General features: G+C 45.8%; 2 protein-coding genes across 3 annotated transcripts in view; one reads left to right on the top strand and one right to left on the bottom strand.

The window, feature by feature from the left end:
- Window positions 1-7,307, bottom strand: part of IGFBP4 (insulin like growth factor binding protein 4) — a 14,894-nt gene extending 7,587 nt beyond the window's left edge. Inside the window, exon 1 of the mRNA XM_050762875.1 lies at window positions 6,939-7,307. Within this exon, the coding sequence (XP_050618832.1) occupies window positions 6,939-7,287 (349 nt within the window). The 5' untranslated portion in view covers window positions 7,288-7,307. The remainder of the gene's footprint in view (window positions 1-6,938) is intronic.
- Window positions 7,308-32,188: 24,881 nt separating this feature from the next.
- On the top strand, window positions 32,189-63,004 carry TOP2A (DNA topoisomerase II alpha). 2 transcript variants are annotated; one of them, XM_050762533.1, is made up of 35 exons: window positions 32,189-32,362; window positions 33,230-33,385; window positions 33,581-33,671; window positions 34,028-34,091; window positions 36,643-36,788; window positions 36,977-37,074; window positions 37,300-37,512; window positions 38,750-38,923; window positions 39,116-39,217; window positions 39,325-39,462; window positions 42,166-42,304; window positions 42,675-42,832; window positions 43,128-43,253; window positions 43,869-43,979; window positions 44,123-44,228; window positions 44,319-44,428; window positions 45,751-45,843; window positions 46,141-46,255; window positions 46,361-46,482; window positions 47,584-47,732; window positions 49,576-49,807; window positions 49,998-50,132; window positions 50,251-50,451; window positions 50,595-50,790; window positions 51,552-51,643; window positions 51,746-51,910; window positions 52,033-52,116; window positions 54,465-54,647; window positions 55,678-55,768; window positions 58,499-58,651; window positions 58,900-59,023; window positions 59,133-59,176; window positions 59,915-60,049; window positions 61,376-61,575; window positions 61,895-63,004. In XM_050762533.1, exons 1-35 carry the CDS (start codon window positions 32,342-32,344, stop codon window positions 62,021-62,023), a joined length of 4,596 nt encoding a protein of 1,531 aa, XP_050618490.1. In that variant the 5' UTR covers window positions 32,189-32,341; the 3' UTR covers window positions 62,024-63,004. The 2 variants fall into 2 exon arrangements, with proteins under 2 accessions (XP_050618490.1, XP_050618491.1); XM_050762534.1 differs by lacking the exon at window positions 32,189-32,362 and adding an exon at window positions 32,432-32,550.
- The last annotated feature ends 7,915 nt before the right edge of the window (window positions 63,005-70,919 follow it).

The raw sequence follows: 70,919 nt of genomic DNA, 5'->3' as shown, positions 1-70,919 counted from the left end.
TGTCACGGTGGAGGGCTGGCTTAGAAAGAGGAATAAAAGGAAAGAAATAAACAGAGGAGACAGATATAATCCATCCTTTTGCACATTTAAAATCCCAAGGACAGTCCAGAGGGGACTCCAGTCCTACATCAAGTTCCTAAGAGTCAACCAAAGAGAAGACACTATAGCAAGACCCCCCGGCCAAGGTAGGCAGCAAAAGAAGAAGCATAAACTTCAGAAGATGAGGATTGTGCCAAGGAGCCCATAAGAAGATGGATCCTGAGCCCTCGGTTAGGAACCAGAGAAAGATCTGGGATCTAGGCCATTCCTTGGAGACCCTCCCAAGGAATTCCTCCAGCCAAAGAAACCTAAGCTGGCCCAGTGATCACCTCCCTCCATGCCTCCACCTTGCACAAAGCCATAAGGCTTGAGGATGGAGTCACAGTGTTTCAGGGGTGTAAGCTGGAGCTGGGGAGTGGAGAGAAAGAGGAAATGGAAGACCTCAAAGAATTAGAACCAGGCTGGGTGCTCACACCTGTAATCCCAGTGCTTTGAGAGGCCAAGGTGGGAGGATCACTTGAGGCCAGGAGTTCAAGACTAACGTGGGCAACATAGCAAGACCCTGTCTCTACCAAAAAAAAAAAAAAAAAAAAAATAGCCAGACGTGGTAGCACATGCCTGTGGTCCTAACTACTTAGAAGACTGAAGTGGGAGGATTGCTTGACCCCAGTACATCAAGGCTACAGTGAGCTATGATTGCGCCACTGCACTCCAGCCTGGGTAACACAGCGAGACCCTGTCTCTTAAAACAAAAACAAACAAACAAACAAAAAATTCGAGAACTAAAGAATCAGAACCAAATGTCAGAAGGACAGAGGCTGAGCTGAGATATGAACAAAGGCCCCACCATGTTACTTAGGTACGACTGGAGGAGATCACGTAGACTTGTTTGCCACAGCCCAGGACACTAACACCAGGGGGCACCCTTCCAACCTGGAAAGCCTTTGTTTTTCCTGAGTTTGCTTTCTTGTAATGACCATAAAAGAAAGTACTAGGGGCCAGCCGGGGTGGCTCATGCCTGTAATCCCAACACTTTGGAAGGCCGAGATAGGTGGATCGCTGAGCCCAGGAGTTCAAGACCAGCCTAGGAAACATAATGAAACCCTATCTCCACAAAAAATTAGCCTGGTGTGGTGATACACACGTGTAATCCCACCTACCTGGGAGGCTGAGGTGGGAGGATCACCTGAGCCCAGGAGGTCGAGGCTGCAGTGAGCAGTGATCAAGCCACTGCACTTCAGCCTGTGCAACAAGTGAGACCCTGTCTCAATTTTTTAAAAAAGCAAGCACTATTTTGTACAGTGATTCATTCCTCTCAGTAAATGGGCAGAATATTCTTTGGTTCAAGGAGTAAGGAAGGGTTTTCAGGAGTTCAAGGAGCGGGGAAGAGTTTTCAGGAGCGAGCTCCCATCCTGGAGGTGTGGAGCATTAGGGTAGCAGCAGCCTCAAAAATCTCAAGAGATATGGAATAGAAGCATGACCACAACTATGCTTTCCATGTTGAGTTTCTTCTTCTCGCTCTCTTTTTTTAAGAGACAGGGTCTCACTATGTTGCCCCAGGCTGGTCTCAAACTCCTGGCCTCAAGTGATCCTCCTACCTAGACTTCCCAAAGTGCTAGGATTACAGGTGTGAGCCACAATGCTGAGTTTGTATGAGTCAAAGTTCACAAACAACTAACCCTCAGAGGATTGTTAATGGATATTTGGGATGTTTACCATCAAGGAGGATTAGGTATGCTCATTGAAGCCTAGGGCTGCATGGAGCACAGGGTGAGCCCAGAGGCATGGCTCATGCTCTTGGGTTAGTGTGGCCCCATGTCACATCAGGGGTTACCTGGGAAAAGCTGAGCCAGCAGCCTGCCTGGCTTCTCCCTTGTTAGAGTCCCCATTAGCCATCCTACTTATCCCCAGTTCTTATCTACACAGAGTAGAACCCACCAGATAGGGAGAGTAGCTCCCTCCCTAGTCTCATGGGGACACAGGGTAAATCTGTATTTGCCTACTCACACACAGACAGGCTGGGGCTCAAGAATCGCAAATGTATACAAACAATCACGTGTCCAGACACATACTCATCCACATGTGCCTTACCCACATGCACTTGGGCACTCTGACCCTGCCCTGGTCAGAGACACAGAGCCAGGGCAGGGCATGCTGACTTCAACAGCTTCTCTGCACCGTGGTTTGTTGACTTTCCATGTAATCTGTAACTTTTCCTTGCCCAACCCTGCTTAACTGGCAGACTGAAGAGCCACCCCAGGATCCACCCCTAAGCACTAGGTTTTTGTGGGGGTAAGGGTTACAGCATTGAGTCTCTTGATTGCTGAGTTAACCTTCTCATCTCCAAAACTGGCTAAATACTTGCTATTTTCCAGCCACCTGGTGCCACTCATCCTGGTAGTGCCCTCTGGAGAAATTTCAGTGCCTGTGGGTTCCCCTCTGAGCAGGAGTGGAGTCAGACCTATTCCCCTGAAAAGTCTGACCTCCAAAAAGCTTATTTGGGAGATGGGACTTCCAAGCAGGCTTGGTCCTCCTATAGCCCCCAGCTTGGAGCTAAGCCAGCTGACATCTGGCTATAGGGGAAACCTCGGTCTTTGCTCCAGCAGCAGAGGAAGGGAAGGTGTCAGAGAGGAAGGGAGGTGTCAGAGGGAAGAGGCCACACAGCTGTGGCACCACCAGCTGCAAAGTTTGTGGCAAAAGTCAGAGGATTTCCTCTTTCCTGTTGCCTGATTTTACCCTCACGATTTCTCCCCAACACCACCCCCGGCCCCTGAGAGACACCTAGGCTATGTACTGAGTGGGCCCATCCATCCCGACCAGAAATTTCAGCTGCGATCCAGAGGGTCACCCACCTGTCCTGCTAGAAAGGTCTTTTCCCTCTTCCCCTAGACTCTGGCTGGAGAAGCCAAGACCACTGGTGCTGGGTACCAGGCCCTTTCTCTGAGGTCTGGCTCAAGGGGTATCCCCCCAACAGCTGTGTCATGCTGCCAGCCTCAGAATAAAAAGTCAGATAAAACAACTTGGCCTGTTCTTCCCATGGTGACAGCAGCAAAATGCACCAAAGTCCACCCCACCGCTCTCAACGCCTCTGAATGTTGCCCCAAATTTGCTCCCTTGTCCTACTGTTTCCCTAAGTCCTAGCATCGGCTTCTTCTTCATCACCATCTTCATCGTCACTTCAATTCTTGAGCTCTTACCCCATGCCAGACACCCCAACGCTGTGAGGCAGGTCCTGTTGCCCTCCCCACTTTGCAAATTAGGAAACTGAAGTAGACTTGGTGGAAGGGGAGGAGGAGAGACTTAGCTCTGCAGCACTCTGTCTTTAAGTGGAAAGACTCCTGGTACCCGAGGCACCAATACTGCTGGCTTTGCCAGCACTAAATTAAAAACGGGAAGCGGCCATGCTCCTCCCTCCCCCTCCCCAAAAGGCACAGAATTTCTGGGAATGACCTTGTTCCCATGACATAACTGGATTCCCAGTACTGAAGTAGGGGGGCAGTCAGTATTTGCTGCATTGACTAAAAATTAACCCAGCCTGCCTGTTCCCTAACCCTGTCCCAAAGGGACTGAGAGTCCAGCTTAGGAACTCCCCGTCCAAACGCTGATCTTTCCGCTGTCCACTCCCCCAGATTCCATGAGTCGAGGATCAGTACCAAGATGGAGAGTTGTGGACTTTTGATGCACATACCCCGCCTCATCTCTGATGGCCTCAGTGGTGTTAAGCCACAACCTGGCCAGCTCATGGAAAGCTGAGACAGGGGGGCGGGTGGGGGTGGCTGGAGATGGAAAGGGGAGATCTGCGCCTGGGGCAAACAAGAGGCAGCTGGACCATAGCAGCCAAAGAAGGAGGCATGCCAAGTGGCCACCCTCCCCCAGCCACCTGCTGACACTCAGCCTCAAAAAGAAAAGGCAGAAAGAATAGACGGGTAGCCTCGATCAAGCTATTCGCAGGCCAGTGGGCCCAATCCTTGGGACCTAAAGCAGACAGTGGCCTACTGACTGTGTAAGGCTAAAAAGATGGGTGGGTAGGGGCTTGGTCAGCTTATCTCACCCACAGACCCTGCAGGGCTGCAGCAGAACTCTAGAGAGTGCCATTTACATGGTGCCATGTAGCCCAGGTCACAGCAAGGAATTACTTCTATGATGACTAGGAGGTGTGGGAGGGCACGGGCATAGCTTGTTCAGTAGGTACCTCCAGGCTTTCCCTGTCTCTCCAGATACCTGCATCCATTGCATGGCTGGAAGACAAGGCAAGGAGGAAAGGAGGAGGGGCATTACAGACCTTGGCTGTGTCATCCAAAGGGGACTTAAAGCCGCCCCATTCCAAGACACTGTTTGTTTGTTTGTTTGTTTGTTTGTTTGTTTTTTAGACGGAGTCTCGCTCTGTCACCCAGGTGAAAGCACAGTGGCGCAATCTTGGTTCATTGCAACTTCCACCTCCCAGGTTCAAGTGATTCTCCTGCCTCAGCCTCCCGAGTAGCTGGGACCACAGGCGGGCACCACCATGCCCAGCAAATTTTTGTATTTTTAGTTGAGACAGGGTTTTACCATGTTGACCAGGCCTCAAATTCCTGACCTCAGGTGATTCACCCTCCTCAGCCTCCCAAAGTACTGAGATTACAGGCGTGAGCCACTGCGCCCAGTCTACCCCTTTTTTTTTTTTTTTTTTAACGAAATAGAGAAATAGAGTCGCCCAGGCTGGAATGCAATCATGTGATCATAGCTCATTGTAACCTTGAGCTTCCCATCTCAGACTCCCAAGTAGCTGGGACTACAGGCATGAGCCACTGCAGTTGGCAATTTTTTTTTTTTTTTTTTTTTTTTTTGTAGAGATGGGGGTCTGGCTATATTGCTCAGGATGGTCTCGAACTCCTGGCCTCAAGTAATTTTCCCAAAGTACTGGGATTACAAGCATGAACCTCCACACTCAGACCCTAGACACTCCTGGAGACTCCTGGAGGCCAGTTTGCATTACATCCAGAGGACAACCAAGGACTTTTCATGCCATGCCCTCCCCAAACCCCTAGAGGATCTTATTTTCCTCCACTACAGGATGGAGTATTCCAACCCAACCAGAGGATGAGGTATTCCTATGCAGCCCTTTGAGGGCTCTTCTGTCTTGCATTCAAAGTGCTGAGAGAGGAGGAGGCTAGCAGCCATCCTTATCTGGTGTCAGATACCCTCTGGCTGGTGGAGGATGGAGATTCAAAGGGAACGTGACCCTGTTGTACCCTGAGAACCCAAGGGCTCAGCCTTGCTCCCAGTCTCAGTACCCCTCCTCTACCACTGCCTCCGGCATCTCTGCCCCAAGATTAGCGACTTTCTCCCCCAGGACCCCCCTTCTCAGATATGCCGGGTGCCAGGCTGGCATTTCTCCGAGAATGTTTTCTGCTGACCCATCTCTCCCTACCCAAGGGCAGGAAGGGCAGAGAGGCCCGAGGCCCAGACCCCTGGAGTCCACCTCCTTCCTGTTTTCCCTGCATCCTGCTCTCCTCGGCCGACAAGCTGCAGAGGATTGAGGAAGTAGAGGGTTTGGGACCCAGGACAGGAAGCTTGGGGCTGGAGTCCCAGTATCCGGACTGCAACAATGGAAGCTTCAAGCACCAGGAAAAGAGACAGAGACAGACAGAGGCACAGGAGAGCAAAACAGAGCCAGAGATGGAATGAGAAACAGAGGCCTAGATACAGAAAGGCAGACAGAGAGATTCCCAAAGTAACGGAGAAAGACAGAAACAGTGACAGAGACACAGAGAAACAGCAACAGAAAGAGAGGAAGAGAAGCAAAGCAACTGAAACAGAAACACGGAATAAAGTGGAGAAAGAAAGGCATGATGAGCAGAAGACACTGAGGAAAACAGAACTGGAGAGCATGACTAGTGAAACTAGAGGCTGAGAGACAAATCAGGAAGAACAAAAGAGCAAGAGAAAGAAGGAAAAGACACTGAGAGTCTAAGAAGAAACTGAGAAAGGTTCACTGAGAAACAAAAAAAGAAAGTGTAACAATGAGGTTAGGGCAAGGGCCTTCTCAGAGTCTCTCTCTCTCTCTCTCTCTCTCTCTCTCTCTCTCTCTCTCTCTCTCTCTCTCTCTGTCTCTCTCTCTCTCTCTCTCTCTGTCTCTCTCTGTTTTTCTCCCCTGGCCCCCCATCCACTTCTCTATTCCCTAACCCACACACATGAGGTTTCAGCAGCTCTGGGCTGGGAGCCAAGACTTTTCTGCCACCTCAAATCATACCTGCCTGGAGAGAAGAACAGGGGGCCTGTATACCAGGGCAGGCAGAGGTGCCCAGGACTGGCAGAGGGACCCCTGTCTTCCCACTGCCTCTCAAACAACAAGGTGACCTGGTTCCGGGCTTTGGGGAAGGGCAAGTCTAATGCTCCTCACCGCCAAAGTCCCTCTAATTTGTATGTCCCACTCCACCACTGGACCATGTAAAAAAAAAAAAGTTCAGGCTCTAGCTCCCCAGACCACTGGGATTTCACCCTCGGCCTGGATCAGGAACAGAAAGCTTTCCCCCCTCCCCCATCCTCCCCAACACACACCCCACCACCATCCTCCAGTTCTCTGGCCCTGGACAGCTGACTTAACTGGACCTTAATCTGCCACTCTTGCACCAGCAGCCAGGCCTCCCACTGGGACCCCCTTATCAAATAGACAGCCCTTGGAGGTTTCAGATGGAGCGATGGGACAGTCTCCCTTGGTGATGGCAACAGGCTGCTAGGGACTCGGTAGCAGTTTCCTTGGTGAGCCTGTCCCATGCCAGTCGGGCCCTGCCACGTACCTGCCTTCTCTTCAACTCACGGGGGATTTTTAAGGGCCTTCCAGGGTGGCTGGAATGGGGAAGAAGCCGCTGGGAAGGGAGTGCACTCAGGAGGGAACTGGGAGGCCAGGGGTACCTTACCAGAGGGCTGCAGGCTTTCCTGGATGGCCTCGATCTCCGCCAGCTCCATGCACACGCCTTGCCCGTGCATCAGTGTGTGCAGGGGCTTCTCCACCCCCCGGGGCGGGTAGCAGCGCAGGCCCGAGCCGCAGCGGGGGGTGTACACCCCGCAGGGCATCCCCAAGCCCAGGGCACAAGTGGCGCAACAGCCGCAGCCGGGCTCTCGCACCAGCTCCTCGCAGCCCACGGGGGGGCGGCAGCGCGCCAGCTTCTCCTCGGAGCAGGGCGGGCAGTGGATGGCTTCGTCGCCCAGGCTCGGCCCGGGCCCGGCGGCCAGCAGCAGGGCGGCCACGAGGCAGAGGGGCAGCATGACCGCGCGAGGACTGGGCGCTGGCGCAGGGCGCGGGGCGCAGGCGGGGAGCGCGGGCGCGCGGGCGGGCGGCGGAGGGCACACGGCGGCAGCGCCCGGCGCGCCTGGAGGACCCGACCTGGAGGGCGCGGGGAGACGGGGCGGCCCGGCAGGCGAACGCGGACGGAGCGGGGGAAGTTAGCAGGCGGACCAGAGGGGAGCAAGCCTGGCCGCCGAGGCGCTGCGCCGCATCCTCGGCCCGGCCCAGGCAGGCGGCGGGCGGCGAGGGGGCAGAGGGCTGAGCGGCTGCCCGGGACCGGCTCCCCCGGACTTTATACCGGTCCCTGGCCACACCCCCAGCGCCTTCCCAGAGGTGGGGGAGCCGGGGCGGGCGAGGGGGAGAGGGAGAGGCGGCCGTTAGGGGGAGGGGGCGCTGTCCTGAGTCGCCGCCGCCGCTGCCGCCGCTACATCTGAAAGTCCTTTTCTGCCGAAGAAGGAAGCGGCGCAGTTTGGAAGCCGTGGCAGGCGCCCAGAGCGCCTCTGAACCGGAGCCCCGGAGGGGAGGCAAGGGAGAAGGGAAGCCAAGGGGCTGCTGCGGGGTCCCCTCTCCCGACCTCGGAGGAGTCTTGTCCCGCCCCGCCAAGGCGGCCTCAGTCTCCCACCGAGAAAGGGACCTCCTAGCCCGAACTCGGCTCTGCGGATCTGGTCTCCCTGGACAGAACCCTTTCCACCCCACCCCGGTGCTTTCAGCCTCAACCGCTGGAGACCAAGCCTTGTGAGGTGCGGTAAAGCGTACAGGCACTTAGCTTGGGGCACAGAAAGGCTTGGTGGCCCTAAAACGTTAACAGGCTTCTTCCCACTTGCCCCTTGCAACCTCTCCCACCCCCGCAATCTCCCCAGGGCTCATCTGGGCCCTGGTCCACTCTGCTTCCCCAGGATGGAATCAGCGGAACTCCTGGGGAGGGAGGTGCCACCGAGCCTCTTCCTCCTTCCTGAATGTTCGCCTCTCAGGCCCACTCAGACCCACTCGTGGAGGGAGGCAGGCCTGGGAGATTGCCATTTGCAGTGTGCAAGTTTTGCGTTGAACAACTCCAGTGGGGCCCCATTCCTTGTAGTCATTATGTATTTGTAGAGCTGTTGTGATTATTTCCCAGATGGCAGTGAAGGATTTTTGAGGGGCCTGCAGCAGTGGCTCACACCTGTAATCCCTGCATTTTGGAGGCTGAGGCTGGAGGATCACTTGAGCCCAGGAGTTCAAGACCAGTCTGGGCAATGTAGTGAGACCTTGTCTCTATAAAAAAAATTGTAAAATTAGCCGGGTGTGGTGGCGTTCGCCTGTGGTCCCTGGTACTCGGGAGCCTGAGGCAGGAGAATCACTTGAGCCGAGGAGTTGGAGGCTGCAGTGAGCTAGAATTATGCCACTGCACACCAGCCTAGGTGAAAGAAGGAAACTCTGTCAAGAAAGAAAGAAAGGGAGGGAGGGAGGGAGGGAGGGAGGGAAGGAAGGAAGGAAGGAAGGTAAAAGAAGGTCGGGCGTGGTGGCTCATGCCTATAATCCTAGCCCTTTGGGAAGCCAAGGTGGGCAGATCATCTGAGGTCAGGAGTTCGAGACCAGTCTGGCCAACATGGTGAAACCTCATCTCTACTAAAAATACAAAAATTAGCTAGGCATGCTGGCGCATGCCTGTAATCCCAGCTACTTGGGAGACTGAGGCAGGAGAATCGCTTGAACCCCAGGAGGAGGAGGTTATAGTGAGCTGAGATCGCACCACTGCACTCCAGGCCAGGTGACAGAGCAAGACTCTGTCTCAAAAAAAAAAAAAAAAAGAATTTTAAGGAAGGGATGCTTTTTTAATTCACCCAGTGTTGCTACTTGGGCTAGTGTTGGGCCTGGCTTGACCCTCTGTGAAGTCCTATTGATGCCCCTATTCCCCCAACCTTGCCCAATCCTGCCCAAATTGAGAAGAGCCCTGCAGTAGCATTTGGAGCAAAGATCCATCTCCTAGGTTCCCTTTCAGGACCCCCCTAATTCCCACCCATCCTCCCCTACAAAGGTTTCTGCTGTACTGGAGCTGGTTTCAGGATAAGGGTACCTGTCCAGGAATAATCAGTAACCCACCGTGGTTGGTTGGTTTGTTTTTGTCTTGGCCTGGAAAGCTGCAGGTCAACCAAGCTGAAATGCAGTTCAGAGACCCCCTTCCTGCTTCCCCAGGACAGGAGTCTTTCAGCCTTATGGGGGTTGGGCTATCTCCTACTTCCTGCAAGTGCAGACTGAGAGATGATTGCAGGGAGATTGGGACTGGCAGCCGGACCTGCAGGACAGACCAAAAAGTTGCAAACTGACGGCACCTACTGGCAACCATCAAGACTGCAGAAGGGCTGGAAAGTGATGGGGCCAAGATTCTGGGGTTCTCTCCATTCCATCTCAGAGATGAAGTGGGGACCCTTTTGCCCCATATGCCTTGGAGAAGGGCAAACAGAACCAGCTTCCTCAAGTTCCTGGGGAAGCCCAGCCTGTGCCTGATTCAGAAAACTGCCCCCAGGCCAGGCACGGTGGCTCACGCTTGTAATTCTAGCACTTTGGGAGGCCAAGGCAGGCGCATCACGAGGTAAGGAGATCAAGACCATCGTAGCTAACATGGTGAAACCTCATCTCTACTAAAGACACAAAAAATTAGCCGGGCGTGGTGGCACGCGCCTGTAGTCCCAGCTACTGGGGAGGCTGAGGCACGAGAATCGCTTGAACCTGGAAGGCGGAAGTTGCAGTGAGCTGAGATTGCGCCACTGCACTCCAGCCTGGTCGACAGAGCAAGACTCCATTTCAAAAAAGAAAAAAAAAGAAAGAAAGAAAAGAGAAAAGAAGAAAAGGAAAGAAAACTGCCCCCACCCCATCATCACTGGACCCTGTTCTACCACCAACTTGTGTGAAGTTGGAGTTTGACTCATCTTAGCTGTAACATGGAGGCAGAGCATCTCCACCCATCCTACCTCATGAAGCTCTTGTGAGAATAAAATGGAATGGAAAAGAATAGTTCTGCTCCCAATGCCAGACATGTCCCCTGGTCAGCAAACCCAAGAGGAGAAAAGGTGCCGGGACATAGAGGCAGGAGTGCAGGAGAGGCTGGACAATGTCATGCAGCATGCCTGGGATGAAGCGTGAGTGCAGGTAAGTGTGGGAATCTGGAAAGGCTGCCAGACAAGACATTCCCACACCTCAACCCCAGCCCCTCAGTCCATCCTCTGGTGTCCCTCTACCCCTCATCATTGGGTTAATTCCAAGGAGGCAGGAAGATGCACAGGAAGAGGCCTTCCAAGCACCTCCCACCATTCATGCAACACACATTTACTGAATACCTAATATGCACAGGCTTTATGCTACATACCAGGGAGGCAGAGATGACCAAGATCACCCCCTGTCCTCAAGGAGCTCACTGCCTAATGAGGGAAGATAGTATGTAAATAAAATAAATCTGAGAAGTGTGCAGGTGCCCTGGGAGATGTTCATATGGGGCACAATGGGGATCCAGAGCCACAGGTGGTCAGTTCTACATTCAGGGCATACAGGCTGAAAGCCTTCATTAGAGATGATCCTTTTTCACAAGATGGCACTGAAGGCGAAGAAAGAAGCTCCTGCCCCTTCTAAAGCCGAACTCAAGAAGGTAGTGTTGAAAGGTGTCCACAGCCACACAAAAAAAAGATCCGCAGGTCACCCACCTTGCAGTGGCCCAAGACACTGCAACTCCAGAGGCAGCCCAAATATCCTCGGAAGACTCCCCCAGGAGAAACAAGCTTGACTACTATGCCATCACCAAGTTTCTGCTGACCGCTGAGTCCACCATGAAGATAGAAGACAACCACACACTTGTGTTCATTGTGGATGTTAAAACCAACAAGCAGCAGATCAAACAGGCTATGAAGAAGCTCTATGACACTGATGTGGCCCAGGTCAACACCCTGATTCAGCCTGATGGAGAGAAGGCATATGTTGGACTGGCTCCTGATTACGATGCTTTGGATGTTGCCAACAAAATTGGGATCATCTAAACTGAATCCAGCTGGCTAATTCTAAATATATGTGTATCTTTTTACCATAAAAAAATTAAAAGAGAAAGATGATCCTTGAGCCAATGGCCCTCCGTGCTACAAGAATCAGCACAGTGCGAGCGTCAGGATGACCTGGATTCTGACCCCAGCTGTGCTCACTAGGCTCACTGGGCTCACTAGGAAACCTAAAACAAGTTGCTTTAGCTCTCTGAGCTTTAGGCCTTATCTGGAAAATGGGACTTTGCAGCAAGAAAGAGAGAGAGAGACCTATCCAAAGTGCCTGGCACGTAGTAAGCACCAAGTGTTTGCTCCCTCCTACCCCTCTTCTGCTGGGAACTGTAACTTCTCCACATGGCTGAGAGTCCCTGGTGGCAAGACCTGTGTCTCCCCCACTGAACTAGAGGCTCTCGGAAGACTGGATTTAGTGTCCGCCTTCAGCCTGCAAGTGTGGTGTCTGGGAGAGGCTATATAAAGAGCATGGGGCCAGGCACGGTGGCTCACATCTGTAATCGCAGCACTTCGGGAGGCCAAGGCAGGTGGATCGCTTGAGCACAGGAGTTCAAGACCAGCCTGGGCAACATGGCAAAACATTGTCTCTGCAAAACAAATACAAAATCTAGTCAGGCGTGGTGGCATGCACCTATGGTCCTAGCTACTCGGGAGGCTGAGGTAGCAGAATCAGTTGAGCCCAGGAAGTCAAGGTTGCAGTGAGCCAAGATAGCTTACTGCACTCCAGCCTAGGCAACAGAGTGAAACCCTGTCTCAAAAAAAAAAAAAAAAATTAGCCGGGCGCGGTGGCTTACGCCTGTAATCCCAGCACTTTGGGAGGCCGAGGCGGGCGGATCACAAGGTCAGGAGATTGAGACCACGGTGAAACCCCGTCTCTACTAAAAATACAGAAAATTAGCCGGGCGCGGTTGTGGGCGCCTGTAGTCCCAGCTACTCGGGAGGCTGAGGCAGGAGAATGGCGTGAACCCGGGAGGTGGAGCTTGCAGTGAGCCGAGATCGCGCCACTGCACTCCAGCCCGGGCGACAGAGCGAGACTCCGTCTCAAAAAAAAAAAAATTAGCCAGCTGTGGTAGCATGTGCCTATAGTCCTAGCTATTCAGGAGGCTGATGAAGCAGGAGGATCCCTTGAGCCCAAGGGTTCAAGGCTGCAGTGAACTATGAGTGCCGCTGCATCCCAGCCTGGAGAACAGAAAGAGACCTGGTCTCTTAAAAATAAAATATAAAATTGTTTCTAAAAAGAGCAGCCGGGCGCAGTGGCTCACGCCTGTAATCCCAGCACTTTGGGAGCTCTGACTAGGACCCTCTCCAAGGCAGAAATCTGGCCCTCCTTCCCTGACATCTTTCTCAGCCCAGGGCTCTACCAGAAAATGAAACCTCCTCTCCCACAGCATCATTGTCTGCCCCTGCCTCCTGGGTACCCTAAGGACTGGGAAGACACTCCTCCTGATGAATGGATGAAGAAAATGACTACTCCCTTCCAGCCTCCTCTACCTCCCACCCTAGCCAGCTTGTTACTTAGAAGGTCTCACTGGCTTCCTTGTTTGTACAATTTCCAACCTCTGCAGCGTTCAGGCTGGGCGTCTTAGAGAATAGATAGGAAGAGGCCGGGTGAGGTGGCTCACGCCTGTAATCCCAGCACTTTGGGAGGCCAAGGCGGGCGAATCATTTGAGGTTAGGGGTTCGAGACCAGCCTGGCCAATATGGTGAAATCCCATCTCTACTAAAAATACAAAAATTAGTCAAGCATGGTGGCAGGTGCCTATAATCTCAGCTACTCAGGAGGCTGAGGCACGAAAATTGCTTGAACCTGAGCAGCAGAGGTTGCAGTGAGCAGAGAGAGCACCACTGCACTGCAGCCTGGGCAACAGAGCAAGACTCCGTCTCAAAAAAAAAAAAAAAAAAAAGAGAGACAGAATAGATAGGAAAAAAGCAAGCTCAGTTCTCGGGGGAAAGACACAGTTCTGCCCTGAGGGAACCCCTGAGTTAATGGGCTTGCCCTAGGGATCATCTTGTCTGATTGAGTAGGCAAACCTTATGTAATAATGAAAGTTAGGCCAGGCGCGGTGGCTCATGCCTGTAATCCCCGCACTTTAGGAGGCCCAGGCAAGTGGATCACTTGAGGTCAGGAGATCGAGACCATCCTGGCTAACACGGTGAAACCCCATCTCTACTAAAAATACAAAAAATTAGCCGGGCATGGTGGCAGACGCCTGTAATCCCAGCTTCTCAAGAGGCTGAGACAGGACAGTAGAATGGCGTGAACCTGGAGGCAGAGTGGCCGAATGCAGTGGCTCACGCCTGTAATCCCAGCACTTTGGGAGGCCGAGGAAGGTGGATCACGAGGTCAGGAGATCAAGACCATCCTGGCTAACAGGGTGAAACCCCGTCTCTACTAAAAATACAAGAAATTAGCCGGGCATGGTGGTGGGCACCTGTAATCCCAGCTACTCGGGAGGCCGAGGCAGGAGAATGGCATGAACCCAGCCAGGAGGCAGAGCTTGCAGGGAGCCAAGATCGCACTCCAGCCTGGGTGATAGAGTGAGACTCCGTCTCAAAAAAAAAAAAAATTGACGTGTAAGATCACAATTCCTGATCTACTGGATGTTCTACTGTACACACTGCTTCCTCAAAGCCAAGAGAATTAATCCTTAATGGTATATATTATATATATGTTATATATATCATATATCATATATCAATCATATATAATATCAGATATATATATCATATATTTTATATATATGAGTTTATTAAGGAATATTAAACTCACATGATCACAAGGTCCCACAATAGTCCATCTGCAAGCTGAGGAGAAAGGAAGTCAGTTCGAGTCCCAAAGCTGAAGAACTTGGAGTCCGATGTTTGAGGGCAGGAAGCATCCAGCATGGGAGAAAGATGTAGGCTGGGAGGCTAAGCCAGTCTAGTATTTTCACATTCTTCTGCCTGCTTTTATCCTAGCCGCACTGGCAGTTGATTAGATTGTGTCCACCCAGATTAAGGGTGGGTCTGCCTTTCCCAGCCCACTGACTCAAATGTTAATCTCCTTTGGCAACACTCTCACGGACATACCCAGGATCAATACTTTGCATCTTTCAATCCAATCAAGTTGACACTCAGTACTAACCATCACAAGGAGGTAAAAGAGAAAGAGGAAAGGGCAGCCATGAAGAAAGGGACACAGGCCTCTTCTGTTCTCTCAGGGAGACCCGCCTGAGCATAGATCACCTTTTCAGATGGACTAGAGGCTCCAGGAGGCCCCTGCAAGCCTCTCCCACTATGCAAGCCTTGCTCTCTCTTCTACCCTATATTTGGAAGGAGGGTAGAATACTGGATAAGATGAGCTCTCCAGCCCCTGGAGAACCCCCCAGGGGGAGATCCTAGGGGAGTGAGGTACAGGCTCAGTGAGCCAATAGGCATTACTGAGCATCTATTAAGCTTCAGTTTCTGACCACACAGGGTTGTGTAGGACACAGTGTCAACCAAGTAGGCAGCATTTGTTGTAGGAAAACATGTAGGGAAGGATGGGGGATGGGGTGCTAAAGAAAGAGAAGGAAGGCCGGGCGCGGTGGCTCAAGCCTGTAATCCCAGCACTTTGGGAGGCCGAGACGGGCGGATCACGAGGTCAGGAGATCGAGACCATCCTGGCTGACACAGTGAAACCCCGTCTCTACTAAAAAATACAAAAAAAAAAAACTAGCCAGGCGAGGTGGCGGGCGCCTGTAGTCCCAGCTACTCGGGAGGCTGAGGCAGGAGAATGGCGTGAACCCGGGAGGCGGAGCTTGCAGTGAGCCAAGATCACGCCACTGCACTCCAGCCTGGGCGGCAGAGCGAGACTCTGTCTCAAAAAAAAAAAAAAAAAAAAAAAAAAAGAAGGAAGGAAGAGACTGAAGAAACAAAGGGAAGGGGAAGAAAGAAAGACGCAGTTGTTAAATCTTTTTTTTTTTTTTTTTTTTTTTTTTTGAGACGGAGTTTCACTCTGTCGCCCAGGCTGGAGTGCAGTGGTGGCATGAACTGCAACCTCTGCTCCCAAGTTCAAGCTATTCTCATGTCTCAGCCTCCCAAATAGCTGCGACTACAGGCATGTGCCACCATGCCCAGCTAATTTTTTGTATTTTTAGTAGAGATGGGGTTTTACCATGTTCGCCAGGATGGTCTCGATCTCCTGACCTCATGATCCTCCCGCCTCAGCCTCCCAAAGTGCTGGGATTACAGGTGTGAGGCACCGCGCCCGGCCGTCAGTGTCTCTTAACTCATACTCTAGTTGTGGCAATCGGACATCTAGAGAAAGGGTGGCTAAAAAGCTCAGTGATAAGTGAGCAGTCACCTGAGAGAAGTTAAAAGGGGGGTGTCAAGGTTTCAGGAGGGCTTGGGACAGAGGAGTGGGTTGGCAGGGTAGGTGGCTTCTTCTCACCTATAGACCTGGCTGGCCTGGTTGTCCTTGAGTAAACCCTGGCCCAGAGGCTTCACTGGTCCTTGAACTCCATGGATTCTTAGGAGTTTATCTGGGCTGGGCAACCCTGAAAGTCCCAGTGTCCACAGGGTTCCTGGCAGCCCCTAAGTTCCTGGGCATCCAGGGTGGTCCTGGGGCCCTCATGGCCAGAGTAGACCTAAGGTCCTAGGGGTCATAGAGATCCTGGGCTGCCAGGAGGTCCAGAGGCCCAATTCTACCTTGCAACTGGAAGAAGAGGCCGGAGCAGTGGATGTGAACCACAGAAGTAGGGGTGTGTATTCGAAGTTGGGAGTCTCTTATAGGGGCAGTCAGTGGGGCCAAGCCTGGGAACCCTGCTGGGACTAGAGCATGCACACAGGAAAGTGCCCATGGCCCTGAGATCACTTAGGGAAATCCAAGATGGTCCTGGGGGTGGGGCTACTGGGTTCCAGGACCTATCCCAGCACTTGAGTGTAAATACAGAGATTGTCTCTATAGTTAGAGACAATATGGTTTCTTAGCTTGAGACTCCTGTCACCACCTTTACCCCAGACCCTTAATTCACAGGACCTTCAACCACCCTTCTACCCAAATAATGCCATCACCTGCCATTCACCCACCACCTACTTATTACCCACCCACTATTCATTCAGCCCCATCCACCATTCACCCTCCTCCCCACCCACTCACCATCCACCCATTTGTCTGCCCACTGTCAACTCACCACCCACTTCCTACCAACTGCATACCACCCACCCTCAGCTCTGGTCTAGCTGCTCCCTCCAAAGATAGTGCTAATCGGGGGCCACAGAGGGTACTGGGAGGCCAGGGTCTCTGAGGAGGGTCTGGGGGTCCCCTGGGGAGTTCCTAAGGAGCAGGGGATCTTGAGTTCCCTAAAGCTCCCTTTCACCAGGAAAGCCAGGGGCCCATTCTGTCCTGGGGCACGCCTCTGCCCCTGCTTTCCCTGCTGGAACAAACGGGGCAAGCAGTAGAGATGGAAGCAGGGAGGAGAGGGTTTTCTGTCTCACTCCAGCTCCTTAGTCTTCCTTTTGTTCACCCACCTCCCCTCCACTGCCAACCCAGGGCATCCCAAAGGCCCAGAGATTTCTCACCCAAGGTGGCACTTATTGACATTCAGGGGGCCCAGCAGGGCAGGCACATCCAGAAGGTGAGTTGGGAGCAGGATGAGATAGGCATGGAAGAGAGGTTAGAATCAGGCTGGCTTTTAGATTACTAAGTCCCACCTCCCCATTGTACAAATGGGAAAACTAAGGCCCAGAGAGAAGTGTAACCGTAGATGACTGCAATGGGGCAGCAAGCTGACCTGGGGGATGCGGTGAGAAAGCCAGCGATGCCTCCTAATGTGGTGGGGAATAGGGTCACCTGAATCTGTCACTTTCTCCCTAGCTCTGACATTCCACATAAGGTCCTTGGGAGGCACTAGGGTGGGGCTGAAGAAGAGAGGAGTAGGATGGGGTAGAGTGCTGTGTGCCTCTACCCGGCATCCATCTATTTCCCTGACCATCTCACCTTTTCAGGCTCTACACCTTCTCTCCCTCCTCTATCCCATGCCTGCTTACTTGTTTGCCTGTGTAGGAGCCAGGTACTGAGGGGTACACATCAGTGTGGCCTGAAAGAGCCTAATAAAACTCCCATTCATTAGTGGGAGTCAGGGTGGGAGTGGGGGCAGGGGACCAGCATTCCAAGTAGCTGACCCCCGCCTCGGACTTTGGACTCAGAACCCAGGGGTCTGACTTGAGGAACTGCAGAAACCCATCCTCCAGTCCATTGCCCTCAGAGGGCTCTTGGGTGATGCTGGGAGCAAGTCTGATGGGTAGATGTGGGCTCTGAGACTTGGTCTAGCTTGACAGCTACTACCTCATTCTTTCCTCTGAAGAATGAACAAATGAATGAAGAGGAAGAGTTTGGACCGGGATCTTTGATTTCATATCTGTTTCTAAATCTCTCCCATCTCTCCAAGTTTTTCATTTCATCACATCTATTCATCCTTCTCTGCCTTTCCATCTCTCTGTCCTGTTCCACTGTTTCAGCCCCTCCCTCTCTTGGTTTTTCGCTTGCTAGTACTCCCTCCTCTTCTCTCTGTCCTTTCACTCCAAATCATCATAGAATCTTAGCATCAAAAAAGATCCAAGAGGGTCATAATAAGGGCACCATCAATTTGTAACCTGCTTTCTGGTATACAAGCCTGTCATTTTTATAGACAGCCTCATTTGATCTTCCTTAACAGCCTGCTGGAGTGAAGTAGGGAATAGCATCTCCAGTTTGCAGATAAGGAAACTGAGGTTCACAGTGGTGAAGAGACAAGCCCACAGCTAATAAGGGCAGAGCTGGGATCTGAACCCTTGGCTCAGACTGCAGGACCAGTGCAGACTGCCCCACAGTTTGTGCATCCCAAGCTGGGAGCAAAGCTCTTTTCCATTTCAGGCTGTCTGGCTTTCCCTGGCTTGGGGCCCAGCTTCTGCTGCTCTTTAGATCATCATGACGGGGTGGGGGTAAGGAACAGCCTGCACAGATCTCAAAGATGACTGGCTCCAAACATCAAGTCTCTGAAAATGGTGCAGGCCAAGGGAGTGAATCCAGGCTTCAGGAGAGGACACGGAGGCTCTGTGGATTAGGAGTTCCAGGCGTGACAGGCCCTGTTGCTGGGCCTACCCAGCCCTGTTCCTCTACCATCAAGTTCTCCCCAGCCGTCACCAGTCATCTTTACCTCTCTCAGGCCAAAGACAAAAGGAGACTGCAGTGAAAGAGGCCCCTGGTATGGAAAGCCTGCTGGGCACTGTGGCTTCCCTCTGGGATCCTCTCTTCCCACAGCTGAGGTTAGATCTGGGGCCCGGGATGCACCCTGACTGAGGGCACCAGAACTCTCAGGTTGGTGCAACAGCTGGGCCAGCAGGGAAGACACAACCCCCTCTGGGCACACAGAATCTGGCAACTGGAGTTGGAAAGACAAGGGCTTCAGTGGGTAGCAGGACCACTGGACAGGAGGAAAAGGTGCTGATTTGGGAGAAAAGTCTCCAAGGCTGTGCTGCCTCTGAAGGTGGGGAGGGGGAGGTGCCAATTAGAGGCTGGGTGTGAATGGAACACAGGCTCTGTTGTCCTAAAAATAAGTTTGAATGACATTTAGTTGCATGTGACCTTAAGCCCATGTTTTTACTACCTTGAGCCCCATCTATAAAATGGGTTTATAGGGTTACCATGGTGATCAATGATCATAATAACAGGCATTGAGCCTCACTCCATGCCAGGCACTGTGTTTAGTGCTTTACGCACATTGTCTAAGTAGGTTTCTGCACAGCCCTATTGGGTTGGGCTGGCATTATCTCTCTTACAACTGAGGGCATTTGAGGATAAGAGGGAGGATGCCACTTTGCCAAAGTCACAGAGCTAGTAAATGGCAAATCCAGGATTCAGTGCAGGACTTTTGGCTCCAGGCTCTTAATCTCACTCACTTGGCTGGTCATGGCTAATAACTAACACTCATTGGGCACTTAATGTTTGGCAGGCAGCACTCTCAGTGTTTTATGCAGATTCATTCATTTAGTCATCATAGCCACACTATAATAATATTCATTTAAAACGAAGAATGAGGACACTGAGGCACAGGCTAACTTATCCCAGTTTCTGCTGCCAGGAATCCAGCCCAGGCAGGCTGACTTGAGAGCCAGCACTCTTTGAAAAAAATAAACAGGAAAAGCCTTTTTTTTTCCCAGTAAAAATGGAAGTATAACATGCATACAGAAAAGTGCAGAAATGAGAAATGTCTAGCTTAATAAATGTTCACTTAGTGAGGTTGTAACTAAATAATACTACCTGTACCCCAAAAGGCTACCTCCACTCCTCTCCCCACATGTAAACTTTATCTTGATTTCTAAAAACATAGATTAGTTGTCTTAGTCTGTTTTCTACTCTTATAACAGAATACCACAGACTGGGTAATTTATAAACAAAAGTTTATTTGGCATATGGTTTTGGAGGCTGAAAAGTCCAAGAGCATTGGACTGGGATCTGGCAAGGGTCCTCCCATGGTGGAAGGCAGAAGGGCAGAAGCAAGAAGTGTGTGAGACAGAGAAGGAGGCCAAACTTCATCTTTCTTTTTTTTTCTTTTTGAGATGGAATCTTGCTGTCACCCAGGCTAGAGTGCAGTGGCATGATCTCAGCTCACTGCAACCTCCATCTCTAGGATTCAAGTGATCCTCCTGCCTCAGCCTCCCAAGCAGCTGGGACTACAGGCATGTGCCACCATGCCTGGCTAATTTTTGTACTTTTAGTAGAGACGGGTTTTGCCATGTTGGCCAGGCTGGTCTCGAACTCCTGACCTCAGCTGATCCACCCGCCTCAGCCTCCCAAAGTGCTGGGATTACAGGCATAAGCCTCTGCACCCAGCACCTTTTTGTTTTTTTGAGACCAGGTCTTACTCTGTTGCCCAGGATGGAGTGCAGTGGTGCAATCACAGCTCACTACAGCCTCCACCTCCTCAGGCTCAGGTGGTGATTCCCCCACCTCAGCCTCCTGAGTAGCTAGGACTATAGGTGCACACCACCACACCCAGCTAATTTTTGTATTTTTTGTAGGGACTGGGTTTCGTCATGTTTCCCAGGATGGTCTCAAGCTCTTGGGCTCAAGTGATCCTCCTGTCTTGGCCTCCCAAAGTGCTGAGATTACGGTGTAAACTTCATCCTTTTATCAGGAGCCCACTCCTGTGATAACTAACCCACTCCTGTGATAACTAACCCACTCCTGTGATAACAGTATGAATCCATTCATGAGAGTAGAGCCCCCATGACCTAATCATCTCTTAAAGGCCCCACTTCTTAATACTGTCACAACGGTGATTACATTTCAACGTGAGTTTTGGAGGAGACATTCAAACCGTAGCATTAGTTTTGCCTGTTTTTGAGATTATATAGAGTGATACAGTAGTAATCTTTTGCTAACATATGATTTGTCTATATTGTTGGATGTATCAACAGCATATTCAAGTCGAGACTTAACTATTCTACTATTGGTTCCTTTTTTGGCTATTCTGAAGAGTGCTGCTATGACACTCTTGAACATATGTTTTGGAATACACACACACACACGCACACATTTCTGCTGGGTATATATCTAGGGGTGGAATTATTGGTTGCTTCTCAGTGGTTGTACAAATTTGTTTTCTTACCAGCATTATATGAGAATCCCCTTATTCCACATTCTGGTATCGTCAGTATTTTAATTTTTTACCCATTTGGTGGGTATGGAGTGGTTTCCCATTATGTTTTTCCGTATGTATTTATTAAATGAGACATAATCGGAAGCAGGCACTCTCACCACCCACTCTGTACAGTTTCTCATAACAATCCCATGCACTGCGTATTCCGCAGATGAGGAAATGGAGGCATGCCTTTCCTCTCTTGTAATCCCCTCACCTTTCCTGGAGGCCCTTCCCTACTTTTCCAAGTGGGATTGGGATGTCTGGTCACCACCAATCTTGAGAGGCCCCTCAGGCCAGGATGTTCTTCTGGGAAGGGAGAAGAGGAAGTGGGCAGGGGTAAGGAGGAGAGAAAGGATGAGGCATAGACGCTGGCATGAAGGATCCTGACTCTGGCGATGGAATGATGGGGACAGAAGAGAGTCTGGGCATATGCAGAAGGCATGACTGATGCTATCTGTGAGCTCCTACTGCTGGTGGGGAAAGGGGGAGGCATGCACCTGGGGGGTAAGTCCCTGTGTGCATGGGTGTTGGACATCACTCTGAAGGTCTAGCAAACTCTAGGGCCTTACCGAATCTAAAGTCTTATGCCCCCTCTGTGGGGGCGTCTCTAAGCCTAAAGCCCTTTTGGAGGACTCTCTGCGTTCAGAGGTCCCTTGGTCTCTTTAGGATTTCCTAAGGGGAAGGTGGCACTTTTTTCCCCAGGGTTGGGGAAGCAGGAGTCAGGGCCTGAAGGCCCTCTAGGAAATTTGGACAGGGTGTCTGCTCTGATTCTGGATCTCTGATCTGTCAGGCCACCTGCCCTTTGACTCAACAAGCATCAGGGGAAGCAGGGCAAACGATTTCCCAGCCCAATCTCTGGCTCTCTCTCTGCTCAGAGTCCCCTGTGTGTCATTGCTTTTGCAAATGTTCTCTGCAAGATTTTCCCAGGTTGCACTTTCTTCTTCTGCCCCTACCCCCATCTTTCTCGAGTTCTGAGTTCATAGCTCCCGGTCAAAGAAGGCTAAAATTGTAGGAGGCAGTAATTGTATTTGGCACAAGTCTTGGCTAACCCTAGCTGTACACTCTTGGGTTAGCCTCATCACTTCTCGGAATGGTGACAGAACGCTCATAGGGCCCAACATCATTCACTTGGCTTGTCTCCTGCTTAGGCTTTGGACAATGAGAAAGCGCTCCTGTTGGTGCCAATTGGCCTGGAAGCATTGCAGGCTCTGGAGCGTTGGAAGCCATGCCAGCATGGGGCCTTGGACCATGCAAAAGGAATCATCCGGAGGTCCTAGATTCCTAGATTGCCACAGCTGGAAGGGACTTCACAGTTCAGTGAGTTGCCTTCCCCCATTTTACAGATGGCCAAGCTGAAGCTGAGGAACAGGAAGTGGTCACAAAACTGGTAAGCAGCTGAGCAGGATGGCCTGGAGATATGAAACCAGATCCTGGCCAGCCCAGCTGCGGATGGCTCTCCCCTCCCCTCCCCATGTCTTGCCTGGGTGTTCACCTCTGGAACCATGTGTGCCCAGGGAAGGACCCAGGCTCCACAGTCTGGGACTGGGCTGGATCAGGCCTCCTTTTGCACTGTGTTGTCTCTGTGGAGATCCTGGCTCTCCTGATCTGGCCTCTCCAAGTATGGCACCCTGGTGGGCAGGAAGGCAGCTGTACTGATGCACCATTGCTCAGCCCACACCGGCGGTGACTGTGGGGTGCCCCGTCTGGGACCAGATGTCAGTCGACATGGAGGGAGCTGAGCTCCCTGACTCGGTGTGGGCACCGTGCCCAGCCACACATGTCAATTCTCATATGTCAGTGAAGCCTATGAGAATGTGTTTCTCGACCGGGCGCGGTGGCTCACACCTGTAATCCCAGCACTCTGGGAGGCGGATCATGAGGTTGGGAGATCGAGACCATCCTGGCCAACATGGTGAAATCCCGTCTCTACTAAAAAATACAAAAAATTAGCCAGGCATGGTGGCAGACGCCTGTAGTCCCAGCTACTTGGGAGGCTGAAGCAGGAGAACGGCATGAACCAGGGAGGCGGAGCTTGCAGTGAGCTGAGATCACACCACTGCACTCCAGCCTGGGTGACAGAGCGACGCTGTCTCAAAAAAAAAAAAAAAAAAAAAAAGAAAAAAATGTCTTTCTCTTCTCAGAATAAATAATTCCAGATGCCAGATGCCTCCCCTGCCCTCTCTTCTCTCACCTATCTGTTCATAATTTAAGTCATTGGCCATACCCTGCCACTCCCCTCATTGTTTCATCTGCTCCCCTTCTCTCAAAGTTCTCTGGCAGAAGTGGATGCTCTCCCTCCTCCCTACTGCCTCTAATGCTACCATCATTACCCCTAGCACCTTCTGCCTCCAGGTGTTCCCCTGGTAACAGAAGAAGGAAGGTGTCTACAGAGACACTCTGTCACTATCCCCTGTGACTGTTTTGCCTCCGCTTCCAGAGGACAGACATAACCTGGTTCCTCAATCAGACCCCTGCTGACACTTTATCCACTTCCCAGCTAGGAGCAGGGTTCATTAGCTCTAGTGGAGAATTCCTTTCCCCTTTTACCTATGAGATGCAGCCCTACTCAAGAGAAGCTTTCTCTGAGACCCTTGCAACTGACCCCTTCTGCCCCTTCTGGGTTTTCTTTCCTGCAGCTTTCTCACTGGGTGTCTTAGTCTGTTTCATGCTGCTATAACAGAATACCTGAGATTGGGTAATTTATTTAAAACATGGATTTATTTCTTATAGTTCTAGAGACTGGGAAGTCCAAGATCCGGGGCCTTCATCTGGTGAGGGCCTTCATGCTGTGTCATCCCATGACAGAAGGCAAAAGGACAAGAGAGCAAGACATCACACTTGCAGCCTCAACTCCTTTTATAATTGTAATTAATCCATTCATGAGGGGGGAGTTCATGACCTACAAACCTCCCATTAGGCCCCACCTTCCAACACTGTTGCATTGGGTGTTAAATTTCCACACATGCTTTTTGAGGGACACATTCAAACCGTAGCCCTGGGTCTTTGAGTCCAAGGTACAGATGTTCCTTCATAGCCCCAGTGTCCACAAGGACAGCCCAGCTGATGTCAGCAATGAGTACTGTACCTTCCACTGAATCCCAAGAGGATGGAACAAACTGCTGATACAGTCATCCCTGGCTTCTACCGGGGCATAAGCAGAGGCTTGTGTGGACATTTCCCTTCACTTAGGAGTTTGACAGCCCAGCCTCGTGGCTTTCCTACACGAGGGGCCTGTAGCTGGGTGTGCTGCCCCCAGGTGGACAATGATAGTGCTAATAATACCATTCACAGAAGGCCTCCAATGGGTGGGCATTGTACTAGGTGTTGAGGGTACCAAAGAAGTAAGCAAATCCCTGCCTTTAGAATAGCTTGTGGTTTGAAGTGGAAGACTTGTGGGTTAACACACAGCGCTGTGTAATACAGAGAAATGCACAGGAAGCCAAGAAAACAAAGATAAACCAAGGGTGGTTAGAGCAATCTTCAAAGGAAGGTGATATTGAGCTGGGTGTGTTGGGTGACAATCCCAGCTACTCTGGAGGCTGAGACAGGAGGATCCTTGAGCCCAGGAGTTTGAGGTCATCTTGAGCAACATAAGAAGACCCCATCTCATAAATAAGTCAATAATTTTTTTTAAAGGAAGTGACATTGGATCTGTGTCTTGAAAGATCAGTAGAAATTCACAATCTTGGGGACATTGCCTAACTCTTGCAAGCCTGAGTTACCTCAGTTTGAAGGATTGTTGTAAAGATTAGCAGAAACGTTATGTTTGGCATAATGTTATAATTGGCATTCAACAAACTATCATCAGCAAAACTATTGTTGGAAATAGAGTGTGTATCAGTCAGGGTTCCCATCTTCCTGCTCCTGTAGCTTCTCTCCTTTCATGATCAGGAAGGAAGACAGAAAACCACATAAGCAGAACTTAACTGCAGGCCTTTGGGAAACATCATTATTTTCTTCAATCCTAAACAGAAAGATCTAACTTTCTATTTTCTTCATGTGAATAATTTGCTCCTAGCACCACTCCGCCCCTTTCCAAACTGCTTGGTGTCTCAGATCATCAGTGAAGGGACCCCTACAGATATAAACTGGCCCTGATTGCCTTGGAGATAGCAGCAGAGGGGACAGCTGTTGGATAATGGAGGGAAGACACTCCAGAGATGTACGTTTTTATTCTTCTTCCAAGGTAGAAGATTCCAACGCAGAAGTTCCTCAGTGATGACCTTCTGTGTTCCACAGTGACCAAGTAAAACATACTGGGGGTGACCATTCAAGTAGCCTGAGGACTAGCAAGATACTCAGTCTGGTTCTGCCTCCCTTTCCTGGTGTGAAAAGCTGAGAGAACAGAGAGGCCCAGCCCTGGCCTCTGCTGTCAGATAGGAGGGCCACTTTACCACTTCCATTCTGTGGGCTACAGAGGAAGGATGTGGGGAGCTGGAGAGTTTAGGGGCGAGGAAGCAGCAAGGGGCTCATTATGTTTGCCCAGGTCTTGCTGATCAAGTCTCCGGTAGGCATGAAACTAAGGACAAGATCCAGTTCCAGCAGCTGCCATCAGCAGCCACTGGTGCCAGAGAGGGGCAATGGGGATGTCTTAGGGAGCTGGCAGAGCCCCGGCCATACCACTAGGCCAGAAGATGGGGAAGGGATGTCACATAAAGAATGAAAAGAATCTGCGGCCCTGCTCTGCCTCCCCATATACCAGGGTTCAGCCCCAATGGGCTTGAGTTCCTCTGCAGCCTGGCTGGGCTCTGTCGGGGGAAAGGAAGACAAAACTGCAGGCATACCGTGATTTAAACCAACTCAATAAATGAAAAGTCATATTTGGAATTACAGTGTCAGAACCTGAACAGCCCTTAACAATCATTTACCCATTAATTTAAAAACTCTAAGCAGTGGATCCCTGTGTTTAATGAAGTCTTACACAGAACCCAAAATATGAAAAGATGAAGGTGTGGCTTCATCTTTGGTTTGGTTAACTGGGCCTCACCTCCTCCAAGTGCTCTCACTGTCACCTCTCTAAGACTGTAAGGAAGGCATTTTGCAACCCACTCCTCTAACTGGGGTACCTCAACTTCAGTTTACAGATGGGGAAACTGAAAACTAGAGAGAGAAGGGGATTTACCCAAGGTCACGCAACTAGGGACAGCAGAGCTGGGCTGGGACTTCTCGCCACAGCACAGTGTCCCTTACTTTGGTCCAAAGATTTAATTTTTCTGTAGAGTTCTTACCACTGAGTTCCCAAGTCTACTGAGAATCTATCTTTATCTACAAAAATTACATTCTCACACAGACTTGTATAGACAGGTATGCCTGCCTTCACTGAGGTGGGGGAAAGTGACAGGGGTGAGAAGGGTGACCATCCTTTTAAATTTTCAAATAGGAGGAAAAATACAAAAAAGCAAGCCTTGGCTGTGTGCAGTGGTCACACCTGTAATCCCAACACTTTGGGAGGCTGAACTGGGAGGACCACTTGAGCCCAGGAGTTGGAGACCAGCCTGGGAAACATAGCAAGATCTCGTCTCTACCAAAAAAAAATTTTTTTTAATCAGCCAGGCTTGGTGGCACAGGCCTGTAGTCCCAGCTACTAGGGAGGCTGAGACAGGAGAATCGCTTGAGGCCAGGAGTTTGAGGCTGCAATGAGTCAAGATGGTGCCACCACTCCAGTCTGGGCAACAGAGCTGAGACTGTGTCTCAGAAAAAAAAGAAAGAAGAAAAGAAGTCTTCCTTTTCCCTCCACCTCCTTACAATTCCTTCCAGATATTCTCAATCCATATATATATATATATGTATATGTGTATATGTGTGTGTGTATATATATATATAATTTTATTTACCCAAATGGAATTATGCTCTACACAGTATTTGCCTTACTTTTTAAAAAACTTAACGGTATCTCTTAGAGAAACCTCCATATCAGTACACTTAGACCAACGTCCATCTCTTTAATAGCTGCATATCATTTCATTCCATTAGCTTGCTGCCAGTTATTTTCTATTAAAAACAATATTGCGATAAATAGGCTGGGTGCAGTGGCTCACACCTGTAATCCCAGCACTTTGAGAGGCCAAGGCAGGTGGATCACTTGAAGTCAGGAGTTCGAGACCAGCCTGGCCAATGTGGTGAAACCTCATCTCTTCTAAAAATACAAAAATTAGCCAGGCGTGGTGGCAGGCACCTGTAGTCCCAGCTACTTCGGAAGCTGAGCCAGGAAAAATCACTTGAACCTGGGAGGCGGAGGTTGCAGTGAGCCAAGATTGTACCACTGCACTCCAGCCTGGGCAACCCAGTGAGACTCCGTCTCAAAAACAAAAAAGAAAAAAGAAAAGAAAAAGAAAACCACCAACATTGCAAAAATCCTATACATATGTACATACATCTTTGCACAATTCCACAACTGATTTGAATTGATTGAATTCAGTATTCCTAGAAGTTCAGCTGCTGAGTTACAAGGTGTGTACACTTTTAAATTTTTGATGGTTAGGGAACTTCTGTGTAGACTTAGGGATTACTCATCTCTAGTCCTGAGCTGCTGCCCTCTGTAACCTCCCTTGCTCTCCTCCCAACTTTGTCCACATTTCTTTGCCAGGGGCCACCTATAGGCTGGGCTCTATGGGACATTTTGGGTTTTCTTGGCCTCCTCCAACTGGAAGCTGGTATCCCTGGTGAAAATAAATAAATAAACATAAATAAATAAATAAACTGACCAGACTCTGCCAGTTGTCAACCTCAAAGTAAACAGAGCTTCTTGGCCCAGCCCTAACCACCTGAGTACTCTGGCGCCGGCCCAGCCTCATCCAGGAATTCCTAGTGGGGTCCAGTCTAGCCAGCTCCAAACCCCAAATCCAGAGCCACAGTTTCAGTCCAGCCTCCTTCTGCTGGGAAAGCCTGCAAAAGAGAAGAAACGCTGCTCTTTCTAGGGGACCTTCCAGATCCAAGAAAGGGACACTATGCCTCTAGGAACTTCCCCCCCCCCCCCCCCCCACCCCCCCCCCCCCCACCCCCCCCCACCCCCCCCCCCCACCCCCCCCCCCCCCCCCCCCCCCCCCCCCCCCCCCCCCCCCCCCCCCCCCCCCCCCCCCCCCCCCGCCAAAGAGCAGAAAGAACGGAAGCACACAACCCAGGAGAAAACAACCAAAGAATACTTATAAAAGGAACTCATCCACATATGCAAATATACCTCAAAAGACTTGAGGAGGTTCAATGAAAAAGACTGTCAGAGAAGGTTCCCTGGGGAGGATAATTCTGAACTGGTTTTGGAGAAGGAATTGGTGGGACTAGCAGGGAGAGAAGATCCTGGAAAGGAGTAGAGGTAGTCTTTGCTAACATGTCTTGAGCACTTATTACTTGCCAGACAATGCACTAAGAACTTTGTGTTATATCACCCTATAAGGAGCAGGAGAAGGTACTCCCATTATCCCCATTTTAGACTGTTAAAAATTATGGGAGGTTGGCTGGGCGCGGTGGCTCACACCTGTAATCCCAGCGCTTTGGGAGGCCAAGGCAGGCTTGATCACTTGAGGTCAGGAGTTCAAGACCAGCCTGGCCAACATGGTGAAACCCCATTTCTACTAAAAATACAAAAATTATCTGAGCGTTGTGGTGCATGCCAGTAATCCCAGCGACTCCAGAGGCTGAGGCAGGAGAATTGCTTGAGCCCGGGAGACGGAGGTTGCAGTGAGCCGAGACTGCACCCCTGCACTCCAACCTGAGCAACAGAGTGAGATTCTGTCTAAAAAAAAAAAAAAAAATTATGGAGGTCATTGTTTTAAACTGGGCTCCTGCACTAGGCCCCAAAAGACCAGACCAAACCAAGATGGAGTCATTCATGCTAAATGCCACATAATCCAACTGAAACTTTAAAGAAGCAGATAGATTCCAAAATGGACCACTTTTTCCTGAAAACAGGAATCCAATCTACCTAAGTCAGTTTAATAAGGAAGTCCCCTCTGCTTTAACTCCACAAAAAAGTAACCTGAAGTACCTGATGTTAACCAATCAGGTTTTTTTCTATTGCTGCTTCCTGGTTCCCACCTTACAAAACCCACTATTCTGCTATTGCCCAGTAGAAGCTTTCTTTTTTTTTTTTTTTTTTTTTTTTGAGATGGAGTCTCGCTCTGTAGCCCAGGCTGGAGTGCAGTGGCCGGATCTCAGCTCACTGCAAGCTCCGCCTCCCGGGTTCACGCCATTCTCCGGCCTCAGCCTCCCGAGTAGCTGGGACTACAGGCGCTGCCACCTCGCCCGGCTATTTTTTGTATTTCTTAGTAGAGACGGGGTTTCACAAATACCCTAGTCAGGGGTCTGCCTTAAGTACTCAACCACATATTCAAGTACAGGTTGGGGGAGGGAGGGGGGTAATGTCCAGGTAGCTACTTTGGGCCCCTGCAGAGTGGGGGCAGGGTGAGTGGATAATGAGGATGGCATCTTTCCCCTCCCCAAACCACAGTCCCCTGGAATTACCCCCAACCCCTTCTTGCCTCCCAGGACTAGTGTCTGGCAGGCACCTGCAGTTCCCTCTTTGTGTACGATGCCTTCCAGGCCCGCCCATCCCAGACCCCCACCCACTTCTTTCTTCAATAGTCCCCACAAGTCCTGCAGGACCCCCTGCAATAGGCTCTGGGAAGAGGAAGGGGCTGGCAGAGAAACAGTTTGTACTCAGAAGAGAAGGGGGGTGGGCCAGAGCAAGACCACCTTGTGCTAGAGAGCTGGAAAAGGATTGTCCCAGACACTTGCATATCTCATTTTGCCCTCTGTGCCTTCGACGAAGGATAATGGCATGGGGAAACCAAAAGACCCAGGAAGAATTCTAACTTAGGTGTGTGTGGCCCCAAAGTCCTTTTGTGTTTGTTTGTTTGTTTGAGACGGGGTCTTGCTCTGTCGCCCAGGCTGGAGTGCAATGGTACGATCTCAGCTCACTGCAAACTCCGCCTCCCGGGTTCAAGCTATTCTCCCACCTCAGCCTCCCAAGTAGCTGGGATTACAGGCACCCGCCATTAGGCATGGCTAATTTTTTTTGTATTTTTGTAGAGATGGGGTTTCACCAAGTTGACCAGTCTGGTCTCAAACTCCTGAACTCAGGTGATCCACCCACCTCGGCCTCCCAAAGTGCTGGGATTACAGGGATGAGCCACCACGCCTGGCCCCCAAAGTCCTTTTGACTCCACAGTACTGCTTCTGGGTTTTTGGAACAAAGACACACAGGATCAGGCTAAACTGCAGCAGAGATTTAAAGCTGGGCCCCCCAAAAATAGGGCTGGAGCTGCTTGTTAAATTCCTGTTGCCTCATCACCAGGTGGGTCACTGCAGGCTAGGATGAGCTACAGGGTGGAGGCCGGGAGCTGCAGAGAATGAGCTGCCATTCTTGAGGAAGCATGCCCACCATCCCCACTACCTTGGAGGCAGTGTGTTTCAGGAGGTAGAAGCCAGCGTGGCTGGTTTCTGTCAGCGCCCTCGGGTGTCCTGCAGAGAGTGGCATCTTTCCCCTCCCCCCACCGAAGCCCGAGAGGCTTCCTCCATCGAAATGATAGGAATGGCAAATTGCTGAGGTGGGACTGAAACCCAGGTAGAGGAAGGAAGCAATGGATGGAAGGAGGTGGCTCAGCTGGAATTAGTAGGCACTCAAATTGTGCAGTTTTGTTTTGTTTTGTTTTGTTTTGTTTTGTTTTCCAGGCATCTTGTAAGGGCAGTAACTTTGTTTAATCCACTCAAACATTTATATGTAAGAGTAATTTAAAAACTTCAGTCTCCGCCGGGCACAGTGACTCACACCTGTAATCCCAGCACTTTGAGAGGCCGAGGCGGGCAGATCACTTGAGGTCAGAAGTTTGAAACCAACCTGGTCAACATGGCAAAACCCTCTCTACTAAACAATACAAAAATCAGCCAGGCGGGCGCCTGTAATTCCAGCTACACAGGAGGCTGAGGCAGAAGAATCGCTTGAACCCGGGAGGTGAAGGTTGCAGTGAGCCGAGATCGTGCCATTGCACTCCAGCCTGGACAACAGAATGAGACTCCATCTCAAAACAACAACAACAACAACAACAAAAACAAACAAATAAAAAACTTTCAGTCTTTGGCATTTCCTCGTCAAATTGGAAGAGCTGTTCTGGACTGCATGGTTCACGGAGGTGAGCAAAAGTAGCCAGTCGGAGGGCATCTGGCCAGCTGGCTGCGGAAAAGGTTTCAGCCCCGGACGGCTGAGCCCACCCTCAGCTCAAGAGGCTACGACCACAAGTTATCCCTTTCCACTTACCAGCTGCAGTCCAGCGTGGCTCTACTGGGGACCCGAATGCTGCTGCCCTCCATTTTGCAAAGCCTTTCTACATCCTTCCATTATATGGAACCCCCAAACCACAACTGTAGCACTTTTATTTTGATTATTTGTATTATTTGTTTATTTATCTCTTGATATGATCTCCCTCTGTCACTCAGGCTGGAGTACAGTGGAGCGATCACAGTTCAAGGCACCGCGATCTCCGGGGCTCAAGCGATCCTCCCTCCTCAGCCTCCGCAGCTGGAGTTACAGAGGTGCACCGCCTCGCCCGGCTATTTTTTTTTTTTTTTTTTTTTTCCTTTTTGGGTAGAGACGGGGTCTCGCTATGTTGCCCAGGCTGGTCTCCAACTCCTAGGCTCCAGCGATCCTCCCACCTCAGCCTCCCAATGTGCTGCGAATACAGACGCCAGCCACCGCACACAGCCTACTTTTATTTCTTTGAAAAATAAATTCCAGGGGAAAGGGGGCGGGGTTGAGGCAGATGCCAGAATCCGTTCGCTTCAACCAGGCTGCCTGTCCAGAAAGCCGGCACTCAATTTCCTCAGGAAAACGAAGCTAAGGCTCCCATTCCCCTCGCTAACAACGTCAGAACAGAGGACAGTTTTTAGATTTGAGGGATCTTAAATAGATTGGCAGTTCCTGAGAATAAACATCCTTTCCTTTTTTCACCTGCACGCTTTTGCCTCAGGCAACCCCTTCCCACTTCCAACGCCCATCTCTTTCAAGCTTTCTGCTCTAGAAAACAAGTGAGCCCTTGTCATTGGCCAGAATCCCTGTCAATCTCTCCGCTACAACGCCGAGTGGTGCCTTTTGAAGCCTCTCTAGTCCCGCCTCCCTAACCTGATTGGTTTATTCAAACAAACCCCGGGCCAACTCAGCCGTTCATAGGTGGATATAAAAGACCAGTTACGATTGGTTCTCCTGGACGGAGACGGTGAGAGCGAGTCAGGGATTGGCTCGTCTGCTTCGGGCGGGCTAAAGGAAGGTTCAAGTGGAGCTCTCCTAACCGACGCGCGTCTGTGGAGAAGCGGCTTGGTCCGGGGTGGTCTCGTGGGTCCTACCTGTTTAGTCGCTTTCAGGGTTCTCGAGCCCCTTCACGACCGTCACCATGGAAGTGTCACCATTGCAGGTACGGCTCGCGGGAGGGACTGGTGGTGGAGCCTCAGCGCGGCCCGGGCATCTCTCTGGCCGCCCGTGACGAGTGAAGCTCCGGGGCTGCGGTCAGGCCTGCTACAGGCTTGGGAGCCCATATTCTCCATCTCCCGGTTCCGGGGTGATCGTGGAGAGGCGGAAGCCCCTTCTGGTGCTAGTAGTGAAGTATGATCCGGCTTCCAGGGTGTAGTGCGTTGTTGCTCTGTTTCTAGGGGCAGGAGTCCGTTGGTCCCGTAGTAGATCCATGTTACAGCGGCCCGGGTGCGACGTTATTGACTCGCGCGGACAGATGCTTTCCCCTCCTGCCCTCTGCTTGAAAACGGTCTTGAATGTCCCCGATCTTGGAAAGGGCAGAGCCTGGCACAGTGTTCCCCTGGAGCAGCTGGCCAGCTTCCAAAAGCGCCCCCTTCCTGAGTTCGCAAGGCTCATGTGGCCGAGGATTGAACTGATAGCCGCCCCAACTGCTGCTGCCGACCTAGAATCTGTCGTGTGCTCGGGACACCGTGGTTTATAATAATAGGCACTCGGTAAATAATGTGTGCAGGAACTGAAAGAAATCGGTAAATAATGTGTGCATTTTATTGATGACATCTACCACGTTGCTCAAGAAAAGAGGTTTCCAGACAGACCCACTTGGTGAGATAATATGTGTCCGTTTAACCTGACACCTGAGGACCTGGCCGCAGCGAATTTAAATTGTCCTCTTTGTACACAACCCCATCACTACCTACTAACAGATTGCAATGTGTGTTGACGTCTCACTATGGTAGGCATTTTGTTCCTAGTTTGGGGTAAACTTATGATTAAAAATCCCCTTCTCTCTCTCTCTTTTTTTAATTGCTAGCCTGTAAATGAAAATATGCAAGTCAACAAAATAAAGAAAAATGAAGATGCTAAGAAAAGACTGTCTATTGAAAGAATCTATCAAAAGAAGACACAATTGGAACATATTTTGCTTCGGCCAGACACCTACATTGGTTCTGTGGAATTAGTAACCCAGGTAAAATCAAGCTCATCAAAGGCAGTTACCTAGTAGTTGAAATGGATACTCTTCTTTCTGTACCTCTTGGGTACTGAGTGTCACTGGAACTGGCCTAAACATGGTAATATTTAATACGAAGACTTGACAGTAATCGTGATAACAGAACAATGAATATAGAGTAAAAATAACAGTATTTCTTTGCCTCATTTCTAGCAAATGTGGGTTTACGATGAAGATGTTGGCATTAACTATAGGGAAGTCACTTTTGTTCCTGGTTTGTACAAAATCTTTGATGAGATTCTAGGTGAGTAAATCCTTTAACATAAAGATCTGCTGGTCAAATCTTTCATAAGAAGTATCATTCCAAATAAAAATAAAAAAAGATAAAAGTAAAAAAAAAAGTATCATTTCTAGCAAACCTGCTGTAGCCAGGGCTCCTGTCATTTCAATTAGTTGACAAAGGTGCGGTAGTTTCCTGGAGCCCAGGAGGTTGAGCTTTCTCCTGGAAACAGTACTATGAACAAAAATTCCTAAATTAACACCTTATTAATGCCACTCCTGTGCTGTTTAGGAACTTTTTTTTCTATATCTTACTTAGAGTTACAGAATGTTTTTTTAAAACACTAATTTCTTACAAATGTATATTTTATTTTCTTTCAGTTAATGCTGCGGACAACAAACAAAGGGACCCAAAAATGTCTTGTATTAGAGTCACAATTGATCCGTACGTCTTTTGCTTAGTTTTTGTTTGTTATGTAGCTCATTGCTATTGTTAGTTGCATATATTATGATTACTGGTGAAGTTGGTTTTTCTTAAACAGAAGTTCATAAAAGTACACAAAAGCAGAATGCTAAAATGAAAAACCTGTGGATACCCACCACCTAGATCCAACAGTTGCCAACGTTTTTCCATATTTTCTCCATCTTTTTTTTAATTAGTTCTTTTTTTTTTTTTTTTTTTTTTTGAGGAAGTGCCTGGGCTGGTCTTTGAACTCCTGGCCTGAAGCAATCCTCCAGTGTTGGCATTATGGGTGTGTGCCATGGCACCCAGCCTATTTGCTATGGATCATTTCAAAATAAATTACAGGCCTTATGACACTTAATCCCTAAATATTTGAGCAAGCACCTTCAGTAATGGCCTTAAGTATTCTGGCATCCAGAGTTTTAAGTTTTTCTCATGACGCTATTCAAACAGTAAACCAGTAGGTGGTGGTAGAGAATAATTTGATCTAACATTTCTGCTTATAAATACAGGGTGTCCCTTTGTGGGAGATCAGGGTGCTTATTTCACTTTTTTGTTAGTCTGATTAATTAGGACAAAGTATACCTGGATTTTCCTAAGAACTCAATATCATAGTCTTTAAAAAATGTTGAGCTAGTTTTAATTAGTTTTTTTATAGATAATAAGTACTATGTAGAACAAGAACCATAACGCATATCTAGTTATTAACTAAAATGTATTACCATCCAAGAATTAACCGAAATAAGTCCAAATAAGTTTTCAGCATTTTATTTGAGAGCAAGGCAGTTTATGATTGATAGAGTTTTGCTCTTGTTGCCCAAGGCTGAACCCGCCTTCCGGGTTCAAGCAATTCTCCTGCCTCAGCCTCCAGAGTAGCTGGGATTACAGGTGCACACCACCACGCCCGGCTAATTTTTTATTTTTTTGATAGAAACGGGATTTCACTATGTTGGCCAGACTGGACTGGAACTACTGATGTCGTGATCCGTCCGCCTCGGCCTCCCAAAGTGCTGGGATTACAGGCATGAGCCACCACGCCCAGCCAACAAATGAGTTCTTTTTTTTTTTTTTTTTTTTTTTTTTTTTTGAGACGGGGACTGCTCTGTCGCCCAGGCTGGAGTGCCATGGCGTGATCTCGGCTCACTGCAAGCTACCCCTCCTGGGTTCACGCCATTCTCCTGCCTCAGCCTCCGGAGTAGCTGGGACTACAGGCGCCCGCCACCATGCCTGGCTAATTTTTTTGTATTTTTGGTAGAGATGGGGTTTCACCATGTTAGCCAGGATGGTCTCGATCTCCTGACCTCGTGATTCGGCCTCCCAAAGTGCTGGGATTACAGGCGTGAGCCACCGCGCCCGGCAGCAAATGAGTTCTTAAGCACAGACAGTACCATATCTTTCTAGAGTTCTCTCTCATTATTCTACAGCATACCCTAGCTGCTCAGGAGTCACTTGTTGAATTGAACAAAAGTTGGTCAGGCTGGTCTCCAGCTCCTGACCTCGGGTGATCTGCCCGCCTCAGCCTCCCAAAGTGCTGGGATTGCTGGGATTATAGGCATGAGCCACCACACCCAGCCTGTTTTCCCTTTTATGTTTGTTTTGCAATGTACTTTGTTGGGTGGGAACAAGAGATGTATAGACGATCCTCTTAAAAGGGGTATAATAGGCATGGTGGCTCACTCCTGTAATCCCAGCACTTTGGGAGGCCAAAGTGGGAGAATCAGTTGAGCCCAGGAGTAGTTTGAGACCAGCCTGGGCAACACAGTGAGAACCTCATCTCTACAAAAAATTTAAAAATTAGCCAGATGTAGTGATGCACGCCTGTAGTCCCAGCTATTCAGGAGGCTGAAGTGGGAGGATTGCTTGAGCCCAGGAGGTCAAGGCTTCAGTGAGCTGTGATCCTGCCATTGCACTCCAACCTGGGTGACAGAGCAAGATGCTGTCTCAAAAAAGGAGTGGGAGTGGTGTATAATAATGTTTCCAGATTGTTCTTTTCTTTCCATTGGGCATAAATCATTTCCCTTTGTTTATTCTAACATTTTAAAATTTTATATTTTTTCAACATTATCAGTGTCTATTCAGGTGTTGGAAAAGTTTTTTTTTTTCCTCTTGACTCCTATTTCAGGAATGTCAGGAACTGAGCATGGTGGGAAATGTTGTTCCTGCTGAATTTCAGAACGTATATATGAAAAGAGTAAAAAAAATTGAGGGATAGGCGTGGTGGCTCACATCTATAATCCCAACACTTGGAGCAATTCTCCTGCCTCAGCCTCCCAAGTAGCTGGAATCACAGGTGTGCGCTACCACGCCTGGCTAATTTTTTTATTTTTAGTAGAGACGGTTTCAACATGTTGGCCAGAACTGGCCTCAAGTGATCCACCCTCCTCAGCCTCCCAAAGTGCTGGGATTACAGGTGTAGGCCACCGCGCCCAGCCTGAATATACATATTTTAGAAATAATAGTATTTAAATATTTTAAAATGGTAAGCATTCGTTTAATGTGTTGTACAATACAATTCTCAATCTTGTTTTCTTAGGGAAAACAATTTAATTAGTATATGGAATAATGGAAAAGGTATTCCTGTTGTTGAACACAAAGTTGAAAAGATGTATGTCCCAGCTCTCATATTTGGACAGCTCCTAACTTCTAGTAACTATGATGATGATGAAAAGAAAGTGACAGGTAGAGTATTGAGGGGAAATAACATATTTGTTACTAAAAATATATGTATTTTAAATGACTGTCTGTGGCATGAGGGTTAAAAATATGGAAATAAATCTCTATAATTGAATAGCTCTCCCAGTGATTAAGAAATAAAGCTGTCAATGAGATAATAACAATAAAATAGTGTTTCATATTTGTTTGCCCAGGTGGTCGAAATGGCTATGGAGCCAAATTGTGTAACATATTCAGTACCAAATTTACTGTGGAAACAGCCAGTAGAGAATACAAGAAAATGTTCAAACAGGCAAGTAAAAAAGTGTCTTGTACCTTAATGATAAATGGTAGTAGTATAGCCATTTATAATGGCATTAATGGTTGGTTTAATTTAACATAATTTATAAGCTATTGAAGTATGAAAAATTATTCATAAGCATATATTAGGTTATTAGGATGCATAAATTTATGTTATTTCCTTCTAGTTTGTGAGGTGACTTGAATTTTTCATCTTTCCTATTCTTTACTTCCATAGACATGGATGGATAATATGGGGAGAGCTGGTGAGATGGAACTCAAGCCCTTCAGTGGAGAAGATTATACATGTATCACCTTTCAGCCTGATTTGTCTAAGTTTAAAATGCAAAGCCTGGACAAAGATATTGTTGCACTAATGGTCAGAAGAGCATATGATATTGCTGGATCCACCAAAGATGTCAAAGTCTTTCTTAATGGAAATAAACTGCCAGTGAGTATTTTCCTGGATGTTAACGATAATAAGGGATTTTGTAATCATTGTCAAATGCAAAATTGATTTTTTTCCCCTCGCATATGTTTTTTTTTTTTTTTTTTTTTTGGAGACAGAGTCTCACACTGTTGCCCAGGCTGGAGTGCAGTGGCACGAACTGCCTCCCAGGTTCAAGCGATTCTCCTGCCTCAGCCTCCCGAGTAGCTGGGATAACACGCCCGCCACCACACCCGGCTAATTTTTTATGTTTTTAGTAGAAACGGGGTTTCACTATGTTGGCCAGTCTGGTCTCGAACACCTGACCTCATGATCCACCTGTCTTGGCCTCCCAAAGTGCTGGGATTACAGGCATGAGCCACTGCACCCGGCGCCACCATATGTATTTTCTTACCACTTCTCACATATGTTCTTGAAAAGAGAATGGTATGCCACATTTTTTAATCAGCTCATTTTAAATGTATTGAAGGAATTTCTTTCTCAAAGAAACACCTAAGGCCGGGCACGGTGGCTCAAGCCTGTAATCCCAGCACTTTGGGAGGCCGAGACGGGCGGATCGCGAGGTCAGGAGATCGAGACCATCCTGGCTAACCCGGTGAAACCCCGTCTCTACTAAAAAATACAAAAAACTAGCCGGGCGAGGTGGCGGGCGCCTGTAGTCCCAGCTACTCGGGAGGCTGAGGCAGGAGAATGGCGTAAACCCGGGAGGCGGAGCTTGCAGTGAGCTGAGATCCGGCCACTGCACTCCAGCCTGGGCGACAGAGCGAGACTCCGTCTCAAAAAAAAAAAAAAAAAAAAAAAACACCTAAAATACATATTTCATGTCCTTTTTTTAATTTTACTTTTTTTTTTCTTTTCTTGATAGCCTCTCATTCTGTCACCCAGGCTGGAGTACAGTGATGCAATCACGGCTTACTACAGCCTGGCCCTCCCAGGCTCAAGCAATCATCCCACCTCAGCTTCTGGAGTAGCTGGAAATACAGGCAGCAACACCATGCCCAGCTAATTTTTTTTTTTTTTTTTTTTTAAATAGAGATGGGGATCTCACTATGTTGCCCAGGCTGGTCTTGAACTCCTGGGCTCAAGTGAGCCACCCACCTCGGCCTGTGTCCTTTAATGACCATTCTTTTATGCCTATCAGTGAATATCATTGCATTGGTTTTGGAAAGTCCTCATAGTCTATCATTGAAACTATTTTTTAATAACTTTCTTAATACTATTACCTTTAATTCTTGTACAGGTAAAAGGATTTCGTAGTTATGTGGACATGTATTTGAAGGACAAGTTGGATGAAACTGGTAACCCATTGAAAGTAATACATGAACAAGTGAACCACAGGTGGGAAGTGTGTTTAACCATGAGTGAAAAAGGCTTTCAGCAAATTAGCTTTGTCAACAGCATTGCTACTTCCAAGGTAATTTTATTCTTAAATTATTAATCATGTTTTAGCTTTACATATATGTGTTCTTATTGTTTTTAACATATGAAGTAGACTTGAATATTTGGCTAGCTAGTATAAAGGAGGTTAAATTAGTTTTTTTTTAATGTTTGATGATTATAATTTTGAGGATACTGAGTTTTATGGTTTGGTGTTTTTCTTTATTAGGGTGGCAGACATGTTGATTATGTAGCTGATCAGATTGTGACTAAACTTGTTGATGTTGTGAAGAAGAAGAACAAGGGTGGTGTTGCAGTAAAAGCACATCAGGTATGTGCTTTTGGCAGTTTTCTTTTTCTAAAGTCAAGGAAGAAGAGAAAGGCTATAAATAAAGCATGAGTACATTTTTAGTGACTTATTATCAACTTTTATTGCAGGTGAAAAATCACATGTGGATATTTGTAAATGCCTTAATTGAAAACCCAACCTTTGACTCTCAGACAAAAGAAAACATGACCTTACAACCAAAGAGCTTTGGATCAACATGCCAATTAAGTGAAAAATTTATCAAAGCTGTAAGTACTTAGAGGGAAATAAAAATAGAAACACCTGACTTTATTTTCCATTGCACTTCTCAGCTCTGCAGAAACAATGATTCTTCCCACAGTGCACTTCTCCAAGTCTTCCCAATCTGAAAAGGAAGTAAAAAAGGGCTTTTCTTTAACTGATTTTACCAAGGACTTAATTACCATCTATATTTCAGTATTTCCCAATTACATATCACCATTAAGCTTAGATCACTTTTGAATTAATCTAGCTGTTCAACAAACACCCTCACTTAAATGCCTAAGACTTGCTCTCAATCATCCACATCTAAAATTGAATTCTTTACCTCCATACTCACTGATTTGCCCATACAAGCAGCTCCCCATGCTCCAACAAAAAAACAACTTCCTATCTTTGTAAAAAGCCCCAACCAACCTCTAGGTTGTGTAAACAAAGCTGGGAGCCTTCTCTTTATTTCCCCTCCTCTCTAATCCAGTCAATAAGAATCATCTCTTGGATGTCGCAGTAGCTTCTCACCATTATCTCTTTTTTGGTTTGCTACAGTAGGTTCTTAACCTTCATACTGGTCAAGTCCTTTCCTTGCAATGCTTTTGAGTGACCTTTTTGTGTTAAAGCACACATTTTTGTCTTCACTCTCATTTGAAATCTTTCAATGACTTCCACTCAGGGGAAGTCCAAATTCCATAATTTGGCCAACAAGAAAGATCGGCTGTAATCTAATTATACCTACTTCTCCAACTCATCTCAGTGCCAGTTTTTCCTGTATGGTCCTGTTGCTTTTAAATTACTGAAAAGCACAGTACTCTTCCCCTCCTCAGAGTTTGTTCACATGCTAATCCCTCTGTCTGAAATACATCCTTTTCACCTGGCTACTTTAGGTCTTGTCCTTTCCTCAGGAAAGCCTTTACTTTCTACCCTTCCCACCACCCAAGTTGGTTCCAATATAATATCGAACATACCTTATTAGCAAACTTTTTGCTTATCCATAACACTTGTAACACTGTAACTTATTTTATTTCTGTCTTTTTTTTAGGCGGAGTCTCACTCTGTCACCCAGGCTGGAATGCAGTGGCTTCCTGGGTTTCAGTGATTCTCTTGCCTCAGCCTCCTGAATAGCTGAGATTACAGGCGTGGCTAATTTTTTTGTTGTTGTATTTTTAGTAGAGACAGGGTTTCACCATGTTTGTCAGGCTGGTCTCAAACTCCTGACCTCAAATGATCCGCCCGTCTCGGACTTCCAAAGTGTTGGGATTACAGTTGTGAGCCACCATGCCCGGTCTTTTTTGAGACAGTCTTTTTTGAGACAGGTCTCTTTTGAGACAGTAGCTCTATTGCCCAGGCTACTGTGCAGTGACGTGATCCCGGATCACTGGAATCTCTGCCTCCCAGGGTTAAGCGATTCTCCTTGCCTCCTGAGTAGCTGGGATTACAGACATGCACCACCACGCCCAGCTAATTTTTGTATTTTTAGTTAGAGATGGGGTTTCACCATGTTGGCCAGGCTGATCTTGAACTCCCGGCCTCACTTGATCCACCATCCTCAGCCTCCTAAAGTGCTGTGATTACAGGCATGAGCCACCGCACCCACCTATGTCTGTCTTCTGTGTTGTGTCTTAAACTTCATGAGGACAAGTGTCTCAATTTGTTTTATTTGTGTCTAATTTTATTTATTTATTTATTTATTTATTTATAATTTGTTTTTGAGACAGCTTCTCACTGTTTCCCAGGCTGGAGTGCCGTGGCTTGATCTCAGCTCACTGCAACACCCGCCTCCCAGATTCAAGCAATTCTCCTGCCTCAGCCTCCAAAACAGCTGGGATTACAGCCGTTTCACACGTGGCTAATTTTTTTTTTTTTGAGATGGAGTTTCACTTTTGTCACCCAGGCTGGAGTGCAATGGTGCGATCTTGACTCGCAACCTCTGCCTCCTGGGTTCTAGCGATTATCCTGCCTCAGCCTCCCGAGTAGCTGGAATTACAGGTGCCCACCACCATGCCAGCTAATTTTTGTATTTTTAGTAGAGATGGGGTTTGGCCATGTTGGCCAGGCTGGTCTCAAACTCCTGGCCTCGGGTGTTCCACCCACCTCGGCCTCCTAAAATGCTGGGATTATAGGCATGACCCACCGCGCCTGGCCTAATTTTTTTTAACCACTATATCTCCAACAAGTAGCTCAGTGCTAGCACAATATATGTACATAGTAAATATTTATTGAACGAATGAACCAAAAAGAGCAGCTCTGGCCGGGCGCGGTGGCTCAAGCCTGTAATCCCAGCACTTTGGGAGGCCGAGACGGGCGGATCACGAGGTCAGGAGATCGAGACCATCCTGGCTAACACGGTGAAACCCCGTCTCTAATAAAAAATACAAAAAAAAAACTAGCCGGGCGAGGTGGCGGGTGCCTGTAGTCCCAGCTACTCGGGAGGCTGAGGCAGGAGAATGGCGTGAACCCGGTAGGCGGAGCTTGCAGTGAGCCGAGATCTGGCCATTGCACTCCAGCCTGGGTGACACAGCAAGACTCCGTCTCAAAAAAAAAAAAAAGGAGCAGCTCCCTCAGCAGTGATAACCTGACATGGAAAGATGTGCCATCCTCTATCCAGAAATTACTGTTCTACATCTTTTTAATTTTTGAATCGTTTTTATTGAGGCTCATTTGTATTCTAGGTTTCTGAAAGATCCCTTCTTCTCTAATATGAATCTTCTCATTTTCAGGCAATTGGCTGTGGTATTGTAGAAAGCATACTAAACTGGGTGAAATTTAAGGCCCAAGTCCAGTTAAACAAGAAGTGTTCAGCTGTAAAACATAACAGAATCAAGGGAATTCCCAAACTTGATGATGCCAATGATGCAGGTACATATTTAATAATGTGTCCAAACTTTAAGTCTTATAGTTGTTATTTTATTCATTAATGGCATACCATGGATAGTTATTTTTCCCTTGACAGAATAACTATATTCAACAGAATAACTTGTTAAAAATCAACCTGTTTCCTATTGTGGAACATTTAGGTCATTTCCATGTTATAAATAATATTGAGGTGATTATTTTGGAGTATAAAGCAATAATGTTTACATCATGATCTATTACCTAACAAATAATTTTACTTGATATATAATAAATTATTTGTGTTTTATCACAAGGCTATAAACAGCATATCCAAGTTAGTATATTTGAGGTTGAACTGAATGAGCTAATATTAATTTGTGTATTTTTATTTTAGGGGGCCGAAACTCCACTGATTGTACACTTATCCTGACTGAGGGAGACTCAGCCAAAACTTTGGCTGTTTCAGGCCTTGGTGTGGTTGGGAGAGACAAATATGGGGTTTTCCCTCTGAGAGGAAAAATGCTCAATGTTCGAGAAGCTTCTCATAAGCAGGTATAATATAAAACTATCTCTGGAATCTAAATCTAGTTTATAATACAAGACTTCATGCTTATATTTAATTCCCTCATTAGGCATTTTAAAATATATTTTAGACAGTTTGTGATTATTTTGAGAAATTAGGTACACTATAGCCTATTTTAACAGACCTTTCTGATGTAATAAGTTATAAGCTAATAGCTCAAAATACTGGAGCTCAAGAAAATTCAAGCAACATATACTGATACATTTCTTTGTTCTTTTCAAATTTATAAACAAGACACTTTTTTTTGGTATACGTCCATTTCAGATCATGGAAAATGCTGAGATTAACAATATCATCAAGATTGTGGGTCTTCAGTACAAGAAAAACTATGAAGATGAAGATTCACTGAAGACTCTTCGTTATGGGAAGATAATGATTATGACAGATCAGGTCAGATTTGTTATTAAATTTTTAGATTGTTCAACTAAATTAAGCATGTCTTAATTTAATTGCATTGTGGTTTTTTTGCCATGAAAATAAATTATTTAAATAGGAGCTTTATTCATTACCTCTAATCAACATCTAATCAGATAAGCTTATATCATATGTATGTTACAAATACAGGTTAAGTGAGCCAGGATTTGAATAGACCTTTTTTGATTCCCATAGAAAATTTGACAAATTGCCAGTAGGTCAATCATAATTTTTTTTTTTTTTTTTAATTTATAAACAATTCTTTGTTTGAGATGGACTTTCGCCCTTGTCGCCCAGGCTGGAGTGCAATGGCACAATCTTAGCTCACTGCAACCTCTGCCTCATGGGTTCAAACGATTCTCCTGCCTCAGCCTCCTGAGTAACTGGGACTGCAGGTGGATGCCACCACACCCAACTAATTTTTGTATTTTTAGTAGAGACAGGGTTTCACTATGTTGGCCAGGCTGGTCTCGAACGCCTGACCTCAGGTGATCCGCCTGCCTCGGCCTCCCAAAGTGCTGGGATTACAGGTGTGAGCTACCAGGCCCAGCCTAACAATTCTTTTGACCTTTGGCTTTCAAATATTTCTAGGACCAAGATGGTTCCCACATCAAAGGCTTGCTGATTAATTTTATCCATCACAACTGGCCCTCTCTTCTGCGACATCGTTTCCTGGAGGAATTTATCACTCCCATTGTGAAGGTACACTAATTTCTAAGATACCATCATGGATATTTTAAGGCCCTACTCCTCAAACCTGGATATACATATAAGCCCAGTCACATGCAGAGGTATACAGGGGACCCCACAGTGTGCAAAGCCACAGTCATTGTTTTTTATCACAGGTGTCCAAAAACAAGCAAGAAATGGCATTTTATAGCCTTCCTGAATTTGAAGAATGGAAGAGTTCTACTCCAAATTATAAAAAATGGAAAGTCAAATATTACAAAGGTTTGTAATGAAACCCATATAGAACTTCTCATTTTATTATACACCCTGTACAAGACTATATGAGGGAACTTGGTATTCTTGCTTTTATAGGTTTGGGTACCAGCACATCAAAGGAAGCTAAAGAATATTTTGCAGATATGAAAAGACATCGTATCCAGTTCAAATATTCTGGTCCTGAAGATGATGCTGCTATCAGCCTGGTACGTTTGAGTTGTATTTTATATATACATTCTAATTTTAGAAATCATTACTTTAGTCAATTGAAACATTTACATTTTTGTATAAGACTCTGTCTCGGCCAAGCATGGTGGCTCACGCCTGTAATCCCAGCACTTTGGGAGGCCGAGGTGGGCAGATCACGAGGTCAGGAGATCTAAACCATCCTGGCTAACACGGTGAAACCCCGTCTCTACTAAAAATAAAAAAATAAAATAAAATTAGCCAGGCGTGGTGGCGGGCGCCTGTAGTCCCAGCTACTCGGGAAGCTAAGGCAGGAGAATCACTTGAACCCGGGAGGCAGAGGTTGCAGTGAGCCGAGATCAGGCCACTGCTCTCCAGCCTGGACACCAGAGTGAGACCATCTCAAAAAAAAAGTAAAAGAAGAAAGGTCGGGCACAGTGGCTCACGCCTGTAATCCCAGCACTTTAGAAGGCTAAGGTGGGTGGATCACAACGTCAGGAGATTGAGACTATCCAGGCTAACACAGTGAAACCCTGTCTCTACTAAAAATACAAAAGAAAAAACAAAACAAAGCAAAAAAATACATTGGCCAGGCGAGGTGGTGGGCGCCTGTAGTCCCAGCTACTCTGGAGGCTGAGGCAGGAGAATGGCGCAAACCCGGGAGGCGGAGCTTGCAGTGAGCCGAGATTGCGCCACTCACTGCACCCCAGCCTGGGCGACAGAGCAAGACTACGTCTCAAAAAAAAAAAAAAAAAAAAGAAAAGAAAGGTCGGGCGCAGTGGCCCACGCCTATAATCCTAGCACTTTGGGAGGCCGAGGCGGGCGGATCACCTGAGCTTGGGAGTTCGAGACCAGCCTCACCAACATGGAGAAACCCCATCTCTACTAAAAATACAAAAAATTATCCAGGCGTGGTGGGGCGCGCCTGTACCCCAGCTACACGGGAGGCTGAGGCAGGAGAATCACTTGAACCCGGGAGGTGGAGATTGTGGTGAGCCGAAATCGCACCATTGCATTCCAGCCTGGGCAACAAGAGTGAAACTCTGTTTCAAAAAAATACAAAAATACAAAAATTAGCTGGGCGTGATGGCGGGCAACTATAATCCCAGGGGCTGGTGAGGCTGAGGCAGGAGAATCGCTTGAACCTAGGTGGCGGAGGTTGCAGTGAGCCGAGATGATACCATTGCACTCCAGCCTGGGCAAGACAGCAGTAACTCTGTCTCAAAAAAAAAAAAGGAAAACAGGATTTTTGTTGTTTTTCTGTTGTTTGTTCCTTCTTTGTAGAAGGATATTTTGGAGCCTATTAGTATCACTGACATCTTTTTCATCCTTTAATTTATAGGCCTTTAGCAAAAAACAGATAGATGATCGAAAGGAATGGTTAACTAATTTCATGGAGGATAGAAGACAACGAAAGTTACTTGGACTTCCTGAGGTAAAAGTATTAAATATATCCCACAGAATGGACTGTTAGACTGACCTTTTTGTATTGATACTATAGCAAATTAAACTTACTGAATAGTTATTTTAGTAAAAAATTTGATATGATAGAATTGTGCAGCAGTTAAATTTGCTTTATCTTTAAAACATAAAATATTTATGTATTATTCAATATTTCTTTAAGACTTAAGAATTACAGAAATAATTCTTAGTTCTGAAAGGTTTCTGTTTGATTTTTGTGTTGAGCATTGTTAAGACTGGTGGTCTCATGTAATACTATTTGGTCCTTCAGGATTACTTGTATGGACAAACTACCACATATCTGACATATAATGACTTCATCAACAAGGAACTTATCTTGTTCTCAAATTCTGATAACGAGAGATCTATCCCTTCTATGGTGGATGGTGAGTTCCAATTTGTTCGTCTGTTTTCATTGTAAGATGGAAATCAAATTCCAAAAATGGTTAAATTGAAGATACTTATGTTTTTGCTCTTATTTCATTTTAAAGGTTTGAAACCAGGTCAGAGAAAGGTTTTGTTTACTTGCTTCAAACGGAATGACAAGCGAGAGGTAAAGGTTGCCCAGTTAGCTGGATCAGTGGCTGAAATGTCTTCTTATCATCATGGTGAGGTAAACATACAATCCATGTTTCCAGAAAGCATTATGTCAGAAATCCCTGCAGAGTCATTCTCAAAATAGATTTGGTGAAAGTATAAGCTCATATATTCATAGTAAAGAACAAGTTGGTAAAATCTGTCAAACAATAAAACTGCTTGCTCTTTGATTTCTGAAAGTAGTATTCCTGCAGGGATACTCATAAGTCTGCAAAGGTCTACATTAAAAGATACTTAGTATGTTTATTATAACTTTGTGATGTCAAAATTTAGACCTCCACTGATTTGAAAATTGTTATAATAAATTGTGACACATGTATGCATAGAATCAGTGCTATAGCTTCAGTAAAACTGTGTACACTGACACTGAGGAATATTCATGGTCTATTGTCAGGTGAGGAGAAAAAGAGGCAGAACAATAACTAAAAAGGTCTACAAGGATATGTTCCAAATTGTTCACTTTAGTTACCCCTGGGAATTGGAAAAGGCAACTTTCACTTTTTATATGTGTCTGAATTGTTTGACTTTACACCAATGTTTTGTGATTGCTTTTTGCATTAATTAGGTAAAACAGTTTTAAAGCACTAGATTGCCTACAGGTTTCTAGAATTTTAAATATAATGGTTGTCTTGTTGCTTTCAATCAAAATATAGTAGGGATACAATAAATTTTCACCCAATGAACATTTGTTGAATGCCTACCATGTACCAGGTATACAAAGATAAATAAAAATAAAATATGTTCCTTATCCCCAAGATATAACAATTTAGCCAGAGGGCCAATACACACACAGCTATAGAATAAAATGATACATGCTAGAATAGAAATGAGCACAGCATTGTAACACAAAGGAGGAAGTATTTCGTTTTGCTGAGGATAAGGAGAGGAGCTATGCCTTCAAAGTTGAGTGGGACTTAGTAGAAATTGTTGGACGGCAGCCCTAAACTTGGAGCCAGAAGTTGTAGGTTCAAGTACTACTTCTGCCATCTATTAATCTGAGGAAAGTCACTAAACAACTAAACCTCACAAAATGTTACAGGATTATAGTGAGATTAAGTCATAATAATGTATTTGTATTAGTAAAAGCCTCAACTTAATGAATCTTTTTTCCCCACAGATGTCACTAATGATGACCATTATCAATTTGGCTCAGAATTTTGTGGGTAGCAATAATCTGAACCTCTTGCAGCCCATTGGTCAGTTTGGTACCAGGCTACATGGTGGCAAGGATTCCGCTAGTCCACGATACATCTTCACAATGCTCAGGTAGGTATGCTTTCACTTTCACCATTCCAGTTTTGAAACAATGTGAGATTTAGTTGACCAAAAAAACAAAAACTCAGTTAATCAGAAGATACTGGCATCTAGTGGGCAGAGGCGGGGGTGAGGCTTATAAATACCCTAACATATACAGGAAAGCCCCGCCATAACAAAAAGAATTATCCAGCGCAACATGTCGATTATGCTAAGGTTGAGAAATCTTGATGTAGAGCTTGGGACTGAGTAAAGGAGTCTTTGATTCTTCCTAAATATCACAATTGAAATTTTACTCCTATACAAGCCTATGGAAAGTATATTATGAATAGTCAATTTTCAGCTGTCATCCCAGTCACCCTTTCAGTGGCATTCAAACAGTTACTAATCACTCCATCCTTCTTGAAACTATTTGGCCTCTATGACTGTAGACTCTATGACTGTAGACTCTTCTGGTTCTCTCTTTCCTTATTAGCTGTCTCTGCTGGGTCCTTGTCACCTTCCCAACCTCTAAATACTGGCCCATTCTAGGACTCCTTCGTCAGATCTCTTTCCAATATCTCTACACTCAATTCCCAAATGATCTCCCATTCATCTGGTCTATACCTTTAAATCTCCAGTCCTGATCTCTCCCCTGAACTCTCAACTTTTATGTCTGACTGCCCTCTCAACATTTGTCACTTGGATATCTAGTTAAGTATCTCAAACATAAGTCTAAAACCAAATCCTTAGTTTTCCTGTCTCAGTAAATGGAATACCATCCTTCTAACTGCTCAGGCTAAAAACCTTGTCACCTTTGACTCCTTTGCTCGATACTTACGTCCAGTTCCTCAGCCAATCCTATAGGATCTGCATTGGAAAAATACTAAGCCACCCCCATCTCATCTAAACTATTGTAATATACCATTTTATAGCAGCCAATTATTTTTTTAAAAAATAAGTCACTCCGATTCAGAACCTTCAACTGCTCAGAGTAAAATCTAAAGACCTATTTTAGCTAACTAGACATTATGTGATCCGTGTCCCCACCTTCCATATCTTTTGATTCCTTCTCATACCATCTCTTCTCCAGCCACACTGTCCTCGGCCTATACTCAACTATACCAAGCACATTTTCTCTTCAGGGCCATTTACTTACTGGTTCCTTTGCTTGCAACGCTCTTTCTCTAGATATCCAAATGGCTCAGTCCCTCAGTTTCTTTTTTCTTTTTTTTTTCTTTTGAGATGGAGTTTCGCTCTTTTTGCCCAGGCTGGAATGCAGTGGCACGATTTTAGCTCACTACAACCTCTGCCTCCTAGGTTCAAGTGATTCTCCTGCCTCAGCCTCCTGTGTAGCTGGGATTACAGGTGCACGCCACCATGCTCAGCTAATTTTATATTTTTAGTAGATATGGGGTTTCACCATGTTGGCCAGGCTGGTCTTGAACTCCTGCCCTCAGGTGATCCACCTGCCTCAGCCTCCCAAAGTGCTGGGATTATAGGCGCGAGCCACCGCACCTGGCCCCCTCAGTTTCTTTTCTCTGCTCAAACGTTATCCTATCAGAAACGGCTTACTTTTCCTTAGCAACTCTTCAGTCACTTTCCTACTTTTTCTTCTCAGTGTTTATCCCACCACCTAACAAAATGTATGTTCAGTGTCAAACCTCTACTGGAATGTGAGCTCCTTGAGGATTGAGACTTTATGTCCATGTGCCTGACACATAGAAAGTGCTCAATAAATAGTGTTAAATGAATATTAGTCAGCAAGTAAAACCAAGATAATTTTCATGTATAACACATGTCCTTTCGATAAAAGTTAAGTGTCAAATTCAGTATTTTTATAAAATAACATTCTTTGATTCTTTTCTTTATTTAGCTCTTTGGCTCGGTTGTTATTTCCACCAAAAGATGATCACACATTGAAGTTTTTATATGACGACAACCAGCGTGTTGAGCCTGAATGGTACATTCCTATTATTCCCATGGTGCTGATAAATGGTGCTGAAGGAATTGGTACCGGGTGGTCCTGCAAAATCCCCAACTTTGATGTACGTGAAGTTGTAAATAACATCAGGCGTTTGATGGATGGAGAAGAACCTTTGCCAATGGTAAGTATTCTGTGTGCGTTAAGAGCCTTAAATTTTCCTTGGGTTTCAATTGAGTAGACTCTATGAATAAAGAGGATGCAAACATAAAATTTAATTTCATACTTTATACTTAGATTTTTTGTTAAACGCTGTTGTGATTTCTGTCTAGTATCACGTTTAAAAAACATTGTTTTTTAAAATGCCAATTTAGCTTCCAAGTTACAAGAACTTCAAGGGTACTATTGAAGAACTGGCTCCAAATCAATATGTGATTAGTGGTGAAGTAGCTATTCTTAATTCCACAACCATTGAAATCTCAGAGCTTCCCATCAGAACATGGACCCAGGTAAATAATTGTGGATTTCTTTTTTAGTTTTGTATCAAAAGAAACACTTTTTGTACCATTGCTGTTGACTATTCAGGAGCCTGTATTTTAGAAATTTCAGGATTATTTCTTTCTTTAGACATACAAAGAACAAGTTCTAGAACCCATGTTGAATGGCACTGAGAAGACACCTCCTCTCATAACAGACTATAGGGAATACCATACAGATACCACTGTGAAATTTGTTGTGAAGATGACTGAAGAAAAACTGGCAGAGGCAGAGAGAGTTGGACTACACAAAGTCTTCAAACTCCAAACTAGTCTCACATGCAACTCTATGGTATGTATTTGTTTTGAGAGATGTACATATGTTTCCATTTATATTAAAGATTAATATCAATTTTAAAAGTATATCTTAGTCTACCTTTATAAAGTTTAGCCAATTTGTCTATTCTTGGCTCTAATCTTGTTTTCCTTTTCCAGGTGCTTTTTGACCACGTAGGCTGTTTAAAGAAATATGACACGGTGTTGGATATTCTAAGAGACTTTTTTGAACTCAGACTTAAATATTATGGATTAAGAAAAGAATGGCTCCTAGGAATGCTTGGTGCTGAATCTGCTAAACTGAATAATCAGGCTCGCTTTATCTTAGAGAAAATAGATGGCAAAATAATCATTGGTATGTTTTGGGAATAATAACTGCTTTACTAAAACTCTAGTTACACCAAACTTTCTTTAAACATTTTTGGTGAGGGTAATGGTGGAGAAAGAGGCAAAATCCATTTAATTCACCTGGTCACTTATACAAGCATTTCTTTTAAATATCTGATTAGGTATTTATAGTTTGAAAGAGATGGTGTTTCCTTGACTGAGCATCTTGAGAAATCAAGATTTAGTTGACAATTAGACATGAGAATAGAGAGCTAGAAGACCTTGCATAAACTGATTGATCAAGCGAATAGATACACCAATTATGTTTACAGGAACAGAAAATAAAAGAGACCAAGAGAGAATAGATAATAAGGCTGATGGTTTTAAAAAAAAAAAAAAAAAAACAGGAAGATTACAAATGGCTTATACTGTCTGGATGCGATGGCTCATGCCTGTAATCCCAGCACTTGAGCTGGGGAGGTCAAGGCTGCAGTGAGCCTAGGTAGTGCCACTGCACTCCAGCCTGGGCACAAGAGTGAGAGAGACCCTGTCTCCAAAAAAAAAAAAAGATTCGATCGTAGCCTCATATATGATTTGACTGCCCTCTTGTGGTAATTTACATTTGTCAGTAGTTTAGGGAGACTTGCCTGTATACCAGGATATACAAATTTATGCAAGTACCAAGACAGTTTAATTTCCAGTTTTAAACTTTTCACTTGTGGTAAAACCTTATCCCTTTCCTAAAATATTACTCAAAATCATTATCTCTGTTTACTTTTTTTAAAATAGAAAATAAGCCTAAGAAAGAATTAATTAAAGTTCTGATTCAGAGGGGATATGATTCGGATCCTGTGAAGGCCTGGAAAGAAGCCCAGCAAAAGGTAATCTTGAGTGGCAGTTTTCTGTATTGTTAAAGACTATGTATTGTATAATGTTTATGTTTCACATTTTCTAATAAAGCTAGATTTTAATTCATCCTTTAGGTTCCCGATGAAGAAGAAAATGAAGAGAGTGACAATGAAAAGGAAACTGAAAAGAGTGACTCTGTAACAGATTCTGGACCAACCTTCAACTATCTTCTTGATATGCCCCTTTGGTATTTAACCAAGGAAAAGAAAGATGAACTCTGCAGACTAAGAAATGAAAAAGTGAGTTGATGGTAGGATGGTACATGCTGCTTAGTTTTGTTCTAATGGTAAAAGTAAAATTTGTATATTGCATGAAAATGCTGCTTGTGTACGTATATTAACTCAATTTTGTAATTATGAAGGAACAAGAGCTGGACACATTAAAGAGAAAGAGTCCATCAGATTTGTGGAAAGAAGACTTGGCTACATTTATTGAAGAACTGGAGGTGTGTAGTTTATAATGCCCATGTTAGAATTTTTATTAATGAAATAGTATATTCCAGCAATACCTTTGTCAACATAGTTAAGAATTGGCAATAAAAAGAAAATGAGAGGCATAAGGACAAATTCAAAATAACATATAAAAGAACAGATTATTGGCCAGGCACGGTGGCTCACGCTAGTAATCCCAACATTTTGGGAGGCTGAGTTGGGCAGATCACTTGAGGTCAGGAGTTCAAGACCAGCCTGGCCAACATGGTGAAACCCCATTTCTACTAAAAACACAAAAATTAGCCAGGCATGGTGGTGCATACCAGCTACTCAGGAGGCTGAGGCAGGAGAATTGCTTGCACCAGGAGGCAGAAGTTGCAGTGAACTGAGATCGCACCACTGCACTCCAGCCTGGGCAACACAGCGAGACTCTGTCTCAAAAAAAAAAAAAGGCCAGATTGTTAAATACTACTTAGAATACAAGGCCAGGCGTGGTGGCTCACACCTATAATCCCAGCACTTTAGGAGGCCAAGGCGGGCCGATTACCTGAGGTTGGGAGTTTGAGACCAGCCTGACCAACATGAAGAAACCCTGTCTCTACAAAAATTGCAAAATTAGCCAGGCGTAGTGGCACATGCCTGTAATGCCAGCTACTTGGGAGGCTGAGGCAGGAGAATCACTTGAACCCAGGAGGCGGAGGTTGCGTTGAGCTGAGATTGCGCCATTGCACTCCAGCCTGGGCAACAAGAGTGGAATTCCGTCTCAAAAAATAATGCTATTTAGAATACCGTAAATGATACCAGAAGACTGCCCAGACGTTTTTGGACAAAAAAAGGAAAGAGCAGGAGTTGGTTTTTGATAAAGGGAAGAACATATTAGGACTGAGAAGATAAAAAGAGCTTAAATGTGGAAGAAGACCACCAACCCAGTCCCCCAAGTCAACTTAAAAGAACAAAGCCGGCCGGGCATGGTGGCTCATGCCTGTAATCCTAGCACTTTGGGAGGCCGAGGCAGGCGGATCACCTGAGGTCAGGAGTTCAAGACCAGCCTGGCCAATATGATGAAACCCTGTTTCTACTAAAATACAAAAATTAGCCGGGCATGATGGTGGGTGCCTGTAATCCCAGCTACTTGAGAGGCTGAGATGGGAGAATTGCTTAAACCCAGGAGATGATGGTTGTGGTGAGCCGAGATAGCCTGGGCAGCTGAGTGAGACTCCATCTCCAAAAAAAAAAAAGAACAAAGCCACAGGGCATGGTGGCTCATGCCTGTAATCCCAGCACTTTGGGAGGCTTAGGTGGGCAGATCACTTGAGATCAGGAGTTCGAGACCAGCCTGGCCAACATGGTGAAACCCTGTCTCTACTAAAAATACAAAAATTAGTTGGGCGTGGTGGCATCCGCCTGTGATCCCAGCTACTCAGGAGGTTGAGGCACGAAAATTGCTTGAACCCAGGAGGCGAAGTTGCAGTGAGCTGAGATGGCGCCACTGCACTCCAGCCTGGGTGACAGAGCAAGACTCCATCTAAAAAAAAAAAAAGGAGAAAGCAGGGCTATCCAGATGGTTTCAGAAGAGTCTTTGTTACTTAAATCTTCCTAATAACATTTGTTTCGCAACATTATTTTAACGTAAGAAAAAAGGCCAGCACTGTGGCTCACACCTGTAATCCCAGTGTGCTTTGGGAGGCTGAGGCAGGAGGATCACTTGAGATTAGGAGTTCAAAACCAGCCTGGGCAACCTAGGAAGACCTAATCTCCACAAAAATTTTTTTTAAATAGCCAGGCATGGTGGTATGGGCCTATAGTCTCAGCTACTCCAGAGGCCAAGGTGGGAGGGTCACTTGAGACCAGGTGTTCAAGGCTGCAGTGAACTATGATCACATGCCACTGTACTCCAGCCTGGGTGACACAGCATAACTGTCTCTTAAAAAAAAAAAAAAAAACCAAAAACCTTATTTCTTAAATTCAACAAGCAAATTTGTATTATTGCACTTCAGTATAGATGCCTAGCTGATTGTAATCGGTCGGTTGGATAAGTATGCATCACTTCCTTTCATATTTTGTATGTGAGTTTACAAATATATATGTATATACATGTTTTATTCTTAGTTTCTCCTTTGTTTTCCTCAAAAAGGTTAAGTGGTAGAACCAGGAATAAAACCCAGTCTTCTGTCTCCACACCTTCCTTTTCAAGGTGTGCTTTAATTACATCTTCACTATTGTTGATAGTATACTAGGTTATAGAGCAATTTATCACAAGTTTTAAGATGTAACAAAGTGAAATCAGTTTAACTGTTGACCGTTTAGATACTGTAATGTTTTTGTTAACATATAAACTTGCTTTCTTATATCCCTTCTGTAGGCTGTTGAAGCCAAGGAGAAACAAGATGAACAAGTTGGACTTCCTGGGAAAGGGGGGAAGGCCAAGGGGAAAAAAACACAAATGGCTGAAGTTTTGCCTTCTCCACGTGGTCAAAGAGTCATTCCGCGAATAACCATAGAAATGAAAGCAGAGGCAGAAAAGAAAAATAAAAAGAAAATTAAGGTAATACTCTCGCCGTGGCTCACAGCTGTAATCCCAGCACTTTGGGAGGCCAAGGTGGGTGGATCACTCAAGGTCAGTGGTTCAAGACCAGCCTGGCCAACATGGTGAAACCCTGTCTCTACCAAAAATAAAATTAGGCGGGCATGATGGCGGGTGCCTGTAATCCCAGCTACTCGGGAGGCTGAGGCAGGAGAATTGCTTGAACCCAGGAGGCGGAGGTTGCAGTGAGCCAAAGTCACACCATTGCATTCCAGCCTGAGCGAAACTCTGTCTCCAAAAAAAAAAAAAAAATTGGTAATACTCTTAAAAACATTATGCATAGGCCGGGCGCGGTGGCTCATGCCTGTAATCCCAGCACTTTGGGAGGCCGAGGCGGGCGGATCACAAGGTCAAGAGATCGAGACCACGGTGAAACCCCGTCTCTACTAAAAATAGAAAAAATTAGCCGGACGCGGTGGCCGGCGCCTGTAGTCCCAGCTACTCGGGAGGCTGAGGCGGGAGAATGGCGTGAACCCGGGAGGCGGAGCTTGCAGTGAGCCGAGATTGTGCCACTGCACTCCAGCCTGGGCCACAGAGCGAGACTCCGTCTGAAAAAAAAAAAAAAAAAAAACATTATGCATAAAATATTGATGCATACCTCCACTTAAAATTGAAAAAAAATGTATACTTTTTTTTTTTTTTTGAGATAGAGTCTCGCCGTGTCACCCAGGCTGGAGTACAATGGCAGGATCTCAGCTTACAGTAACCTCCGCCTCCCATATTCAAGCGATTCTCGTGCCTCAGCCTCCCAAGTAGTTGGGGGCACATCACCACACCCAGCTAATTTTTGTATTTTTAGTAGAGGTGGGGTTTCACTATCTTGGCCAGGCTGGTCTCGAACTCCTGACCTCAAGAGATCTGCCCGCCCCAGCCTCCCAAAGTATTGGGATTACAGGCATGAGCCACAGCTCCCGGCCAAAAATGTATAAAATTTCTAATCCCATAGTTCAGAATTTATTCTATATCCAACCCTAACTTTGCTATCTTTTAGAATGAAAATACTGAAGGAAGCCCTCAAGAAGATGGTATGGAACTAGAAGGCCTAAAACAAAGATTAGAAAAGAAACAGAAAAGAGAACCAGGTATTACAACATTTTTAGGAAAATGGTATAAAGCGAAGATTAAATTAATTGTTACCTAGTACATTCCACATAGATGTTCAAAACCTTTTTGTTGAATTGAATTGAGAAATGTGAAAGAGGACTGTATCTGAATTCTACTTGGACATCTTTTTTTTATTTGAGACAGAGTTTTGCTCTTGTGGTCCAGGCTGGAGTGCAATGGCACAATATCTCCTGGGTTCAAAGGATTCTCCTGCCCCAGCCTTCCGAGTAACTGGGATTACAGGCATGCACTATCACGCCTGGCTAATTTTTGTATTTTTAGTAGAGACGGGGTTTCACCATGTTGGTCAGGCTGGTCTTGAACTCCTGACCTTGTGATTCGCTCCCCTCCGGCTCCCAAAGTGCTGGGATTATAGGCATGAGCCACTGCACCTGGCCTGGACCTCTTTAATACTGTCCTTGGGATTTGATTCATTATAGAAAATATTTTGTAATGAAGTAGTTCGTTAATTTGAATTCCTGAACTGGGATCTAAGAAAATACCCAGTTTATTAGATTTCATTTTCTAGCCACTTATGAGGTTCTAGTATACAGTTTCTTAAGGAAAGTAACCACATATTAGTCATGTTTGTATTATCTCTAGAGTTCAACATCATGCTTCGGATATAGGTAATGTTCACTCAATGAACTAAATAGAATTAACAATTCTTTTAATCATTTGATAATGCCTTTACTGTCTACTTTTTTTGAAACATCTTTATTGAGATATTCACATGCCATATTTGCCCATTTAACGTATGCCATTTGGCTGGGCGCCATGGTTTATGCCTTAATCCCAGCACTTTAGGAGGCTGAGGCTGGCGGATCACTTGAGGTCAGGAGTTTGAGACCAGCCTGGCCAACATGGTGAAACCCCATCTCTACTAAAAATACAAAAATTAGTTTGGTGTGGTGGTGTGTGCCTATAGTCCCAGGTACTCGAGAGGCTGAGGCATGAGTTTCGCTTGAACCCAGGAGACAGAGGTTGCAGAGAGCCAAGACTGTGCCATTGCACTCCAGCCTGGGCGACAGAGCAAGACTCCAACTCAAAAAAAAATAAAAGTAAAGTATGCCATTCAGTGGTTTTAGTATAGACACAGTTTTAGTACAATTTATCACCCCCCAAGAAAACTGAACTCATTAACATTCGTTTGCCATTTGCCACCAACTCCTTGCCCCACTAGGCAACCACTAAAAATCTACTAAAAATCTGCTGTCTCTAGATTTTCCTATTCGGGGCATTTCCTACAAATTGAATCATATAATATGTGGTCTTTTGGAGATGACTTATTTACTTAACATAATATTTTCAAGGGTAACCCATGTAGTAGCCCATATATTAGTACTTCATTCCTTTTTTTTTTTTGAGACAGAATTTTGCTCTGTCGCCCAGGCTGGCATGCAGTAGTAATGAGATCTCGGCTCACTGCAACCTCCACCTGCTAGGTTCAGGCAATTCTCCTGCCTCAGCCTCGCGAGTAGCTACGATTACAGGCACGCACCACCATGCTAATTTTTGTATTTTTAGTAGAAACAGGATTTCACCAAGTTGGCCAGGCTGGTCTAGAACTCCTGACCTCAAGCAATCCGCCCACCTCGGCCTCCCATTTTGCTAAGCCCATGAAGGTAGACTTCTGTGTTTTATTCTAAGCATTTTATAGTTTTAGCTCTTACATTTAGGTCTGTGATCCACTTTGAATTAGTTTTTGTATATGGTGTAAAGAAGGTGTCCAACTTGATTCCTTTGCAGGTAGATACCCAATTATTTCAGTACCATATGTTGAAAAGGCTTCTTTCTGCAATGTTTGTCTTTACCCTTGTCAAAAATCAATTGACTATAAATGTTAAGGTTTACTTATGGACTCTCAATTCTGTTCCATTGATTGAGCTATGTATCTGTCCTTGAGTATCTACTTTTTTTGAGACAGGGTTTCACTCTGTTGCCCAGGCTGGTCTTGAAATACTGGCTCAAGCAATCCTTCTATCTCGGCCTCTCAAGGAGCTGAGACTATAGGTGCTCACCACCATGACTGGCTAATTTCTAAAAATTTTTTGTATTTTGTAGAGACAGTCCTTTTTTCTTTTTTTCTTTTTTTTTCTTTTTTTCTTTTTTTGAGACAAGATCTCACTCTGTCTCCCAGGCTGCAGTATAGTGGCATGATCATAGCCCACTGTAGCCTCGACTTCCTAGGCTCAAACAGTCCTCCCACCTCAGCCTCCCTAGTGGCTAGAACCACAGGCACACTCCACTATGCCCACTAATGTCTGTATTTTTTGTAGAGATGGGGTTTGGCCATGTTGTCTAGGCTGGTCTTGAGCTCCTGCGCTCAAGCGATGCACCTACCTCACCCTCCCAAAGTGCTGAGATTGTAAGTGTGAGCCACCCACCGCACCCAGCTAAGACAGGGTCTTGTATCTTACCCCAGCTGATCTCAAACCCCTGGGTTCAAGTAATCCTCCTGCCCCAGCCTCCCAAAGTGTTGGGATTACAGGCATGAGCCACTGTGCCTGGCCACATTGTATTTATTTATAAGATTAAGTGACCAAGCTATATGCACCACAAAAACAGGGACCATATCTGTTTCTTTTCACGATTGTATTCTCAGAACTATCACAGCGGTTAATAAATTTGAAGCATAGATGGATGATAGATGGAGAAAAGTGAGTCTCAGAATATATAAAGGTGGTTGATTTCTATCTCTCCTCTAGGTACAAAGACAAAGAAACAAACTACATTGCCATTTAAGCCAATCAAAAAAGGAAAGAAGAGAAATCCCTGGTCTGATTCAGAATCAGATAGGAGCAGTGACGAAAGTAATTTTGATGTCCCTCCACGAGAAACAGAGCCACGAAGAGCAGCAAGTAAGGAAAACTAAAGAACATTATAGATAAGCTGTAAGAGTGGAATGGCCAATATACTTCAGGGTACTTTGCCCCAGAAATTACTGTGTCTTAATAGAGCAGTAAATTAAAGTAAGTTAAAGCTTTGAAACACTGAAGCATCTTTCAGGAGATTAAAAACTAAAATATTCATGAAATGTTATATCGACCTATGAATTAAGTGTTTCTCCTACTACCCTCTGATTTTTTTGTATATGTTTTTTTACTAGCAAAAACCAAATTCACAGTGGATTTGGATTCAGATGAAGATTTCTCAGATTTTGATGAAAAAACTGATGATGAAGATTTTGTCCCATCAGATGCTAGTCCACCTAAGACCAAAACTTCCCCAAAGTAAGTATCTTATCTAATATGGGTTTTTGTCATGATTGTTTCTAATATATTGTTTTTTGCTTAACACCTTTAGAATTGGTTGTCAGGATTTTTTTTTTTTTAATTCTAGACTTACTAACAAAGATCTGAAACCACAGAAAAGTGCTATGTCAGGTATGTATCTAAGTAAAAGCAGTGAGACATCTGCCTTACTGGGACACTCAGATCCAACTGGGTTCTAATCCTGGCTACATTATCCAAGTACTTCCTTTGGAAATAAATTTGAGTTCTTAATAACATTATGTTGACACTGTTCGTTGGGTTTAGTTTCACATGTAAATAGGTACTGCATTCAGTATACTAAAAGTAATCATAGTGCTTGCCAGGTACTTTGCTAGGTGCTAGAGATACAAAAAATAAAAACTGTTCTTGCTGATAAAAAATTCAGAAATTAGAACAAAGTTTTAAGAGTATGTTTTAGGCTGGGCATGGTGGCTCACACCTGTAATCCCAGCACTTTGGGAGGCCGAGGTGGGTGGATCACCTGAGGTCAGGAGTTCGTGACAAGCCTGGCTAACACAGTGAAACCCCGCCTCTACTAAAAATACAAAAAATTAGCCAGGCGTGGTGGCGGGCACCTGTAGTCCCAGCTACTCGGGAGGCTGAGGCAGGAGAATGGTGTGAACCCGGGAGGCGGAGCTTGCAGTGAGCCGAGATCAAGCCACTGCACTCCAGCCTGGGCAACAGAGCAAGACTCCATCTCAAAAAATAAAAAAAAAAGCATGTTTTAAATATTCCAGAAAAGTCACATATTTGGTGTTTAAATAGGAATTCATACCAAGCACAAAGCAGAAAATGGATTTTCATGTGTTGGCTTAAATGTACTATTTTCCTTTCCATTTGAAATGATAGACCTTGAAGCTGATGATGCTAAGGACAGTGTACCACTGTCTTCAAGCCCTCCTGCTACACATTTCCCAAATGAAACTGAAATTACAAACACAGTTCCTAAAAAGAATGTGACAGTGAAGAAGACAGCAGCAAAAAGTAAGCCTAAATCTTTGAGATGGGTTAATGTTGCAATTAACTAACTGGTTTTCACGTGGCAATTTCAATTTTTTATTGCCAAAACTTACTGTTGATATTACAAATTAAACCTTTTCCAAATGGAAGCAATTTCTTTTAGATCTTTATAATCAAAATTAGTAGTCAAGGCTGGTCCTGATTGTTCATTCAGTTACAGATCAAACTCCTTGTTCTACTCTTTTCCCTCCTTCTCACTACTGCACTTGACTAGTCAAAACAAAACAAAACAAAAGCCAGGCAGAGTGGCTCATACCTGTAATCCCAGCGCTTTGGGAGGCTAAAGCAAGAGGATCGCTTGAGGCCAGGAGTTCAAGGCTGCAGTGAGCTATGATCAAGCCACTGCACTCCAGCCTGAGTGAGAGAGTGAGACCCTGTCTCCAAAAATAAGGTAGTCCAAATGTTTAAAATCAGCGTGTTTCTCTCAGTACCAGGCTTCATCTAGTTCATTTCTATGACAAGGATAGGATTTATAAGCAATTGCAAATGTTTAATGTAAAACATATTCTTAAAATTGAATGTTTAAGGCTGGATGCAGTGGTTCATGCCTGTAATCCCAGCACTTTGGGAGGCCAAGATGGGTGGATCACCTGAGGTCAGGATTTCGAGACTAGCCTGGCCAATATAGTGAAACCTCGTCTCTACTAAGAATACAAAATTAGCCAGGTGTGGTGGCACATGCCTGTAGTCAGCTACTCGGGAGGCTGAAACGGGAGAATCGCTTGAACCCAGGAGGCAGAGGCTACAGTGAGCTGAGATCGTGCCACTGCATTCCAACCTGGGCGAGATAGAGCAAGACGCTATCTCAAAAAAAAAAAAAAAAAAAAATAGAATGTTTAAGAATACTTTGATTCTCTATTTTCACCTCTCTTAGATTGTCTTTTCCTATGTTAAATATACACAGTCATCACATTGCTGAAGAAAGTTCACAATGAGAACAATTCATCTAAGAGTGGCTGTGACTAGGTCGGGCGCAGTGGCTCATGCCTGTAATCCCAGCACTTTGGGAGCCCAAGGCAAGTGGATCACCTGAGGTCAGGAGTTTGAGACCAGCTTGACCAACATGGTAGAACACCATCTCTACTAAAAATACAAAAAATTAGCCAGGTGTGGTGGCACGTGCCTGTAATCCCAGCTACTCAGGAGGCTGAGGCAGGAGAATCACTTGAACCCAGGAGGCAGAGGTTGCAGTGAGCCAAGATAATGCCATTGCACTCCAGCCTGGGCGATAGAGTGAGACCCCATCTCAAAAAAAGAGCGGCTGTAACAAATGCCTGTATTGAATTGCAGGTCAGTCTTCCACCTCCACTACCGGTGCCAAAAAAAGGGCTGCCCCTAAAGGAACTAAAAAGGAACCAGCTTTGAATTCTGGTATCTCTCAAAAGCCTGATCCTCCCAAAACCAAGATTCGCCGTAAAAGGAAGCCATCCACTTCTGATGATTCTGACTCTAATTTTGAGAAAATTGTTTCGAAAGCAGTCACAAGCAAGGTCAGTGTTGATTCTAGTCAGTCCTTTTGCTGTAGGTGTTCTGAAACACGTAACTAAGCCATTGCTCTTAATAATTTGGCATGTCTTTAAGAAAATTAACTCTCATAATCTGTTGGCTTTTACTGTACATATTTAGTTTTAACAAAGTTAAATAATGTCACTTATTTGGGCAATGGAAGAGTTGGCTTTAGATCTGCTTTTTATTACTTAGTAGAAAGTAGAAAACTCCTTGAATGTAGTGTCTTGATACATTTTTTTAACATTACAATTATGTCGTCAGATTTACATTGTACAAGTTACCTGGGCTTTTCTCTTTTAGAAATCCAGGGGGGAGAGTGATGACTTCCATATGGACTTTGACTCAGCTGTGGCTCCTCGGGCAAAATCTGTGCGGGCAAAGAAACCTATAAAGTACCTGGAAGAGTCAGATGAAGATGATCTGTTTTAAAATGTGAGGTGATTATTTTAAGTAATTATCTTACTGAGCCCAAGACTGGTTTTAAAGTTACCTGAAGCTCTTAACTTCCTCCCCTCTGAATTTAGTTTGGGGAAGGTGTTTTTAGTACAAGACCATCAAAGTGAAGTAAAGCCCAAGTGTTCTTTAGCTTTTTATAATACTGTCTAAATAGTGACCATCTCATGGGCATTGTTTTCTTCTCTGCTTTGTCGGTGTTTTGAGTCTGCTTTCTTTGGTCTTTAAAACCTGATTTTAAGTTATAGAAATAGTTATCTGGTCACTTCAGCATAAAGCAGTGTGTTTATTAACCATCCACTGTGCTAAAACTAGAGCAGTTTGATTTAAAAGTGTCACTCTTCTTCCTTTCCTACTTTCAGTAAATATGAGATAGAGCATAATTCTCTGTTTTATCTTAGTTTTATACATAATTTACCATCAGACAGAACTTTATGGTTCTAGTATAGATACTCTACACTCAGCCTCTTATGTGCTAAGTTTTTCTTTAAGCAATGAGAAATTGCTCACGTTCTTCATCTTCTCAAATCATCAGAGGCTGAAGGAAAACACTTTGACTGTGTCTATAACTTGACACAGTCAATAGAATGAAGAAAATTAGACTAGTTAGGTGATTATTTCAGCTCTTGACCTGTCCCCTCTGGCTGCCTCTGAGTCTGAATCTCCCAAAGAGAGAAACCAATTTTAAGGGGCACTGGATTGCAGAAGACTTGGGGACAACATTTGCTCCAAGATCTTAAATGTTATATTGATAACCATGCTCAGCAATGACCTATTAGATTTATTTTGGGAAATCTCCATAATTTCAATCTGTAAACTTTGTTAAGACCTGTCTACATTGTTACATGTGTGTGACTTGAGTAATGTTATCAGTGTTTTTGTAAATATTTACTATGTTTTTCTATTAGCTAAATTCCAACAATTTTGTACTTTAATAAAATGTTCTAAACATTGCAACCCATAGAATGCCTCTTTTAAAACACACACTACACCCTTTTCCTTATTCTAAAATATAGTCTTCACTTCCCTTTCAGAAGCATTCCAATCATATTCTGACAGACCTTACAGCCTCTGGCTATGGTGATAGGTCCAAGAGATAGGCATTATGACCTAATTAAGGCCAATAAGGCTCTTTCCTGAGATTTTATACATGAGTACTAAGTTCTTCATCTGCACCACACTTGATCAGTAAATATGCATGTATCTTTTTTTTTTAATGATACCTTCCTTTAACAACTATATTGATAACCTAGTCAACTACTTCATGGTATTAGTAAGATATATTGAGGCAACTGGCTAATCCATTTAGAAAAAAAATCAGATCTCTTTCTTCACACCTTACACCAAAATTAAGCTCAAATAGATGAAATATTTAAATGTCAAAAACTATTTAAAACTATAAAAAAAGTAATCTTGAGTTACAGAGAGATAAACTAAACTAAACCCAAGAGTAGTGTTGACAAAGATATGGAGGAATTAGCCCTTTCAAAGAAATCTGGGCCAGGAGTGGTGGCTCACACCTGTAATCCCAACAGTTTGGGAGGCCAAGGAGGGAAGATTGCTCGAGCCCGGGAGGCAGAGGTTATGGTGACCAGAGATTGTGCTACTGCACTCCAGCCTGGGCAACAGAACAAGTCCCTATCTCAAAAAAAAAAAAAAAGGAATTTCATTTGACAGAAGAATCAGACATGTGCAAAAAACTATGTAAACACACAAATATGAGTACAAGTAAATCTGAATAAAATCAGTGGGTTGTTTCAATGTAAATATTCTGGTTACTATATAACTTCGCAAAATTGGGAAATGGGCAAAGTATACAATGGATTTCCATCCTTTTATTTTTTCCTTTCAGAAAGAGTCCTTGCTTCTGATCCATTTCTTTTTTTGAGACAGAGTCTGGCTCTGTTGCCCAGGCTGGGGTGCAATGGCGCAATCTTGACTCATTGCAACTTCTGCCTCCCTGGTTCAAACGATTCTCCTGCCTCAGCCTCCCAAGTAGCTGGCATTATAGGTGCATGACACCATGCCCAGCTAATTTTTGTATTTTTAGTAGAGACAGGGTTTCACCATGTTGGCCAGGCTGGTCTCAAACTCCTGACCTCATGATCCGCCCACCTCAGCCTCCCAAAGTGCTGGGATTACAGGTGTGAGCCACCGCACCCGGCCTGATCCATTTCTTAAAACTACCTGAATGTACAATTATCCCAAAACAAAACCACATGCAAAGATGCTTATTAAAGTTTCTGTAATAATAAACTTTATATTTTAAAATAACCTAAAAGTCCAAAAGGTTAAAATGGTAAATATGGAATACCAGGTGCCTATTAGGAATAGGAATGATCATGTAGGCCAGGCGCAGTGGCTCACACCTGTAATCCCAGCACTTTGGGGGGCCAAGGCAAGCGGATCACGAGGTCAGGAGTTTGAGACCAGCCTGGCCAACATGGTGAAACGCCGTCTCTACTAAAAATACAAAAATTAGCCAGGCATGTTGGCGTGCGCCTGTAATCCCAACTACTCAGGAGGCTGAGGCAGGAGAATCACTTGAACCCGGGAGGTGGAGGTTGCAGTGAGCCAAGATCGTGCCATTGCACTCCAGCCTGGGCAACAAGAGTGAAACTCCATCAAGAAAAAAAAAAAAAAAAAAAAAAAACCGTCAGGTAGGCCAGGCACAGTGGCTCATACCTGTATTCCTAGCACTTTGGGAGGCTGAAGTGGGAAGATTGCTTGAGTTCAGGAGTTTGAGACTAGCCTGGGCAACATAGTGAGATCCCCATCTCTACAAAAAAAAAAGTAAAAATCAACTGGACATGGTGGTGCATGCCTGTGGTCCCAGCTACTTGGAAGGCTGAGGCAGGAGTATTGCTTGAGCCCAGGAGGCTGCAGTGAGCCATGATGGCACTGCACTCCAGTCTGGGCAACAGAGCAAGACTGTCTCAAAAACAAAAAAAAGAATGATCATGTATACTGTTTATTGACATGAAAAGATAGATGATCACGACATTGCCAAGTAGAAAAAAGCAGCTACAAATCGAAGATGAAATCCCCATCTGGAGTGGGAGGAAAGTATGTAAATCCTTTTTAGAAAGTAAAAGAATCAAATATTTTTCCTTTTTTTTTTTTTTTGGAGATAGAATCTCGATTCGTCACCCAGACTGGAGTGCAGTGGTACGATCTCAGCTCACTGCAATTCTCTGCTTTCTGCCTTCCAAGGTCAAGCAATTCTCATGCCTCAGCCTCCCAAGTAGCTGGGACTACAGGCGCCTGCCACCATGCCTGGCTAATTTTTTGTATTTTTATTTGTGGGTTTTTCTGGGGTTTTTGGTTTTTGGGGGGATAGAGTCTTGTCTTGCTCTGTCATCCAGGCTGGAGAGTGCAGTTGCGTGATCTTGGCTCACTATACTCTGCCTACCTGGTTCAAGTGATTCTCATGCCTCAGCCTCCCAAGTGGCTGGGATTACAGGAGTGTGCCGCCATGCCCAGCTAATTTTTGTATTTTTAGTAGAGATGGGGTTTCACCATGTTGCCCAGGCTGGTCTCAAACTCCTGACCTCAAGTGATCGTCCCACTTCAGACTCCCAAAGTTCTGGGATTACAGGCATGAGCCACCACGCCCAGCTTAAATTTTTTACATTTTTAGTAGAGATGGGGTTTCACCATGTTGCCCAGGCTGGTCTCCTGAGCTCAGGCAATCCTTCTGCCTCGGCTTCCCAAAGTGCTGAGATTACAGGCCTGAGCCACCGCGCCCAGCCAATAGTTCTTTTTTAAAGTAGAAGTTTGGCCGGGCGCGGTGGCTCAAGCCTGTAATCCCAGCACTTTGGGAGGCCGAGACGGGCGGATCACGAGGTCAGGAGATCGAGACCATCCTGGCTGACACAGTGAAACCCCGTCTCTACTAAAAAATACAAAAAAACTAGCCGGGTGAGGTGGCGGGCGCCTGTAGTCCCAGCTACTCGGGAGGCTGAGGCGGGAGAATGGCGTGAACCCGGGAGGCGGAGCTTGCAGCGAGCCAAGATCACGCCACTGCACTCCAGCCTGGGCGGCAGAGCGAGACTCTGTCTCAAAAAAAAATTAAAATAAAATAAAAATAATAATAAAGTAGAAGTTTTACATTTCCTGATGAGTAAACACCTTGCTAACTAAAAGTAGATAACATTTCCTTGACTCTTTTTTTTATTCTTTCTTTTTTTTTTTTTTTTTTTTGAGACAGGGTCTCACTCTATCATCCAGGCTGGAATGCAGTGGCTCCATCTCGGCTCACTGCAACCTCTGCCTCCTGGACTCAAGCGATCCTCCTGCCTCAACCTCCCAAATAGCTGGGACCACAGGTACATGCCACCACATCTGGCTAATTTTTGTATTTTTGGTAGAGACAGGGTCTCATTATGTTGCCCAGGCTGATCTGGAACTCCTGGGCTCAAGTGATCCACCTGCCTCAACCTCCCAAACAGCTGGGATTACAGGCATGAGCCACCATGCCAGGCCTATTCATTACTTCTTTTTTGTTTGTTTGTTTTATTTCTTTTTTTTTTTTTTTTAATGGAATCTGACTCTGTCCCCCAGGCTGGAGTGCAGTGGCACAATCTCAGCTCACTGCAACCTCTGCCTCCAGGTTCAAGTGATTCTCATCCCCCTGCCTCCCGAGTAGCTGGGATTACAGGCACGCGCGACCATGTCCTAATTTTTGTATTTTTAGGAAAGACAGGGTTTCACCATGTTGGCCAGGCTGGTCTGAAACTCCTGACCTCAAGAGATCCGCCCGCCTCAGCCTACCAAAGTGCTCAGATTACAGATGTGAGCCACCGTGCCCGGCCCTCATTATTTCTTTTTTTTCTTTTTTTTTTTTTCGGAGACAGCGTCTCCCTCTATTGCCCAAGCTGGAGTGCAGTGGCGCGATCTCGGCTCACTGCAACCTCTGCCTCCTGGGTTCAAGCAATTCTCCCGCCTCAGCCTCCCGAGTAGCTAGGACTACAGGTGCCCGCCACCATGCCTGGCTAATTTTTTTGTATTTTTAGTAGAGATGGGGTTTCACCGTGTTAGCCAGGATGGTCTCAATCTCCTGACCTCGTGATCCACCCACCTCGGACTCAAAAAGTGCTGGGATTACAGGTGTGAGCCACTGGGCCCGGCCTTCGGCCTTCATTATTTCTTAAGCTACTGACACATTCAAGGAGATAAAGATTTGCTAATAAACGTGATGGTTTTATGTATTTAGACCCTTTATAGAATGTGGTTATTTCCTATGTGTATGAAACATTCCTTAAATACGTATTACATAAGTTATGAATTACAAAAGAATGGTTATTGAGAAAAGATTCAAAAGTTGCATTAATTGGTAAAGGATTCAACAATAAGTTTACTGAGTCTTTTCTTTCTTTTTTTTCATGAGACGGAGTCTTGCTCTGCTGCCCAGGCTAGAGTGCAGTGGCACCATCTCAGGTCACTGCAACCTCCACCTCCGGGATTCAAGCAATTCTCCTGCCTTAGCCTCCCAAGTAGCTAGGATTACAGGTGCCTGCTACCACTCCCGGCTATGTTTTTTTTTTTGTTTTTTTTTTTTTAAGATTGAGTCTCGCTCTGATGCCCTGGCTGGAGTGGAATGGCACAGCCTCGGCTCACTGCAAACTCCACCTCCCGGGTTCAAGCGATTCTCCTGCCTCAGCCTCCCGAGTACCTGGGATTATAGGCACACGCCACCACACACCCAGCTAATTTTTGTATTTTTAGTAGAGACAGGGTTTTACCAGTTTGGCTGGGCTGGTCTCGAACTCCTGACCTCAGGTGATCCACCCATCTCAGCCTCCCAAAGTGCTGGGATTACAGGTATGAGCCACCATGCCCAACCTGACCCTTTTTGTTTTTTGTTTTTTTTGTTTTTTGTTGAGACAGAGTCTCGCTTTGTCACCCAGGCTGGAGTGCAGTGGCCGGATCTCAGCTCACTGCAAGCTCCGCCTCCCGGGTTTGCGCCATTCTCCTGCCTCAGCCTCCCGAGTAGCTGGGACTACAGGCGCCCGCCACCTCGCCCGGCTAGTTTTTTGTATTTTTTTTTTAGTAGAGACGGGGTTTCACCGTATTAGCCAGGATGGTCTCAATCTCCTAACCTCGTGATCCGCACGTCTCGGCCTCCCAAAGTGCTGGGATTACGGGCTTGAGCCACCGCGCCCGGCCACCCCTTTTTGTTTTTAAGATACGTTGCATCGCACTGTTTCTGCTGCAATGGATTTTTTTTTTTAATGATTTCTAGCCATTTTTCCTGAAACCCAAACAGAAAAAATTTAATTCATTAACTTTTTATTCTTGAGTAATGAATACCTGTTCTTGCCTCTCCAGTACCCTTTCCTTAGTAATTTAGCTGTGGAAAAAGTATGTTAAAGTCCAAACGAAAACATTTAAGTCCAAAAGCATTCACTGAAGCATTATTTACACTGGTGAGAAATTGGAGACAACATAGATGTCTCACAATAGAAGAATTTGTTGAACTGGGACGGGCACAGTGGCTCATGCCTATAATCCCAGCACTTTGGGAGGCCTAGGCAGACAGATGGCCTGAGCTCAGGAGACCAACCTGGGCAACATGTCGAAACCCTGTCTCTACTAAAAATACAAAAATTACCTGAGTGTGGTGGAGCACACCTGTAGTCTCAGCTACTTGGGAGGTTGAGGCACAAGAATCGCTTAAACCCAGGAAGTGGAGGTTGTAGTGAGCCACGATTGCACCACTATACTCCATCCTGGGCGACAGCACAGGCTCTCTCAAAAATAAATAAATAAAAGAAGAATTGGTTAAACTTTAACATCCTTACCTACAATGTATTGTACAGCCATTAGAAGTCATATTTTTCCGGCCGGGCGTGGTGGTTCACGCCTGTAATACCAGCACTTTGGGAGGCCGAGGCAGGCAGATCACGAGGTCAGGAGATCGAGACCATCCTGGCTAACACGATGAAACCCCATCTCTACTAAAAATACAAAAAATTAGCCGGGCGTGGTGGCGGGCACCTGTAGTCCCAGCTACTTGGGAGGCTGAGGCAGGAGAATAGTGTGAACCCGGGAGACGGAGCTGGCAGTGAGCCAAGATCACGCCACTGCACTCCAGCTTGGGCGACAGAGCGAGACTCCGTCTCAAAAAAAAAAAAAATAGAAGGTGATACTCTGACCCCAGTATTACAACTGTTGTGATCTCAGACGCTTGTGTTTTTATGCAAGAAACTCACAAGACAGAACTAAAAATGTCACCTACCAATGTGATCTGGGATTCACCAGAACATATACTGGGGGTAGTGAGGAGAGACTTTTGAATCACCATGGGAGAACTATCTATCCAGCCTTCAAGAGTCTCCATGAAAACCACCAGTGTGGCCAAACGTGGTGGCTCACGCCTGTAATCCCAGCACTTTGGGAGGCCAAGGCAGGAGGATCACTTGAGGTCAGGAGTTCAAGACCAGCCTGGCCAACGATGAAACCCTTTCTCTACTAAAACTACAAAAATTAGCTGGGCATGGTGGCACATGCCTGTAGTCCCAGCTACTCAGGAGGCTGAGGCAGGAGAATCACTTGAACGTGGGAGGCAGAGGTTGCAGTGAGCTGAGATTGTGCCACTGCACTCCAGCCTGGGCAGCATAGCGAGACTCCATCTCAAAAAAAAAAGAGAGAGAGAGAAAGAAGTTTTGGCCAGGCACAGTGGCTCACTCCTGTAATCCCAGCACTTTGGGAGACTGAGGCAGGTGGATCACTTGAGGTCAAAAGATTGAAACCAACTCGGCCAAGATGGTGAAACCCTGTCTCTCCTAAACATACGAAAACCACCAAGGTGCCGGGCGCGGTGGCTCACACCTATAATCCCAGCACTTTGGGAGGCTGAGGCAGGCGGATCACGAGGTCAGGAGTTCAAGACCAGCCTGGCCAATATGGTGAAACCTATCTCTACTAAAAATACAAAAATTAGTCGGGCATGGTGGCACATGCCGGTAGTCCCAGCTACTTGGGAGGCTGAGGCAGAAGAATCGCTTGGACCCAGAAGGTGGAGGTTGCAGTGAGCTGAGACTGCACCACTGCACTCCAGCCTGGGCAACAGAGGGAGACTCCGTCTCGAAAGAAAGAAAGGAAGGAAGGAAGGAAAGGGAAGGGAAGGGAAAGGAAGGGAAAGGAAGGGGAGGGGAGGGGAGGGGAGGGGAGGGGAGGGGAGGGGGAGAAGGAAAGGAAAGAAAGAAAGGAAAGGAAAGAAAGAAAGGAAAGGAAAGAAAGGAAAAGAAAGGAAAGAAAAGGAAAGAAGAAAAGAAAGGAAAGAAAAGAAAGGAAAGAAGAAAAGAAAAGGAAAGGAAAGGAAAAAGGAAAGGGAAGGGAAGGGAAGGGAAGGGAAGGGGAGGGAGGGAGGGAGGGAGGGAGGGAGGAAGGAAGGAAGGAAGGAAGGAAGGAAGGAAGGAAGGAAGGAAGGAAGGAAGGAAGGAAGGAAGGAAGGAAGGAAGGAGCTTGAGCTGGATGGAAAAATGGTTGCCTTACCATCTGTGTGGCTGTAGAATCCAGGGAGTGCAAACTCAAATTATGTGCTTTATAATTGTCTCTGCCAGACAAGAGTCTATGAAAAGACTAAAAACGAGAACATAAAAACCTATCTTTGATAAATTACAAAGTGAAAAGGTGGAGCGCTCTGGCAGACACCACATTAACTAAGTGATCAAACTTGGCACACCAGTAATGAGACCAAATGCCATAATGTGCTCCTGATGTGATGCAATGGGAAGCGTACATCATTGCTCATGGAGTATCCTTGCCAAAAAGACTTAACTTGAACCTGATCATGAGTGAACAATTAGACAAATTGAGTTATAAAACAAATTCCCACTGAAAGGGGTGAACTTGGGGACTGCTGCTA

Source organism: Macaca thibetana, chromosome 16, assembly GCF_024542745.1.
Source record: "Macaca thibetana thibetana isolate TM-01 chromosome 16, ASM2454274v1, whole genome shotgun sequence".
Classification (NCBI taxonomy): domain Eukaryota; kingdom Metazoa; phylum Chordata; class Mammalia; order Primates; family Cercopithecidae; genus Macaca; species Macaca thibetana.
This window is presented reverse-complemented; position numbering and strand designations above follow the sequence as displayed.

Coding starts and splice junctions, on each gene's coding strand:
- TOP2A (XM_050762533.1), top strand. CDS start 32,342: ATGGAAGTGTCACCATTGCAG. Junction 33,672..34,027: donor AATCTTTGATGAGATTCTAG/GTGAGTAAATCC, acceptor ATTTTCTTTCAG/TTAATGCTGCGGACAACAAA. Junction 43,254..43,868: donor TAATGATTATGACAGATCAG/GTCAGATTTGTT, acceptor AAATATTTCTAG/GACCAAGATGGTTCCCACAT.